The 72,089-nt window shown below is 37.2% G+C and overlaps 1 long non-coding RNA gene across 1 annotated transcript; it reads right to left on the bottom strand.

Annotated features, from left to right (window-relative positions):
• Positions 1–38,696: 38,696 nt before the first annotated feature.
• Positions 38,697–71,853, bottom strand: LOC135970393 (uncharacterized). The gene is made up of 3 exons (XR_010586069.1): positions 71,698–71,853; positions 40,159–40,221; positions 38,697–38,895 (listed from the first exon to the last, which is right to left on the bottom strand). It is a non-coding gene; the product is annotated as an uncharacterized lncRNA (long non-coding RNA).
• Positions 71,854–72,089: the final 236 nt, after the last annotated feature.

Raw genomic sequence — 72,089 nt, 5'->3', positions numbered from 1 at the left:
GAAGTTGACACTAAACAAGTAAACACAATGACTTTTTCTGTTGATATCAGTCAGCCTCTGCCATCAGGCATCCCAGTGCTGGGGTAATGAGCTCATGATTAGAATAGTCACGGTGGCAGGGACAGAAGCCATGCGTGGTCTCAACAGCACAGTCTCCCACTTAGCAAGGCTAATCTAACTACTGCTGCAACCTAAAATTCAGCCACAAATACCAACACTGAGCTCCTGAAAGTGGCACCATCCGTCAAGAACACCACCCATTCACTTTGTGACAAGTTGATTACTTTGGACTTTTCCTTGCTAGAAGAGGCAGTAATTCATTTTCACTGGAACAGATATCCATTCCAGGCAGGGTTTCCTTTTATACCTTAAAGACCTTAGCCAGTGTAGAGACTGAATGTTTGTGTCCCCTCAATATTTGTATGTTGAAATCCTAACCCACAATATTATGGTTTTAGGAGGTAGGGCTTTGGGGAGGTAATTAGGTCATTAGAGTGGAGCTCTCATGAATGAATTTAGTGCTCTCGTAAGAAGAGACATAAGATCTTACCTTCTATCTCTGCTCTCCACCTTATGAGGATGACAAGAAGACAGGCCCTCTGTAAACCAGTGGCCCCTCACTAGACCCAGGATCAGCTGGCACCTTGATCTTGGACTTCCCAGTCCCTACATTATGAGAAATGAATGTTGGTTGTTCAAGCCACCCAGTCTATGATAATTTGTTAAAGCAGCCAAAACTAAGCCAGCACCACTATCTGAGGGCTTACAGAGTGTTTGATCCATCAACACTGGAGCCCCTTTGATATTGTATCAGAGTAAAGGATATGAGGCCGTGGACACATGACAATAGGATTCACTGGTCTTGTGACATATCACACCACCCAGTTTGAAAGAATGATGGGACAGCCTATTGATATCTCAGCTGAGGCACCAGCTCAAGGATGATACCTTGTGAGGCTAGACCACCATTCTTCACATGACATAGTTTACATTTTGCGATTCCATGCTGCGATTCCATGCAGCACACAAGCAACAGCAGTAATAAAATGCTGTGACTTCAATAAGTAGAATACATGGGTCTAGAAACCAAGAGATGGAAGCATAATGACCCTGCTTACCATCATTCTCAGCAATTATCTTTGGGAATTTGTGCTTCCTGTCCCCACAACTCTAGGCTCTGTGGATTTAAGATCCTGGTTTACAAAGAGGGAAAGCATCCAACAGAGGACTCGGCAAAAATCCCATTGAACTTTAAGCTGTGGCCGCCATCCAGGCATTTCGGGTTCCTCATGCCAAGGACCAGCAGACAAGAAGAGGAGTCACCATTCTGGCAGGCATAATTTACCCTGTTAATTTACCAGGAGGAGATAGGACTGCTGCACAGTGGTGGCAGGGAAGAATATATTTGGCACCCCCAGTGATCCACATGGATGTCCTTGGGTACTCTTTTGCCTAATTTTGACAATAAATGGACTAATGTAGCAACCTCAGCCTGAGTATGGGGAACAGGGACTCAGACACCTGAAGTTTGAAAGTCTGGTTCATCTTTCCAGGAAAACCAACAAGTTCAAGATGTACTACTAATGATAAGGAGAATCTAGAATGGATATGAGAAGAAGGAAATGATGTGTATCATTTGTGGCCCTGGGAACAGCTGCAGCAGAATGGGCTACAGCTGGCCCACTAATCTTGTAAGTTTCCTCCAGGAAAAGAACCCTCCAGAATCTTAAAGGAGCTGCTGTCAGGACTTATGGGAAGAAATGGAACTACATGGTTCAAGTTTTCACTCAGGAGTGATGAACCTATCCCTGAGCTTTCAAGAGTGCTGCCAGCTGGTGGCCCTCAGCCCTGTCCCATCAGCGCTTCCCGGAAACTGCCAGCCATTTGGTTCAGATTGCATCAACTTCCTGGGCCCTGCATCTAGTAATCGGTTGATCCAAGATAGGAAAGTAATACAAAAACCTGACCCTTCTACCCCAACTTGAGTTATCTCTGAAGGGTTACCCAAGGTCCAGAGTTCTCTGCAGGACTGAACAAGACCTGTGTTGTGGTTATATTCCAGCCAACTTTTCCCTTTGTCCAGTCCTGCTTCCTTCTCTTCCCTCACTGACATTAATTCTAAAAGCACACTCTAATAAAATGCTAATTTCTATCTCATAGTCTGCTTCTCAAGGAATCTGACCTATAACTATGTTACTTTTTCATATTATTTCAAATACACATGATGACTGCATTAGAAAATAGAAAATATTTATTGGGCGCCTAATACACCTCAGTTCTGTTCTAGGTCCATACAGTCTCAGCTCTCATGGAGCTTACATCTTAGAGGCAGGAGTTAAATAACAAGGAAATCAACTATTAATGGATAAAAGAACTATCAGATAGTAATTAGTCTTATGCAGAGAATTAAAATGGTGTGATGTTGTGAGGTGACAGAAAGTGACTGAATGGCTACTTTTTTTTTTTTTTTTTTTTTGAGACGGAGTCTCGCTCTGTCACCCAGGCTGGAGTGCAGTGGCCGGATCTCAGCTCACTGCAAGCTCCGCCTCCCGGGTTCACGCCATTCTTCTGCCTCAGCCTCCCGAGTAGCTGGGACTACAGGCGCCCGTCACCTCGCCCGGCTAATTTTTTGTATTTTTTAGTAGAGACGGGGTTTCACCGTGTTAGCCAGGATGGTCTCGATCTCCTGACCTCGTGATCTGCCCGTCTCGGCCTCCCAAAGTGCTGGGATTACAGGCTTGAGCCACTGCGCCCAGCCTACAAAGAGACTTAGACTCCCACACAATAATAGTGGGAGACTTTAACACCCCACTGTCAATGTTAGACAGATCAATGAGACAGAAAATTAACAAAGATATTCAGCACTTGAACTCTGCTCTGGCCCAGCAGACTTAACACACATCTACAGAATTCTTCACCCCAAATCAACAGTATATACATTCTTCTCAGCACCACATTGCACCTATTCTAAAAGTGATTATATAACTGAAAGTAAAATGCTCCTCAGAAAATGCAAAAGGATGGAAATCATAACAGTCTCTCAGACCGCAGTGCAATCAAATTAGAACTCAGGACTAAGAAACTCACTAAAAACCACACAACTACATGGAAACTGAACAACCTGCTCCTGAATGACTACTGGATAAAAAATGAAATGAAGGCAAAAAAAGTAAGTTCTTTGAAACCAATGAGAACAAAGACACAACATACAGAATCTGTGGGACACAGCTAAAGCACTGTTTAGAGGGAAATTTATGGCACTAAATACCCACAGGAGAAAGCAGGAAAGATCTAAAATCAACACCCTAACATCACAATTAAAAGAACTAGGGAAGCAAGAACCAACAAATTCAAAAGCTAGCAGAAGACAAGAAATAACTTAAGATCAGAGTAGAACTGAAGGAGATAGAGACACAAAAACCCCTTCAAAAAAATCAATGAATCCAGGAGTTGTTTTTTTTTTTTTTTAAAAAAAAAAAGAAATAAAAAAAAAAGGAAAAAAGATCAGTAAAATACATAGACGACTAGCCAGACTAATAAAGAAGAAAAGAGAGAAGAATCAAAGACACCCAATAAAAACAAGATAAAGGGGGCCAGGCATAGTGGCTCACACCTGTAATCCCAGAACTTTGGGAGGCCGAGGCAGGCAGATCACAAGGTCAAGAGATTGAGACCATCAGGTCAACATGGTGAAACCCTATCTCTACTAAAAATACAAAAATTAGCCAGGTGTGGTGGTGCATGCCTGTTATCCCAGCTACTCGGGAGGCTGAGGCAGAAGAATTGCTTGAACCCAGGAGGCAGAGGTTACAGTGAGCCAATATCACACCACTGCACTCCAGCCTGGCAACAGAGCGAGACTCCATCTCCATAAATAAATAAATAAATAAATAAATAAATAAATAAATAAAGGGGATATCGCCACTGATTCCACAGAAATGTAAACTACCATAGAGAATACTATAAACATCTCTATGCAAATAAACTAGAAAATCTAGAAGAAATGGATAAATTCCTGGACACATACACCCTCTCAAGAATAAACCAGGTTACTGTAGTCTTGTAGTATAGTTTGAAGTCAGGTAGCGTGATGACTCCAGCTTTGTTTTTTTAACCAAAACAGCATGGTACTGGTACCAAAACAGAGATATAGAACAATGGAACGGAACAGAGCCCTCAGAAATAATACCACACATCTACAACCATCTGATCTTTGACAAACCTGACAAAAACAAGAAAAGGGAAAAGGATTCCCTATTTAATAAATGGTGCTGGGAAAACTGGCTAGCCATATGTAGAAAGCTGAAACTGGATCCCTTCCTTACACCTTACACAAAAATTAATTCAAGATGGACTAGAGACTTAAATGTTAGACCTAAAATCATAAAAACCCTAGAAGAAAACTTAGGCAATACCATTCAGGACATAGGCATGGGGAAGGACTTCGTGTCTAAAACACCAAAAGCAAGGGCAACAAAAGCCAAAATTGACAAATGGGATCTAATTAAACTAAAGAGCTTCTGCACAGCAAAAGAAACTACTATCAGAGTGAACAGGCAACCTACAGAATGGGATAAAATTTTTGCAATCTACTCATTTGACAAATGGCTAATACCCAGAACCTACAAAGAACTAAAACAAATTTACAAGAAAGAAACAAACAACCCCATCAAAAAGTGGGTGAAGGATATGAACAGACACTTCTCAAAAGATGACATTTATGCAACCAACAGACACATGAAAAAATGTTCATCATCACTCATCATCAGAGAAACGCAAATCAAAACCACAAAGAGATACCATCTCACACCAATTAGAATGGCGATCATTAAAAAGTCAGGAAACAACAAGTGCTGGAGAGGATGTGGAGAAATAGGAACACTTTTACACTGTTGGTGGGACTGTAAACTAGTTCAACCATTGTGGAAAACAGTTTGGCGATTCCTCAATGATGTAGAACTAGAAATACCATTTGACCCAGCCATCCATTACTGGGTATACACTCAAAGGATTATAAATCATGCTGCTATAAAGCCACATGCACACATATGTTTATTGTGGCACTATTCACAATAGCAAAGACTTGGAACCAACCCAAATGTCTATCGATGACAGACTGGATTAAGAAAATGTGGCACATATACACTATGGAATACTATATGGCCATAAAAAAGGATGAAATCATGTCCTTTGTAGGGACATGGATGCACATGGAAACCATCATTCTCAGCAAACTATTGCAAGAACAGAAAATCAAACACCATATGTTCTCACTCACTCTCTCCCATTGTTCAGTGGGAACTGAACAATGAGATCACTTGGATACAGGAAGGGGAACATCACACACCAGGGCCAGTCATGGGGTTGGGAGAGGGGGGAGGGATAGCATTAGGAGATATACCTGATGTAAATGACGAGTTAATGGGTGCAGCACACCAACATGGCACATGTATACATATGTAACAAACCTGCAAGTTGTGCACATGTACCCTAGAACTTAAAGAATAATACACAAATTTAAAAAAAGAATAAACCAGGAAGATGTTGAATCCCTGGATGGACCAATGACAGCTCTGAAATTGAGGCAGTAATTAATAGCCTACCAACCAAAAAAAGCCCAGGACCAGATAGATTCATAGCCAAATTCTACCAGAGGTTCAAAGAGAAGATGGTACCATTCCTTCTGAAACTATTCCAAACAATAGAAAAAGAGGGAATCCTACCTAACTCATTTTATGAGGCCAGCATTATCCTGATACCAATACCTCGCAGAGACACACACACACACAAAGAAATTTCAGGCCAATATCCCTGATGAACATCGTGCAAAAATCCTCAATAAAATACTGGCAAACGAAACTGCGTAGCACACCAAATCTTATCCACCAAGATCAAGTCAGCTTCATCCCTGGGATGCAAGGCCAGTTCACCATACACAAATCAATAAATGTAATCCATCACATAAACAGAACCAGTGACAAAAACCACATGATTATCTCAATAGGTGCAGAAAAGGTCTTCGATAAAATTCAACACCCCTTCATGCTAAACACTCTCAATTAACTAGATATTGATGCAATGTATCTCAAAATAATAAGAGCTATTTATGACAAACCCACAGCCAATATACTGAATGGGAAAAGCTGGAAGCATTCCCTTTGAAAACTGGCACAAGACAAGGATGCCCTCTCTCACCACTCCTATTCAACATAGTATTGGAAGTTCTTGCCAGGGGAATCAGGCAAGAGAAAGAAATAAACCATATTCATATAGGAAGAGAGTAAGTCAAATTGTCTCTGTTTGCAGATGACATAATTGTATATTTAGAAAACCCCATCATCTCACCCCAAAATCTTCTTAAGCTGATAAGCAACCTCAGCAAAGTCTCAAGATACAAAATCAATGTGCAAAAATCACAAGCATTCCTATACACCAATCATAGCCAAATCATGAGTGAACTCCCATTCACAATTGCTACAAAGAGAATAAAATACTTAGGAATACAACTTACAAGTGATATGAAGGACCTCTTCAAGGAGAAATACAAACCACTGCTCAAGGAAATAACAGAGGATACAAACAAATGGAAAAACATTCTATGCTCATGGATAAAAAGAATCAATATCGTGAAAACTACCATACAGCCCAAAGTAATTTCTAGATTCTATGCTATCCCCAACAAGCTACCATTGGCTTTCTTCAAAGAATTAGAAAAAACTACTTGAAATTTCATATGGAACCAAAAAGGAGCCCATATAGCCAAGACAATTCTAAGCAAAAAGAACAAAGCTGGAGGCATCATGCCACCTGACTTCATACTACACTACAAGGCTACAGTGACCAAAACAACATGGTACTAGTACTAAACCAACAGATATATAGTCCAGTGGAACAGAACAGAGGCCTCAGAAACAATACCCCATATCTACAGCCATCTGATATTTGACAAACCTAACAAAAAGAAGCAATGGGGAAAGGATTCCCTATTTAATAAATGGCGTTGGGAAAACTGGCTAGCAGTATCAAGAAAACTGAAACTGGACCCCTTCCTTACAAGTTATATAAAATTAACTCAAGATGGATTAAAGACTTAAACATAAGACCTAAAACCATAAAAACCCTAGAAGAAAACCTAGACAATACCATTCAGGACATAGGCATGGGCAAAGACTTCATAAGTCAAACACCAAAAGCAATTGCAACCAAAGCCAAAATTGACTAATGGGATCTAATTAAATGAAAGAGCTTCTGCACAGCAAAAGAAACTATCATCAGAGTGAACAGGTAACCTACAGAATGGAAGAAAATTCTTGCAATCTCTCCATCTGACAAAGGGCTAATATCCAGAATCTACAAGGAATTTAAACAAATTTACAAGAAAAAAACAACCCCATTAAAAAGTGGGCGAAGCCTATGAACAGACACTTCTCAAAAGAAGACATTTATGCAGCCAACAAACATATGAAAATGGAATGAGATACATTCCATCAATGTATCATCATTAAAAGTCAGGAAACAACAGATGCTGGAGAAAACGTGGAGAAATAGGAATACTTGCACACTGTTGGTGGGAGTGCAAATTTGTTAATCCATTGTGTAAGACAGTGTGGCAGTTCTTCATGGATCTAGAACCAGAAATATCGTTTGACCCAGCAATCCCATTACTGGATGCCCGAAGGATTATAAATTATTCTACTATAAAGACACATGCACACATATGTTTATTGCAGGACTGTTCATAATAGCAATGACTTGGAACCAGTGAAAATGCTCATCAATGATAGACTGGATAAAGAAAATGTGACACATACACACCATGGAATACTATGCAGCCATAAAAAATGGCTTTTCATGTCCTTTGCAGGGACATGGATGAAGCTGGAAACCATCATTCTCTCAAGCTAACACAGGAATAGAAAACGAAACACCGCATGTTCTCACTCATGAGTGGGAATTGAACAATGAGAACACATGTACACAGGGAGAGGAACATCACACACTGGGGCCTGTCAGTCGTGGGGGGATGGGGAAGGGATAGCATTAGGAGAAATACCTAATGTAGATGACAGGTTGATGGGTGCAGCAAACCACCATGGCACATGTATACCTATGTAACAAACCTGCACGTTCTGTACATGTATCCCAGAACTTAAAATATAATAATAAAAAAAATTAACCACCAAAATTTAATGAGTCAAAACCAAAACAATCATTAGTATTGCTCTCAAATCTGGAGACTCACTGGGATGAACTAGATAGTTCTTGCCCAGAGGTTAACATGGGCTTTGGTCAGATGGTGACAGGGGCTGGAGCAATCTTAAAGGTGTCTTCATTCATACATCTTATGCCTGGTTTAGAAAAACAGAGAAGTCACAAGTCAATGTCCACCATATTAGTTGATTAAGACTTAGACCATTGTATATCCACTCAAAAGGGATCTATTGGCTCTGCTAGGTAGGGGAGCTAAGTGACATAAATAAGCTTTCCTTTGAGACTGTGAGGGGGCAGGTACCATGAAATATGCCCACTGTAGCATTAAGAGCCATGTCTGTATAGCAAAATGGTCTTGGAGGAAGAAGTAATAATAACAATAAATGTGGTGTCTGCAAAAAAGAAAAAAAAAGAATACTTAAATGTTCATGCACCCAAGATGTATTAAATAATTATTATCTTCCAGGTAAGTTCCAGGTATTGGGTCTTTAGTTGACAAGGAAGGTAGAAGGGAACACAGGTCAAGTCATTACTTTCATGGAGTTTACAAACAAATGAGTCTGTAATATGTCAGACTCAATGAGTTCCTTGAGGGACTGAGAGCAGATGGAGAAAGGGTAAGAGGACTAAACTGCAGGCCCTCCAATATTTGCAATTCTGGGATATGAGAAATAATTAGAAGAGAACACTGAGAAGAGGCCAACTGTGAAGATAGAAAATCAAGAGGCAACGTATCCTGGAAATCAAGTGAAGAAGTGTTTTTGAAAAGGCAAGACTGATTAACTGTGCCACTTGATTCTAATCACAGGACTGAGAATGACCACTGGATTTTGTTAATAGAGGTTATCAGTGACCTTCCCAAGAACTGTTTCAGAGGAGTAGTAAATAAAATGAGAAGGGAAGAGATGGAGACAGGATATAGACTGCTTTGTGAATTTTGCTATAAACAGGAACAGAGAAATGGAGATGTTACTGGAAGGATATTTGGGGTGAAGGCAGACGTTTTTCTTTCTTTTTTTTTTAAGTGCAACATGTTGGGCATCCTTTTTATTTATTTATTTATTTATTTATTTATTTTTATTTTTATTATACTTTAAGTTCTAGGGTACATGTGCACAAGGTGCGGGTTTATTACATATGTATACATGTGCTATGTTGGTGTGCTGCACCCATCAACTCGTCATCATGTTTGCAGATGACATGATTGTATATTTAGAAAACCCCATCATCTCAGCCCAAAATCTCCTTAAGCTGATAAGCAAAGGAGACAATTTGACTACTTCTTTGCCTAACTGAATACCCTTTATTTCTTCCTCTTGGAAGGCAGATGTTTTCAAAGATGCGTGTATTAGTCTGTTTTCACACTGCTATAAAGAAATCCCTGAGACTGCGTAATTTATAAAGAAAAGAGGTTTAATTGACTCACAGTTCCAGAGGCTGTACAGGAAGCATGGCTGGGAGGCCTCAGGAAACTTAGAATCATGGTAGAAGGTGAAGGGGAAGCAAACACGTCTTACCATGATGGAGCAGGAGAGAGAGAAAGAAGGGGGAGATACTACACACTTTTAAACAACCAGATCTTATGACATCTCTATCATGAGACAGCACTAGGGGGATGTGCTAAACCATTATAAACCATTCCCATGCTCCAATCACCACTCACCAGGCCCTGTCTCCAACAGTCAGGATCACAATTCAACATGAGATTTGCGTGGGGACACAGATCCAAGTAATGTCAGTGGGTACTATTTAGCATAGCTGCATATTGCTGGGGATAATCTTATCAAGTGGAAATTTTATGTAAGAGGTGAAGTTCAATTGCTGGAGTGATTTCATTAAATAGGTGAGAGAGGATAGGCTTTGGAGAAGTGGAGGAGTTTGTCTTAGAAAGGAACATGGGCAATTTAACCACAGGAAGAGCTGGAGAGGCAAAATATGTGGGCACATATGCAAATAGGTGGGCCTTTGTTGTGAGATCTGCAGAAGTTCTCATCTGAGAGCATCCCCTTTCTTATGAAATGAAACCAAAGTCATTAGCTATATGCAAGAGAAGAGCAAGTAATTAAAAATAAGCATTCAGAGAAGATCATGAGGGGATGAAGAAGGGAAATGCGTGCTCATGATGAGAAGCCTAAGGACCCACTTGAGATAAGTGAGCATGAATTTAGAGGAAGGCATGTTTTTGAAAAACTGGATGATAAAGAAGAAACCAGTTATCTTTTCTATTATTAGGACTGAGACCAAAGCTAATCTGTGACAAAGAGAAATTAGTATAAGTAATTAAAATCACTTTGATAAAGAGAAGATAAGACAAACAAATATTTACTGTTTTTGTTACGTGCTCGGCATGTGGCTGAAAAAAAGTTTATCTCTTACCTTAAAGAAATGCCTGGGCTAACTGAGAAGACATAGATGAAAATTTAAAAGAAGACATTTAATACTATTACTTACTAATCGCCACTAAAACAGTAAATCAAAAGTAGAATGTGCTAATTTGCTCAATGTGTAGTCTAGGCAGTGGGCATTATGGGTCTGAGAAAAGCCAGTTTGCTGTGAAGTGGAGGAAAGATAATTCTATGGAAATTGCATAGGGTAATGATGAAATAAACCATACAGGAAAGTAGAATGAGGGCAAAATAAAGTCTATCGATTTTTGGAGGCAACTGTTAAAACTCAAATTTTGTGGTCCCACTTACTAGCATTATGGGCAAACAACCTAATATTTCTGCACCTCAATTTCCTCATCTATGAAAAGGAGATGGTAATTCATCACCTTTTAGTCTCACAGAGTTTGTATTTTGAAGGTAGAGCTGGCTTCTTGGTACCTGCAGGGGAAACAAACTATTCCTGTCTTTAGTGCAGCTGGAAACCATCATTCTCAGCAAACTATCACAAGAACAGAAAACCAAACACCGCATGTTCTTACTCATAGGTGGGAACTGAACAATGAAATCACTTGGACTCGGGAAGGGGAACATCATACACCGGGGCCTATCATGGGGAGGGGGGAGGGGGGAGGGATTGCATTGGGAGTTATACCTGATGTAAATGACGAGTTGATGGGTGCTGACGAGTTGATGGGTGCAGCACGCCAACATGGCACAAGTATACATATGTAACAAACCTGCACGTTATGCACATGTACCCTAGAACTTAAAGTATAATTTAAAAAAAAAAGAATTTAACAGAAGCTCACAGGGAGGCTCACATGATTCCCAAAACTGAAGAAGTAGGTGCAAGTTGGGGGTGCTCTAGCATCTGGGGGTACACTAGCAACTCATCAGCAGAACCATATGGTCTGTGCATGTGCTGTGCGTACAGCAGCTGCAAACAGCTGCCACTGCCAAATCCTACAGCTCTGATGCCATGGTTAGTCGATTCACTGAAAATCTGAAGTCCTAATATAGGAATGTCTGATTGGTCATTTTAGTTTTGAGCCTATTTCTTTGCTAACAGAGAATAAACAGAATAAAATCTATTTCTTTGTCTTTCACCTTCTACAAAAAAACTTATACGGTGGGAGATTTATTTTAAAAGGTAGTGTGAATGTGTGGCAGGTATAAAAATCACAAATGGTCACTACCATGTTTATATAAAATACACATTTGTCCACCGGCCCACATTTTTACTTCCACACACACAAAAATGCTCCCACTACTATAATGCCACATACTCTTCCCTGCCCAAAGTGAAATAACCCAAGTTCCATGCTTTACTGCAACCATCTCCATGTTCAGGATTTTGGAGTGATGTCATTTTCTCTTGAGTTCTGTCTCATTCTGCCCTCAGGTTCTGTGAATCATAAAATAAAATGTAAACTCAACAACCCACAATAAAGTCTAAAAACAAGAGGGAAGAAATAAAGAAAAATGAAAATAGAAATTTATGAAATTATATTAATAAAAAATAGGTAAATGCACAGCAAGGAAGCATGTAGGTGCAAACTCTAATCCTAATAAGAACACAGGTTCAAAACTATCCTTTATCTACTACCATTCATATTCTTTTTTCCTTCAGCTTAAAATTCAGCTAGATGGAGTTCTTTACCTCCTGAAGTAACCCCTCATCCTACCTACAGCATCTGAGCCCTTGATAGTTCTAGCCACATGGGCTTGCAATCTGCCATTAAGTTCCATTGATCTCTTTTCTGCCATCAGGAAGAAACAACCCTATTTCTTTTTTTTTTTTTTTTTGAGACGGAGTCTCGCTCTGTCGCCCAGGCTGGAGTGCAGTGGCCGGATCTCAGCTCACTGCAAGCTCCGCCTCCCGGGTTCACGCCATTCTCCTGCCTCAGCCTCCCGAGTAGCTGGGACTACAGGCGCCCACCACCTCGCCCGGCTATTTTTTTGTATTTTTTTAGTAGAGACGGGGTTTCACCGTGTTAGCCAGGATGGTCTCGATCTCCTGACCTCGTGATCCACCCGTCTCGGCCTCCCAAAGTGCTGGGATTACAGGCTTGAGCCACCGCGCCCGGCCAACCCTATTTCTTAGCAATCAGGATCAATCACTCTTGGCTGCACCATAACCTCACTTTTATTTTGTTTTATTTTATTTTATTTTATTTTATTTTATTTATTTTATTTTATTTATTTTATTTATTTTATTTTATCTAGTGCCATGAAGAGATATAAAAAGCTAGCTGGAAGTCTCATCTGCTAGTTTAGCAGAATTATTTTTGAGAGTCCCTTAGGGGAAACATTTAATTCTTTAAATTATCAAAGGCTGTAGATATGAAGATAGGATAGCACAAATTTTGTAGGGTTGATCATTAGGTCTAACCTCGGGAATTGCTACTCCTACTTCTACCCTTGTTTCTTGGATTGATATATTCTGACTATGACAGAAACAGAATCATACATTTTCCTACAGCATGAATCAGGGGAAAAGGCTGTTTTTGTATGTGGCTACCTCAGAGAATATCCTGTATCCTATAGAACACCCACAATGTCACAAGACATTATCTTCCAGGAGGCAAAATAAGTGAGGTTTCAATAGATTATTCCTCCAATTTTTTTAGGGTAGCCACTTCTGGGTGACATGGTACATAAGATGAGTAAATTCCATGGACATCAGGCTATTTTTAATACTTCTTTCACTGTCAATTGAAAGCTAAATTAGCTAGGACACTATGGTGATATATAGGCATTCTAGAAGTACACAGATGGTGTCCCTAACAGAAAATAATGAGTGGGGAATATAAATCCAGATCCTGAAAGTAGGCTTATTCCAGTGAGAACAAATTGCTACCCTCAAGAACAGTCAAGTAGGAGTAGAAAATTGGACACCAGCAGTAGATGTAGCCAATAAAATTACCCTACTTTCCACCAGGAAGCTGAGTTGTCTCCTTTAGTCTGACATCAAAATGGGATGCCTGGTGCTGGCAATAGTTCACTCACTGGGTAAATATCCAGATCATCCTAGAGAAGGGTAGATCCATATTATTGGGCCCATGATCCTATTGAGCAAGCACCAAAGAGGCTAGGAAAGATATTAACTGACATATGCAGAGAAAGTCATGTAATCTGACATCTCATTAAAGGGTACTCATTAAAGTGTTCCTCAATAGAGAAGGACTTTAAGGAGGATTTACATGAGACAAATATATCCTCAAATCCTGGACCTATTCCAAAAGATCAATCCATATACATTTGACCCAAACTTCCATGTTACTATTCTTCTGGGTCCATGACCATCTGGCTAGTAGAGACCAACTCTACTAGCCCGAGTTCATAGATTGAATGCAGATTCTTATTTCTGGTCACCTTTCCTGCCTGGCAACATAGACAAGGAGATTTATTCTTGAACTTCTGCCCTAGAGATGATTTCTCTTTTTTTGTCTTTCAACATCTTCATTTCTTTCCTCAAAGAAGGCTGTAATATTACAGAAGTCCAGTTTGGCTGAATTAAGCATATTTTACAGGAACTTATATAAAGATATCTCTAGACATCGTTGTACTCTTTAATTTATTGGACTTAGGAACTTCCCTAAAAGGCCAAAGTTGTAGCTTGAGGAAGGAGTGGCAATACAGCAGGAATAGGCAATTATTTTTTAGAACCTGCCTGGCTATTCTTGCTACTTCTACTAATAAAGTGTTTCTGGGCACCTCTAACTTTATGATGAATCTGTGTATCTGACATGACCATAATGAGTGTTTTGGTTCAGTAATGAGCTAAGAAGTGTTTGTTTTTTATTATTTATTTTATTTATTTATTTATTTATTTATTTATTGACATGGAGTCTCGCATTGTCACCCAGGGTGGAGTGCAGTGGTGCTATCTGGGCTCACTGCAAGCTCCGCCTCCTGGATTCACACTATTCTTCTGCCTCAGCCTTCCAAGTAGCTGGGATCACAGGTGCCTGCCACAATGCCCAGCTAATTTTTTTTTTTTTTTTAGTAGAGACAGGGTTTCACCATGTTAACCAGGATAGTCTTGATCTCCTGACCTCGTGAGCCACCCACCTTGACCTCCCAAAGTGATGGAATTATAGGCATGAGCTACCAAAGAAGTGTTTCTTAAATACAAAATTGTTTTCTTGTGGGGGGTATAGCTTTGCTCTAAAATCCTAGGTCTTTTCACTACCCCTGTACAGCATCCTGGATTGCTTTCATTAGAGCAAAATTAGATCTACTAGATTATAAAGGCCAAGTGGCAGACCTTCTTGCACTGTCTCTGGCCAAGTTGGTTGACCCTGTTTTTGCTCTGGACCCCCTTAAATCTAGTAGTTTTCCAATCATCCAATTAATGCACGAAGAAATGGTTGCCCTAGTTAATATATGATATCTCTAAAAGCCAATAAATCTCATCACCTGATGTGATTTTTTACCAACAGTAGACACAGGCAGGAAGGTACATAAATGTGCTCTGTTTTGTAGGTAATATCCCAACATGTCTCAGACCTGGATTCTGGAAACTTCACTGAAGTGGGCCCTAGTAGGGCTTGTGAGGTTAATCTTCTACTCTCTAGCACAATGATTCAAAATGGCCTGTAGTGAAATAGTTTTTATTTTTATTTCCAATCTGCCATACACTGAAATATCAACTCAACTAGACAAGTCCACTCATTTCATGCTTAGCTGTTGCATCATTGTCAAATCATTACAAACTTTTCTGAACTCTTATCTGATTGTGGACCAGTGACAGAAAATTTGCAAACAGGGCCATACTCTGAGTCACTGCCCTAACACACACATGAGTTACAAAAAAAATTAGATATTTCTCTTCTCTATTCTTTAAATCCTATCAAGATAATATTAGGTTGGTGCAAAAGTAGTAATTGCGGTTTTGGACCGTGAATTTTAAATTATTATAACTAGGCCCAAACATATCTTTAGTAATCAAAATAGGGACAATTAAAATCAACACATTTTTGCCAATGAGCAATAAGTTTGAGTATTCCTGTAGTGTAAAAATCTGTGCTTTAGGATTCAGCAAACTCTTAGATGCATTTTCTGCATCCTGCTGTTTGTAGAAGTGTTTTTCCTGCAAAAAGTTGTCAAGATGCTTGAAGAAGTGGTAGTCGGTTGGCGAGAGGCCAGTTGCATATGGCAGATGATACGGCAATTCATAGCCCAATTTGTTTGACTTTTGAAGCACTGGTTGTGCAACATGCGGTTGGGCATTGCCGTGGAGAAGAATTGGGCCCTTTCTGTTCACCAATGCCGGCTGCAAGCATTGGAGTTTTTGGTGCATCTCATCGATTTGCTGAGCATAATTCTCAGATGGAATGGTTTTGCAGGGATTAAGAAAGCTGTAGTGGATCAGACAAGCAGCAGACCACAAAAGAGTGATCATGACTTTTTTTGATATCACTTCAGTAACAAGTGTAATATCTTGAAAGATGCTGGCTGACATGGTTAAAGTACCAATGGATTAAATTGTGTCAGAGATGTGGACAGTTGATGTTGTCCTGACTCAGAACACTGAAGATCTGCTGGTGTCCTGACCAGGTGAAAGAAACAGTGTTTGGTGTTTTCTAAATATTAGACTAGAGAAAATCCTTTATCAGATCAACAAGCATATGTTAGATGACAGGTTCTGGATTGATTTGCTCCAGGAAGGGTGATAGATCTGGAAATACAAACTAATCACTGAATAAGTTGTTAAGTATACAATAAACCATTGTACATATCCATCTGTCTTCTGCACTTGGCAAACTATAGAGCAATATAGACATGCAGCTTATAATCTCTAAATTTTTGAACTATTTGGTAGTGGTTTTCAAATCTGAAATTACCCCAGGGCTGGGCTGGCCTGGGCCATTGCTTTGAGTTGCAATTTTAGTATGGCAGGCTCACTTCACAGTCTTCCATTTTGCATTTTGTACCATAACAGTTGGGGCACCAATGTGAGAATTTCAGAAAATTGATGGGTATTGCCATGGTAGCAATATGCTTAGATACTAGGTAAATAACTTTGGGAAAAGATTGGGTTTCTATTGGGTCTATCATGAAGAATTAGGTTTCTATTAAGCATAATCAAGTTGTAATTCCATCTATTTTATGTCTTTTATTGATCACATTCTGACTGGTAAACTGCAGTGACATTCAGGGACTCATACTGGTTCAGACCTGAGCCAGTATATAATATTCATGAAAGGGTATTTATATTGCCCTATTTTCTACTACACAGTTACCTTGATAGATGGATGCAGATCCATTTCAAAAAGGTGAAAATGTATATTTATAGTTCTCTTGTGACAGCATTTAAGGGCCCTTCCTCAAGGATACATAGCCTCCTCTTCTTATTCAAATGGTACTGGGATTATATATTGACTCAGATTTAGGAATAGTTTTTCTTCATCAGACTAGGAAGGTTTTATTTGCTTTATTATACACCACAAATATAACTTGACTGAGATGATCAATTTACCAACAATAAAGATTTCTCAGGGCCAATCAATTTCGATAGCTGCACTGGCTTTTCTATCTACTATGGTACCAAACTAACTTAGCCGCTGTAGGATAAGTGACACTATTTTGTTTCTGCCGTTCTGTGGCTTTCCAATCTTCATGGTAATCAGAGAGCTCATTTCAACTTCATTGTCTCTTACCAGCATTTGCTGGCATTCAATGAATAGCTAAATAAAAAGCTTCTTAGAAATACTGGCTTTCCCCCTCCAATGTGTATTTGAGACCCCAGAGAACATGTATACATTCTGGTCCCTCCCAAGGGACATAGGGAATGGGTAAATAAGTAATGCATTATAAATTCATGCCAACATTCCTCTCTCTCAAACTCATTATATTTTCCCTCACATTTAATGAAAATCAAAATACCTAATGTAAATAATGAGTTGATGGGTGCAGCAAACCAACACGGCACATGTATACTTATGTAACAAACCAGCACATTGTACACATGTGCCCCAGAACTTAAAGTATAATAATAAAAAAAATTTAAAAAGGAAAAAAAGAAAATCTCTATCTCATACATTTAGAATAAGCCACAGTTAAGACCAGGTAAACATAAACCACTCACGTAAACTATTAAAAATATGCTCAGATGCTAATTTGGTGTATGAGCCTTCTCTTCAAGTATTTGATTTAATAATAGGTCCTCTAGGTCATTCATGGATATAACTGAACTGAAAAGACTTAAAACGAGGTGCAAAAGTGACACACATGAAAACTTCTTGAGATGAGGAAGTTACAATGCTTTCACATCATGCTGTAATTTGATGTCAAAGTTTAATTCAAATAATGGAAACCACTCTAGATATTTTAAGCAGAAAAAGAAATCACTGGAGGAGTGGAAATCATGACTTTTGGCTTGAGGTAGAGTAGAAACATCATAGCTGTGATCCAGAAGTCAGGAATGCCTGCTGCTGCCCATATACTCTTGTTGTCTTTGCTCCCTCCACCCATGAAGCTGGTGACAGATAATGGAACTTAATGCCCAGCTTCTGCAAAGAGTCGCATCTGTTGGAACTAACACATACGCTTACCCTATCTTCTATAACTTATGTGTGTCAAATTGGTAGATTTAGGGAGATACAGTTTTTAGCTTTTAAATGTCTCTGGGCTAACTACCTTCACCCTACCTTATGTCCTGAGACTTTGACTTGTTCTAATAAGTTTCCTTGTCCAGTGACTTACAAATTGGCCTGGACAAACTCGGGTGCCAGGAGTAGATAGGTGACAAAGCAATGAGGTCAGAGTGTTTATTCACTCCCCTAGTCCCTCCCCATGAGGTTATTGAGAGTTGTCTGCATCATTTTTACCAAAACCTGCTGCTCCTATCTGATAGCCCTTTCTGTCTTTGCATTCTGATAACTTCTCTATCTCTGCACATCTTCAGGTTTATGAGTGGTAATGGCACCCAGTTCTTACAAATGCTGTGGTATTGTGGTTTTCCCTTCACCCTGCACATACTTTTGTCAATAATCTCTTTATCAAATTCTCCAATTACTCAGTTTGTGCCATTCATTTCATGCCTGAAAACCAAACAGTTTATTATCCACATTCAAGTATAGCAAAATAGCATGTGAGGGAAACCAGTGTAAGTTTCATCAGGTTTATGGGATATGCCTGATGACACCCAGGTTAAAATGTGGATTTTTGTTTTTGCTCCTATAGCCATATATCAGGAAAAGATGAGTATTTTTTTTAAGTCATGAACATGGGAATTCCTTAGGTCTCACTCTATTTATTGAATTGAAAGGATGGTGTGCTCTTCTCCTTATTTAAGTTGTCCAGAATTGTTAGAAGCACTTACCTCAACTGCAGACCTTGAATTCCTCATGCTCTTTATACTAAAATGTGGCAGCTACAAGGCAGGCCGCAAAGCATTGCATTTAGTGGGTAGGCTCTTCCCAAGATAAAGTGGGGCTCAACCCATGGCAGATGTGGTTGCCATTAGACAATTATCCTTGATCTAAAATTTATACTAGGTGTTAAACTCTTTCTAAGACTGCAACTTAAGAAAGACAAGGCAAAATCACAATTATATAAACAGACAAATGTGGAGACAATCTTAGAATAAGAGTAGTATTTGGCCGGGAAAATTGTGCAATTTCTATGAAAACTACTAGGAAATTATTTTCCTTCCTGGCTAAGATTTCTTCCTTGAAGTTTTAAAGAAAGCACAAAACAATTTTATTACTTTTTTTGTAGTAGATTTTTTTGAAAATAAGTAATTTATCCACTAAACTTATTGTTATATTTCCAGTCTATGTAAAATATGGATAGAGCAGGACATACAGATAGATTTTCCAGAAAAATACATAAATATTTAGAATACAAAGTAGTTGATGCTAAAAGTAATATGAGTAACTCAGATAACTTGATGGAGAAGTCTTTATAAATTATATTATACCTGGGTTACTTTATATATTATACTTATAGTAGATCATTATAATACATCCACAGTGTTTTAAAATCACCACACAGCTAAAATAGAAAAATAATTCTGACAAATAACATGCCTTAGGCAATAAGAAAAGAAAACTAGGGAAATTTTCAATAAAGTCTTGCTAAAATGCAATGTAGCATTTGCCCGCTACAGATAAACACCAGTGTTTTTTTCTCTCTGGTAAATGCTGCTTTTGGAGGAGAATCAGGGAGCACTACCCACTGCACTTGCTTTGAATGATGCTTCCATTAGTAGAACTATAACAATATTTAAGTGGTTTCCTTTCCCTTGCATATTGCCACTAGGTTTAATAGCCTTAGATCTTTCATAACGTGAAAACAACTTTTAAAAGCAAAGGTTGCCTTGAACTTTGTATTTTATCAAATGGAAATTCTTATGTGTATTTCTGAACCCCCTTGGCTTGTACTTCTTGAAGGACAAAGAGGATGCAGATGCTGGTCTGCTAACTAGGTGTTTTTTGTTGTCATTGCTTTTTCTTTAAAAACAAAACAAAACAAAAAACAGTAAGTTCTATAGTTTTCATGATGAGCTTCTAGGTCTTGGCTAACTAGTTCTGAGGTAAGCCATCTCTAAATTTTGGATTTGCTTTCATAGCCTCACATTTATGTCCTACTGTTTGCTTATCAGCCCCAAAACTAACAAAGAGAGCCTCTCCTGAGATCGCTGGGGCTGCTTCTCATGAGGCATGGGGAGGTTTCTCGCATCCCCCTCTAACCGTGTATAATCTTTCTGTCTACTGGGTTCTTTTCCTGTCAGTATTTAGGTGTGCCCAATTTTCTCCTAAGTTAAAAAAAAAAAAAAAAGAAAAAAAACCCTCCCTCAACTATATATGTATCTATAACTACTCCCTGTGAAGACTGGTGTAGTTTCTTCTTCAATTTCCCAATTTTCACTTTTCTTCAAGCCCTGTAACTGCTTTCCTTCTTCCCCAAACAAAAACACTAAGGTCAACAGTCACTTTCTTTACAAATCAAATGACCTCTTTACAGTCCTTATGTAGTTTAACTGATTAGCAGCATTTGAAACAGTTACTACTCTAAAATTATGGAAACAATTTTTCTCTTAGCTTGAATTATATCACACTAAAAAGATTTTTTTTTTTTTTTTTTTGCAAACAATGTGAGCTCCAGATCCAGAATGCCTGGTTTCAAATCTCAGCTCCCCCACTTAGTAGCTATGTAACCCTAGACATGTTTCATAATTCCTTAGCTCCTCAATTTCTTCTACCATGGGGAATATGCTAGAGTTATTGCAGCAATTAAAGATATTAAATCTAAAAGCACTAAGAACAGTGCTCAACAGGCTTATAAGTATTCAATAAATGTTAGTTATTATGATTGATTGATTCTTTCCCCCATAAAACTTGTTCTACCTGCAGTCTTCCTCAAATCCTGGCCAATGATGGGAGGTGACAACATGCTGGCAGCCCTCAGTCTCCGTGCCGCCTTGGCCTTGGCGTCCACTCTGGCGGTGCTTGAGGAGCTCTTCAGCCCGCAGCGGCACTGTGGGAGCCCCTCTCTGGGCTGGCCGAGGCCGGATCCGGCTCCCTCTGCTTGCAGGGAGGTGCAGAGGGAGAGGTGCTGGCGGGACCTGGGGCTGCCCACAGCACTCACCGGCCAGTGCAAGTTCTGGGTGGGGGTGGGCTCGGGGGCCCCACACTTGGAGCAGCTGCCCGGTCCTGAGTAGTGAGGGGCTTAGCACCCGGGCCAGCAGCTGCAGAGGGTGCGCTGGGTCCCCCAGCAGTGCCAGCATACTGGCGCTGTGCTGGAATTCTCCCTGAGGCTCAGCTGCCTCCCCATGGGGCACGGCTTGGGACCTGCAGCCCACCATGCCCAAGCCTCCCCTGGCCCTGCCTTTGGCTCCTGCGTGCCCCAGCCTCCCCAAGAAGCAGGGCAAAGGAGGAGCGCCGACCCCTGTGCCGCATCGCCCAGTCCCATAGACCACCCAAAGGCTGAGGAGTGAGGGCGCATGGAAGCAGACTGGCTGCCAGCTCCACCTGCAGCCCTGGTGCGGGCTCCACTAGGTGAAGCCATTTGGGCTCCTGAGTCTAGTAGGGACTTGGAGAACCTTTACCTCTAGTAAGAGATTGTAAATACGCCAGTCAGAACCCTGTGTCTAGCTCAAGGTTTGTAGATACACCAATCAGTACTCTGTGTGTAGCTTATCTAGTGGGGACTTGGAGAACTTTTCTGTCTAGCACTGTGTGTCTCGCTAAAGGATTATAAACGCACCAATCAGCACTCTATGTCTAGCTCAGGGATTGTAAATGCACCAATCAGCACTCTGTCAAAACGGACCAATCAGCTCTCTGTAAAATAGACCAATCAGCTCTCTGTAAAATGGACCAATCAGCAGCGTGGGTGGGGTCAGATAAGGGAATAAAAGCAGGCTGCCGGAGGCAGCAGGGGCAACCCGCTCTGGTCGCTTTCCGTGATGTTGGAGGTTTGTTCTTCCGCTTTTTGCAATAAATGTTGCTGCTGCTCATTCTTTGGGTCTGCACCACCTTTATAAGCTGTAACACTCACTGCCAAGGTCTGCCCCTTCACTCCTGAAGCTAGCAAGACCAGGAACCCACTAGAAGGAAGGAATTCTGAACACGTGGGAACATCAGAAGGAACAAACTCTGGACACACCATCTTTAAGAACACTTCACCGTGAGAGTCTGTGGCTTCATTCTTTAAGTCACCGAGACCACAAACCCACCAATTCCGGACACAATGAGATTAGATGCTTCACAATTTTACTTTGAAAGCCAGATTTGGTGGGTTAGACCAAAGAATTTACATAAAGGAGACCCATGTAGGAAGAGGAATTGAAGGAATCCCAGTCTTATCAAAGAAGACTAAAGTAGAGTCAGAAGTGAACAAAGCCAATACAGATATGTTCCAATTTCTAAACTGAAGAAGTGTTAGATATGTTAGATGGAGAGTGATTTTAATGGGCTGTGAACCTCACTTTTTGGGCACTCTGAATTCTTGTGTAGTATGGATGAGATCTAAAACTTCCTCCTGCTCCAGTGCACATGCTGCCCCAGGAGGACCGAGGAGTTCAGTTGGGAGCCCTTGGCTGGTCATGGTGCAGGCTAATGAGACTCACAGCAGAGACTGGGGTGGACTACCTGGCCTAGGATGCCTGAGGAGGAGCTGCAAGAGACTCAACTATTTGTAGTGCCACTGAGAGCCCTGAGGAAGGCTGTCAGTCCGGGTTTGTTACTAGCTCTGAGGAAGCTGAGAGAGAACAGATTTTGAGTTAGATTAGCAGCTGACTTTAGCATCGGAGGCAAATTGAGTGCTAGCAACCGGGGGCAGGGGCTAGTGTGGGGACGCTGCTTGCATCTTAGGATCTTTTTGTTCTGAGGTCATAAGTTCACCTGAGACCTGATGATTAATTCTCCTATATACCTGTTGAATCTCTTCTTTATTCCTGGAATAGGAACGTTCACTTATTGCCTGGGTTCTTGCAATAATAGTCCAACTCTCCCCAGGCTTGCTGCTTGCAACCCATTTATAACATTGTGGGCAGAGTGAGATTTCCTTTATCTTAGGCTATCTTTAAAAATATGCTATGGTCTGAATGTTTGCATCCCTCTAAAATTCATGTGTTGACACCAAATCCCCTGTGCAAATAGTATGAAGGGGTAGGACCTTTAGGAGATGATCAGGTCACAAGGGCAGAGTCCTCATGAATGGGATAGGTGCCTCTATAAAAGAGGCCCAAGGGAGCTTGCCTTCTCTTTCCACCACATGATGATGTACCTGTTTGTTATTTATAAGCCACCCAGTTTATGGTTTTTTGTTATAACAGCTCAAACAGACTAAGAAAAACTACAAATCTAACTATGTGACTTTTCAACAAACTCTTCAAAGGCTTCCCTCTTTTTCCTCAGAAAGCTAGATTCCTACGTATGGCTTATGGGATCCTTTAGAACTGGTTGGCTCTTCCAGCCTCACCCCTTTTCCTCTCCTTTCCTGTTCTCTACATTCTCACTCTATTGAGCTATTGTTGGTTTCTCCATTCTGCCATGCTGACCCCAGTGCCTCTGTGCATAATGTTTCCTCTCCAAGAACACAGTTTTTGCACACTTGCTTGTACCTTTACTTGGATAAACATATAATTATTCTTGGTTTTTGCAATAGACCTTTTGTGACTCCCTGAATCCTGGTTAATATATCTCTCCTATGTGTTCTCATAGTATAATATATTTTCCTTACCACAGTGATCAGCATGGCCCACTACCATTTATGCTCTAGAGGAATTGCTGAGATTTTTATTAAACTCAGTAGTTGACATTCTTTTATCCCACCTCAGCTTGGGACCACAGAGAAAAGGAGACAGAGGAGTCAAACTTTTCTGTCCTCAATTTTTGACCTTTAAAATTGTGTTGGAGAGCATGGTTTACGTGAGGACAAATGGGACAAACTCTGCCTTGAACTGGTTATATTCAAAATGCCATGGATACTGTTAGGCCAAGAGCAGATGATGACAGTGGGCAGCTGAATATCTAAGACAGAGAAGAAACCAACTGTGTTTATCTGTGTGGGCTGCTAAAACAAAATACTGGTGGCCTATAGACATCACAAATTTATTTCTCACAGTTCTGGAAGCTGGAAAGTCCCAAATCAAGGCTCCAGCAGATTTGGTGTCTGGTGAGGGTCTACTTTCTGATTCATAGATGGTGCCATCTCGCTATGTCCTCCTAAAGTGGATGAGGCAAGGGTCTCTCTGGGGTCTCTTTTACAGTGGCACTAATCTCATTAATGAGGGCTGTACCCTCATGACCCAATCACTTTCCAAGGTCCCACCTTCAAATATGATCACACTGGGGATTCGATTTCAACATATGAATTTGGTGGGGACATAAACATTCAGACCACAGCACCAACCTATATACTTCCAGGTCCTTCTCAGAAACTCTCCAATCAGGGAAGTCATTCTTACATCTCGAGAGAGGAGAGTAAGGTGATGGGACCAGAATCCAGGAGTATTATCTTAATGGAGTGCCCACGTGCCACTTGGAAACATAAAACTGGCAGGGGATGACTCCTATCCTCCAACCTCCTCAAAAGAAGGACTACATCCTGTTCAATGTCATAATGTATGGCATGAATGGATATCTACAGTGAGTATTCGTTGGCCAAATAAGCATCATCAATAGTTTTGGTGTAGACTTGGCTACATAGAAGATTTGGGCCAGTGACCTCTTGGGATTTCTTTTCATTGTCATGATCTTAAGGTTAACTTCTGAGCGGCTGCATTTTTCAGACTGTGTTACTATATAAAGATTACAATTTAGTGCCCTACAGTTGTAATTTAGTCAGCATATCTTGTCTGGTTTGTCCAAGATTTTAGAAGATTTTGATTTAGGACTTCAAAAATTTTCAGAAACTCATGGGTTTCCATTGTATCTTTAAAAGTCAGGAGATACTGTAAAATAAGCTTGCATTCCCAAATACCATGCACAGACCATTTGAGAGCTGAGCAGCAGTTAGTTGCTTCTTTAGATGCAGCATGCCCTTGCATGTGGGCCTCAGTGACCCTCCCCCTGTCTTTACTGTCTTATACCAAACTTCATTCTACCTGGTTATATTTCCTGCCTGGTTCTATAACTGTTTGATTGTATGACTCTTGTACAATGTTTCAGACAAATTACAAATGTGGGTCTTCCCTGGCATATTCAAAGTAATTTTTCTCTAAAATGCATTGTATGTATTTTATTCTCCCATTTGAAAATTCAATGACTGTAACAAGATTCATTGCTATGGAATCAGTCTTTAAAATGATTAAAGTTTGATTTGACTTGAAAACAGCTCATTTTAAGAATTTTTAAGGTAACTCATCTATTACATAAAGCAAGGCATATTTGATCATGGAAAAATTACTTGATTTCTTGATCACTTGATTAAAAGAATTTAGTCCTCTTGCTGTCCTTGCAGCTTGTCCTTAGGTACAATTTAAGACTTTCCTTTGCCTGACAATTTGTTTGAAAGGTGGTAATGCTATTCTTCTAAAATAAGGGCAGTGATTCATATTGGCTGGGGTAAATGGTGTATTTGCAAAACACTTTGAGTTTCTCTTATCAAAGGAGCTATACAAATTCTCTGAAAGGAGTAACAGGATAATTGTGATCCTATGATCATAGAAACTCATATCACACATGAGGAAGCAAGATGAGTATTTATAACAAAAGAATTCACAAGGATTCATGTAATTCAGAACCAAGGTAAAAGGGTCTCATGTCAGAAATAGCACTAATAAAAGCCAGATCATTATAGAGGTTGTTTAATTAATTCTTTACTCCGAGGAGAAATGCCATTGACACTTCATTATTTTGATACTGAAACCACAATTGGGGGCTTTCAGAATGTGTATACGAAACCACAAATAGATCCCCTCGGTTCTTTGTCAAGAGAGCTTCTATTTCTCTATTCAAAAGCACGGTCTGCTTGGTATGTCCTTGTGGTTCTCTCCTAATATATTTTTGCACTTTGCCCCTGGGGGCCTATGTTTATGTGAATTGTTATGTGCTGTTTTCAGAATTTAAAAAATCGTATCTTTGGAATAGGATGGGAAGTATTCTAAAAACTAGGTTACCAATAATTTTTAAAAATCATTTCATTCAAAGAAAAATGACACTCAGAAAAGATTCTTATAATAAATTACTGTTTGATAGAATGCAGAACAATCCCAATCCCAAGGATTTCATTATGTTTATCATTTCTGCTTACTTATTACTTCAAATACTTTATATACATTAGACTTAAGAGATGGTGATTTTCTATAAATGTTTCCATTAAAAAGATGAATCTTTAAGACCAAGAAAGTGACTTAAAAACTACAAGTTTGTATTCTTAAGCTCTTTTTGCTTCTTTGTTTTTAAATTATGTTTCAAAAAGGCAAATTATTCACTTGCGTAGCTTTTTCCAAGAAATCCTCCTTTGGAAATATTTCTAATTCTGTGTTTAGGAAGGCAGCTGTAGATATAAAATAGTCTTTCTTTGAATTTACATTTTCTTCTCACTATCTTTATATCCAATATCGATCATAAGTGAATCTTTAATTGTTGCATGATGGGTAGAAATAAATTGTATAAAACTTTGCAAAATATATGGGAAAGTTAGTAAATGATAGTAAGAATAAGGTAATAAACATTTTTGGCACACACTATCAATCATTCAACCCTGAAATATGTTTTAATCTTCCATTCTGTATTCAGTTTCTGAAAACTGGGCAGAAGTTATAAATAGAAGAATGGGCCTGGCAACAATCAAACTAAGGAGTAAATCTAATGAATGACTTTTGTAATTCAGGGTTTAATTCAGAGTGATCCACATCACTGTTCAAACTGCTCTCCTCTTGCATCCTCCGCGTTGGGGAACAGCCCAAAACTGACATATCTCCCAAGTCTGAAGCCCTAAGGTAATCTTTGGTTCTCCCCTTGCTGAGACCTCCCACATCAAATGGGTTAAAACACATTGTCAGTTCTACCTCCCTCAGTATCTGCACAGATTTGATTCTTTCATCTCTCACACGATCTGCTGGAATAACACCTATTGGCCTTCCTGCTTCCAGTGTTATTTTTTTCCTACTGATTCATTCTGTATGTTGCTGCCAGTGTGTAGAGTTTTAAGAAATCAAATTATAAAACATACAAGTACAAAATAACGGCACAACTCAACGAATTTTAACAAAGCGAGCACACTCATGTAACTGTATTCAAATAAGGAAAAAAAACATTATCAGTATTTTTAAAGGTCACTGGGTATAGTATTCTATAAATACTACTTAGGTTAAGTTAATACCGTTGATCAAATTTTCTATGGCCTTACTAATTGATTCTTGTTTTAGTCACTCATCAGTTGCCAATAAAGGAATATTAAAGTCTCCAACAATGATTATGGAATTATTTATTTCTTCCTTTAATTCTGTCATTTTTGCTTTATGTATTTTTTATTTCTGTTGTTGAACACATGCATATTATTATTATATCTTTCTGATAAGTTGAAATTTCAGTCATGAAATATCCCTTTTTCTTGTTGGTAATACTATTTGTCTTGAAGTCTATAATATCTCATATTAATATAGTCTCCCTACTTTTCTGATGCCTTCTATGTGCAAGGCATATTTTTTATATTAACTTCCAACCTAGATGTGTTATTATATTTAAAGTCCATCTCATGTAGGCAGTATATAGTGGAGTTTTTTAGTCTATTTTGATAATCTCTGCCTGTTAGTTGGAGTATGTAGTCCATTTGCATTTATCACAATTACTAATATGATTGGATTTATGAATACCACTTTATTATTTGTTTTCTGTTTGTTTCTTCTGTTTTTGATACTCCTGTTTCTCCTTTTCTTCCTTCTTTTGGATAATTTGAATAATTTTTAGAATTTCATTTCAACTTATGTACTGATTTTTAAGTTCTTTGCATTATTTTATGGGTTGCTATAGGGATTACAATATACATTCTTGACTTCTACATTCTACTTATAGTCAGTATTATACTATTTCAATTAAAGGACAGAAATTGCAACAATATAGGTCAATTTATCCTTACTCTGACCTTTTGTGATAGTTGTCATATATTTAAGTCTACATAAGTTATAAAACCACACAAATATGTTTTAATTTTGTTTTAAATAGTCCTGTGTTTTATACAGAAAGGAAAAACAATGTTTTATTTTCTCAGATATTTACCTTTTTAATGCTTCCCTCCTTCCTGAAGATATAATCTGGTAGTTCTTCTCAGCTTAAAGAGCCTATTTTTACTATATCTTATATAACAGGTCTTCTGGTAATTAGTTTTCTTAGCTTTCTTATATCTGAAAATATCTTTATTTTGCCTTTATTCCCAAGGGATATTTTTGCTGTATATAAAATTCTAGTTTGGCAGCTTCTCTCTCTGCACTTTGAAGATGTTGTACTGTCTTCTGTTCTCCATAGTTTCTGAAGGCAGTGATAATTCAAATTGATGTTCCTCAATATGTAATGTGTTATTTATCTTTAGCTGCTTTCAAGATTTGTCTTTGATATTTAGCAGTTTGACTATGACTGTCCTAGATGCTAAATATGGTTTTATTTGTAATTGTCCTGCTTGGAGTTCACTGGACTTCCTGAATTTATGACTTTCACTACATTTGGGGAGGTTCTGGCCACTTTTTTTTTCCATCCCAGTCTCTATGTTTTTTGTTTGTTTGGTTTTTTTTTGTTGTTGTTGTTGTTACTATTGTTTTTGAGATTCCAATGATCATTTGTTAGATCTTTTGAAATCATCCCATCACTCCCTTGGGAGGTTATTCATTTTTTTTTCAGTTATTTTCTCTCTGTTCTTCAGATTGGACAATTTTTATTGCTCCATTTTCTGAATCTGATCGTAAGTATACTTTCCATTCCTGGGTTACTTCACTTAGAATAATGGTCTCCAATTCCATCCAGGTTGCTATGAACAGTGAATCTCTGTTTCTTTCTCTTGTTGTCTTTACTCTGCTGTTAAGCTTGTCCAGTGTTTCTTTTTGTTTGTCATTAGTTTAGATATTGTATTCTTGAGTTTACTAATTTGCACTTAGTCCTGTTTTTGTTAATAGTTTCTACTTCTTGACTGATATTTCCCATGCTTTCATTGATTGTGAGTATACTTTCCTTTATATCCTAGAGCACAGTTATAGTTGCTGTTTTAAATATTTGTCTTCTAATTCCGACATTTGGGTCATCTCAGGGTTAGTCTCCATTAATAACATTTTCTCTTATGAATGGGTCATATTTTCCTGGTTCTGTAGATAATGAGATATATCTGTTTTATCTACGGCAATGTGAATGTTATCTTGTGGAGACTCTAAAATATGTTTTACTCATCCTTCAAGAATGTTTTATTATACAATTAACCTGATTGGACTCAAACATCATATTCTGTCTTTTGGGTCACAGCGTAAATCTCAAATCAGCTCTTTTATTCGTTTTTCATTCTAGACATTTTTTTGCACATTTTAATTAATTAATTTATTAGTTCAATAGGCTTTTGGGAAACAGGTAGTGTTCAGTTGCATGAATAAGTCGTTTAATGGTGATTTCTGGGATTCTGTTGCACCCATCACTTAAGCAGTGTACACTGTAAAAATTATGTAGTCTTGTTTTTTAGACAGCCTTGCTCTGTTGCCCTAGCTAGAGTACAGTGGTGCGATCTTGGCTCACTGAAACCTCTGCTTCCTGCGTTCAAGCAATTCTAGTGCCTCAACCTTCTGAGTAGCTGGGAGTACAGGCACGTGCCATCGTGTCCAACTAACTTTTCATATTTTTAGTAGAGATGGAGTTTCCCCATGTTTGTCAGGCTGGTATTGAACTCCTGGCCTCAAGTGATCAACCTGCCTTGGCCTCCCAAAGTGCTGAGATTACAGGCATGAACCACCATGCTCAGTCAATGTGTAGTCTTTTATCCCTCACCACCTACCATCATTTCTCCCAAGTCCCCAAAGTCCATTTATTCATTCTTATGCCTTTGCAACCTCATAGCTTATCTCCCACTTATGAATGAGAACATACGACGCTTGGGTTTCCATTCCTGAGTTACTTCACCTAGAGTAACAGTCTCCAGTTCCATCTAGGTTGCTGTGAATGCCATTATTTTGTTCCTTTTTGTGGCTGCATAGTATTCCATGGTATTTATATGTATCAAAATTCCTTTATCCACTCATTGATTGATGGGCATTTGGGCTGCTTCCACATTTTTGCAATTGTGGATTGTGCTGCTATAAACGTATTTCTGCAAGTATCTTTTTCATATGATAACTTCTTTTCCTCTGGGTAGATACCCAGTAGTGGGACTACTGGATCAAATGATAGTTCTACTTTTAGTTATTTAAGGAATCTCCACACTGTTTTCCATAGTGGTTGTACTAGTTTACATTCCCACCAGCAGTGTAAAAGTGTTACCTTTTTGGCCAGGTATCGTGGCTGACACCTGTAATCCCAGCAATTTGGGGGGCCGAGGTGGGCAGATCACCTGAGGTCAGGATTTCAGGACCAGCCTGGCCAACATGGTGAAACCTTGTCTCTACCAAAAATACAAAATTTAGCCAGGCATGGTGGCGCACGTCTGTAATCCCAGCTGCTCAGGAGGCTGAGGCATGAAAATTGCTTGAACCTGGGAGGCAGAGGTTGCAGTGAGCAGAGATCACACCACTGTACTCCAGAGCAAGACTACATCTCAAAAAAGAAAAAAACCTTTTCACCATACCCATGCCAACATCTATTTTATTTTTATTTTTTTATTATTTTTATTTTTTTATTATGGCCATTCTTCCAAGAGTAAGGTGGTATCACATTGTGGTTTTGTGGTTTTGATTTGCATTTCCCTAGTCATTAGTGATGTTGAGCATTTTGTCATATGTCTTTTGGCAGTTTGTATATCCTCTTTTGAGACTTGTCTATTCATGTCCTAAGCCCACTTTTTGATGGTATTGTTTATTTTTTTCTTGTTGATTTGTTTGCGTTCTTTGTAGATTCTGGATGCTAGTCCTTTGTGGAATGTATAGATTGTGAATATTTTTCTCCCACTCTGTGGCTTCTCTGTTTACTCTGCTGATTATTTGTTTTGCTGAGCAGAAGCTTTGTAGTTTAATTAAGTACCATCTATTTATCTTTGTTTTTGTTTCATTTGCTCTTGGGTTACTGCTCATGAAGTCTTTGCTTAAGCCAATGTCTAGAAGGGTTCTTCCAAAGTTATGTTCTAGAGTTGTTATGGTTTCAGGTCTTAGATTTAAGTTATTGATCTATCTGGTGTTGATTAAAGTGAGAGATGGAGATCCAGTTTCATTCTTCTACATGTGGCTTGCCAAGCATCTCAGCACCATTTGTTGAATAGGGTGCCCTTTCCCCACTTTATGTTTTTCTTTGCTTTGTCAAATATAACTTGACTGTAAGTGTCTGGCTTTATTTCTGCATTCTCTATTCTGTTCCATTCGTCTACATGTCTATTTTCATACCAGTATCATGTTGTTTTGGTGACTATGGTCTTATAGTATAGTTTGAAGTCAGGTAATGTGATGCCTCCAGATTTGTTCTTTTTGCTTAGTCTTGCTTTGGCTATGTGAGCTCTTTTTGGTTCCATTTGACTTTAAGGATAGTTTTTGCTAGTTCTGTGAAGAATTATGATTGTATTTTGATGGGAATTGCATTGAATTTATAGATTGCTTTTGGCAGTATGGTCATTTTCACAATATTGATTCTACCCATTCATGAGCATGGGATGTGTTTCCATTTGTTTGTGTCATACATCATTTCTTTAACAGTGTTTTGTAGTCTTCCTTATAGAGGTCTTTCACCTCCCTGGTTAGATATATTCCTAAGTATTTTTTTTTTTTTTTGCAGCTATTGTAAAAGAGGTTAAGTTCTTGATTTTATTCTCAGCTTGGTCGCTGTTGGTGTATAGCAGAGCTACTGATGTGTGCATATTAATTTTGTATCCTGAAACTTTGCTGAATTCATTTATCAGTTCTAGGAGCTTTTTGGAGGAGTCTTTAGGGTTTTCTAGGTATACAATCATATCAGCAGCAAACAGTGACAGGTAAATTTCCTGTTTACCAATTTGGATGTCCTTTCTTTCTTTCTCTTGTCTGCTTGCTCTGGCTGGGACTTAAAGTACTATGCTGAATAGAAGTCATGAGAGTAGGCATCTATAGACTTCCAGTACTATGTTAAATAAAAGTAGTGAGAGAGAGTATCCTTGTCTTGTCTAGCTCTCAGGGGGAATGCTTTCAACTCTTCCCCACTCAGTATTATGTTGGCTGTGGGTTTGCCATAGAGGGCTTTTATTACCTTAAGGTATGTCTCTTCTCTGCTGATTTTGCTGAGGGTTTTAATCATAAAGCAGTGCTAGATTTTGTCAAATGCTTTTTCTGCATCTATTGAAATGATCATGTGATTTTTGTTTTTAATTCTGTTTATGTGGTGTATCACATTTATTGACCTATGTATGTTAAACCATCCCTGCATCCCTGGCATGAAACCCACTGAATCATGGTGGATTATGTTTTGGATATGCTGTTGGATTTGGTTAGCTAGTATTTTATTAAGGATTTTTGCATCTATATTAATCAGGTATATTGGTCTGTAGTTTTCTTTTTTGTTATGTCCTTTACTGGTTTTCGTATCAGGGTGATACTGACTTCATAGAATGATTTAGGGAGGATTCCCTCTTTATCTTATGGAATAGTGTCAATAGAATTGATGTCAATTGTTCTTTTAATGTCTGGTAGAATTCAACTGTGAATTTGTCTGGTCCTGGACTTTTTTTGTTGGCTATGTTTTTAAATACCATTTCAATCTCACTGCTTATTATTGGTCTGTTCAGAGTTTCTATTTCTTCGTGATTCAATCTAGGAGGGTTATATATTTCCAGGAATTGGGGTCCTATCTTTAGTCTCCTTAAACAAAACAGTTATCACCCAAGAATTTTGTATCCAGTGAAACTAAGCTTCATAAATGAAGAAAAGATACAGTCGTTTTCAGATAAACAAATGCTAAGAGAACCACTACCAAGCCAGCACTACAAGAACTGCTAAAAGGAGCCTTAAATCTTGAAACAAATTCTTGAAATGGACCAAAATAATTATTTTATTCTTATCCATAATCTATCCACACATTATTTTGTTGGTTCATGTGTGGTTCAAGGGTCACTCAGAAACCTGGGCAGAGTTTATAGACAGAATTTGGGCTTCCCCACTCTGTTTTTTTAATTTATGGGATTTCTTTTCAATTTACCAGTGGCTATGGTTCTTAACACTAGAAAGACTATGGATTTTCTCTCACAATTCCAGCTTCTCATAGAATAATAAATTTTGCCTACTTACATACTTTATTCTTGTCTACATTTTTAATCTTCAGTCAGAGATCATTTCCCTTTAACTGAAAAACTCCTTTTAATATTCTTTTAGAGAGTCTCTGTTGGTGACAAATTCTCTCCATTTTTATTTGCTTGAAATGTCTTTATTTAACCCTCATTTTCTAAAGACAGCTTTACTTTATGGCGGCAGGTATTTTCTTATAACAGTTTGAGTATGTCATTTCTTTTCTTCTGATTTCTATTGCTTTATGAGAAATGTTAATTGTAGTTTTTGATGTAATATATAGTTTTCTCTCACTGCTTCTAAAACTTTTTTCTTGTGTTTAATTTTTCAGAAGTTCTATCCTAAAGTGTCTAGATGGGTTTTTTTTTGTACTTTTCATATTTGAGGTTTGTAAGTTTTCTTGAAAATTTTATTTGATATCTTTCTTCAGTTTTGGGAAATTCTTGGTTATAATCTCTTCACCTATTACTTCTGTACTCTTTTCTACCTCCTCCTTTTCTGGGGCTCCAATTATATTTATGTTGTTCCTTTTCATTATGTAAGAGACTGGAAAGCAGTCTTGAATTGGCTCAATCCCTCATTAGATTAAGATAATGTATACCTACATTAACTACTTGCCTTTAATCAAACAAAATCCTTCACGAAGGAAAATAATACCATTCAGAGATTGTAGAATTTTTCATATACGATTTCTTGGTTTTAATAGAAAATTATAAGGCAAACCAAGAGACAGTAGAAAGAGAAAAAAAAAAAAGACAATAGAAACAAACTGCCAGACTATGATATTGCCAGTTTTCATATGTCCCCTGTGATCTTTTCTATGTTTTTTCTTTCTATTTTTTATTCTAGATATTTTCCATTATCAATGGAATTATCAATTCTAGATTATCAATTGTAGATAATGAATACTCTGCAACTGTGACCAATCCACTGTCTTATCCACCTTTTGTCCTTTTAATTCAATTTGGTTTTATTCCGTTTAGAATTTTCATTTGATGCTTTCTTGTAGACAGGAGTTCTTTGACGAAATTATCACTCTTGCCATCTATTTTCTTGACCATATTAATCATAGATACAAAATTTTCTAATACCTGGATTCTCTGTGAGCCAGCTTCTATTGCTTTCTTTTTCTTCACTCCTTGGTGTCTCTTGGTTTGCCTGGTAATTTTTTATTAAAATTCCGACATTGTTTATTAAAAAAATCCAGATCTCTAAATGATATTATTTTCCTCCATGAAGGATTATGTTTGATTAATCACAGGCATTTAATGTAGGTATATATTACTTTAATCAAGAATTGAGCCAATTTAAGACTACCTTCCAGTCTTGTAAGGCCTTCTCTATATTTTTAATTTGTGTTACTGTTATTGAGTAGTCCTTTTTGGTTCCCAGCTGAAAGCTTTGGATGTTTGCCAAGGCTCCCCTTCCCTGATAGTTTATGAAGTCCAATTTTTATACATCCAGCACTATGATATTGACAGTAGATCTGTTCAGGTTTTCAGCCTCCTGGAAGTTCCTTTATGCTTTGCTCCTCAGACTACCCATCTGCACTACTTTTGATTTCAATGATGGCCTCAATAGACAAAGAGGCTCAGTCTATTGAGCACTGGTCTTTTCTTCCCCTTCTTGTATGTTGGCACCTCCTCCAGATCCATCATTCCTAATGATTCCATTTAAATCTTACCTTCCAGACAAACTTACTACTTTTCATTACCTAAACATGCTTCTCACACCTCTTTAATTTTATTCACATGGATTCCTCTGCTGAGAACCTCAGTTCCATGTTAGCCTGATTGTTAAACATGTAGTACTTGTTTTTTTAAGAAGGGTAACTGGTAACTTCTGTGAGGCTCCAAACCCATATTGTCACCCTCTTTGGACTTCTTTATACTCAGTACATATTACTTTCATAGCACTTTATCAAAACATGTATGTAGGAATGGATAAATAGATAGATGAAATCTTCTTCTACTAGGAACATTACTAATCTGTAAAGTCCTTGAGGGAAGGACTCTCTTTACTTTTATATTCTCATTACCTTAGTATATTACATGGCTTATAGTGGAAGGTGAATAAATATCCATTGAATAAATGAAAACTTTTTTTTTTTTTTTGTCAAAGGAAAAACAGTTTCCATCTTCTCTAACAAAACATTTATTACTGCCTATTTAAGCCTCCCTGGAGATATAAACATTTTCTAATGAGACTTAAATAACGCTTTAACTCTCAATAGCATATATTTTATTCCACTCACTGTTGTATTGTTCAACTAACATCAATGGGTAAATTACGTTTGAATTTTTGAAACTGAATAGGATCTCTTTTCTTATGGCTTATTTTTATTTTATCTTAATAAATAATTATGAAATATTTTAAGTTACCAAAAGTACATGGAAAAATATAATAGACATCAATGTATCCATCACTGTACTTGAACAAATATGTAACATTTTGTTATATTTGCTTTGCATCTTTTTTTTTTTGAGACGGTCTCGCTCTGTCGCCTGGGCTGGAGTGCAGTGGTGTGATCTCAGCTCACCGCAAGCTCTGCCTCCTGGGTTCACGCCATTCTCCTGCCTCAGCCTCCTAAGTAGCTGGGACTGCAGGTGACCACCACCACGCCTGGCTAATTTTTTATATTTTTAGTAGAGACGGGGTTTCACCGTGTTAGCCAGGATGGTCTCGATCTCCTGACCTCATGATCCACCTGCCTCGGCCCCCCAAAGTGCTGGGATTACAGGCCTGAGCCCCTGCCCCTGGCCCCGAAAACACTTATAATATTTCTATTCCAACATATCAAGTTGTTCCACTGATAAAGCTTTATGATAATCACCTGATGATTGTAGACTCCAAATGTTTCTTAATTAGATTTGCTAATTATATTAGGTACACTTAATCTAAATAATCCATCAAATTCTGAAAGCATCTTAATTCTAAAAAATGCACGTCTGAATCAATAAATCCGGCATCCTACATGAGAAACAGGTAGGGTTTATACATAATTCTTTTGTTCTGAGAAACAGGTAGGGTTTATACACAATTCTTTTGTTCTGAGAAACAGGTAGGGTTTATACACAATTGTTTTGTTCTTGTTATTAATTTCTGTGTCCTGTTTTACCTAATTAGCAAGATTACTTAGAACAATTTACATTTTTCTGCAAAATTTGTTCATTTATTGTGAGACACCACCTCCTGAGAGAGAAGCCATATATAGGTTGAGTTTAATAGATTTCATTATTTTAAGACTCCTTCAAAGCCTTTTTTGTAATATGTTTGTAAGAAATTAATATAAATAACATTTGAGAAAACAAACTTTGATCCTAGAATCTGAAAATCCACGTCAGATATATTCAATTCCTCCAGCGCACTAGGGGAAACATAGGTGATATTTGTTGTATTTACTTACTGCAATCCCAGAACATTTAACAGTTTGGCACACAGTAGGTTCACAATACACTTTGGCTGAACTTATGAATAAGTCAATGATAAGTATTGAATAAAAGTCCTCCAGTCATTAACACACCAGAGATATAAATCTTCCTCTAACCTGTCAGTGTGACAATATTATAAAGAGCCCTGAAGAGGAAACTGGACATGATAGATTATTTTTTTTAATTTCTTTTAGAAGATTTTAATGTAAAATCTATAAAATCTAAATAATTGTTTTAAGAAGGTATAATTTAGTATTTGTATGACAATTCTAAACAACTTTATTCAACATGCTATTTCATCTTTTAAGCATATTCCCATACAAAATTTAAGCTGTTTATAGGAACCTTACCAAAGCTTTTTATATTGGAGTTACTTGATTGGTTACCATAGCCATAAAGGTTTTCCAGGCCAAGGTAAATTGTTCTACGCTTTCTCGTATATAATTTTCGAACTTCAATAGAATATTTGCTTAAATATTTGAGGAAATCCCTAAAGAAATATTCCTTAGAAAATTCTATAACAAAGATATAATTCAGGCTAATTTGTTTCCATTACAAAATTTCAACTTTTAAAAAAATTTATCTGGATTCTAAAAGCTTTCAATATACGTTCAGTGAATAGCAGAACATCTTTCTTGCAAGCACTTAACCATCTCAACCCATCAAGGGTGCGGCACATAACCAGTGATGAACGTTGGAGTGTTCAGAAGCTATGCATCACAGTCGCCTGTGCATCATGATATCAACATTGATTCGCAGGCTTTATCTACTGAGATTCTAATTAAGGATTCCACAAAGTTTTATATTTAAAGCTCATATCTAAAACAGAAATGTGTACAATAACAAAATCATCACGCTGAAGGGGACTTCATTCAACTCTAATTAATCTCAAATTTCAAGTGGAACACCAACTAAGCATCAGAGAGAGGCAAAACTCTTTCCCTTTTATAAATCCAATAGAAGTCTGTTAACCAATTTCTCTAGCCATTGGTCACTTTAAGATTATTACCACCTTATATTTGTATACTATACATTACACCTCTGAAATGAAGACAGAACATTTTATATTATAAGATGAAAAATCTTCTTTTCAGGTATGTTCATTTTAGTCCACATTTGTGGAAATGGCAGGCTCTGACCATTTTAGAGCAGGTATTGCCTGATGAAATACACATTTGTAAACAGATTTTTGTCCTCTCTGTTACCGGTGGTTGTTATTGTCCAGCACAAGCCTGTGAAAGCTTCTGCACTTTAGCTTGTTTACTGTGCATTCTTAATGCCTATGAATGCAAACAGGCAGATTAGGAAAATAGTCAACGGTTCCTTTCAGCAGAGTTTGTAAGTACCACGCAAATTGCACTTCAAATGCCTTCAGGTGTGGAAAGAACTGCGTCTCCTTTTGTGCAGTTGTGAGGACAATAATCAGTTTCAGACTAAAGAGGGACTAGCAAGACTTCCTCTTCTGATCAGACAGAGATAAGAGTGAAACACTACCTGTCAGACTTTGCCCATGGTCCTTAGACCAAATGACAATCTTAATGGACTAAGGTAAGCTCATTTACCTCTGAAGTGAAGGAAAACCCTTAACAATGAAACATTCCCAACAACCAGGAAATTTAAAGCAAATATCAGAACACATAATTATTTATGGAATGAAAAGAAAATTGGTAGACAAGGGAAATGAACCTTATGATAAATAACAAAGATGAATGCTTTTTTTTTTTTTTTTTTGGTATGCTTTAGGACACAGAGGGAGGGAGAAATCTGAGGTCTAGAGTTAGGCTTGAAGTGGGTACGTGGGAAAAGGAGTGTGAGGTATACACATACATTGTAACTGCTGACTTCCTTTATTAAAACCTGTCTACAGGCAACACTTGAAATTTACATATGGAGAGAGACTTCCTGAAGCTGATGTCAGATGCCTAAAAAGGAAGTGCAAATGGCCATCATCCTGGGTTGCACTAGGGATGACTTGTTGAAGCACAATGTCACCAAAGAGCAGTTTCGCATCAATAGATTTCTTGGTCTCACACTCAAAAACCTGCAGCGGAAATAGAATACTTCTGTTCTTTTACTGTGCGCATGAAAGGAAGAGAAAATAGGTAGAGCTTTCTGACCCTTTAAAACAAGCTCCCAAGCACTTTACTCCTTTTGAAAACCCTGTGAAGTTTCCTCCTGACACACAAGTCCCAGTTGCATTGTATGCGGTGCATTAACCCAGCGCTTGTTCTGCACTTCACCGACTGCCTGGTTGAAATGTCCATCCTTGTGAGCCCTTTTTTTCAGGAGTCCTATTCTCCAGCTCAGCAACAGCATATAGGTCGGGCCACTGCAGCCAGCATTTCCTGCGAATTGACAATCGATTGATAGGTAGTCTGGGTTTTATTCCCTGCTTTTCCATAAATAGTTTTGTGTTTTAAACAAGTGACTTTTCCTCCCTGGGCCTCTTGATCTATAAATCAAGAAGGTTGGACTGGTTGACTCTTCAGGTGCATTCTACCTCTATAATTTGCAATTTCCATTTGGCAAAATAGTATCAGTAGATAATATTTATATCTGAAATCCTCCATTTTTCTTTTTGACAGCCTTTTAACATACTTTCATAGATGAAAACAACTTTTCAAGTGTTATTTATTTCTTTTAAAAAGTCAAACAGACCCTGTTCATGTGTAATTTAACATTTAATTGCGTACAATTTAATTTCCTTTTTTCCCAAGAATCTGCCGATGACTTAGCAGAGTATCGTCCAACTCAAATTGGCACTGATTTGCTTTCCAGACGTGTTTACACCGGCCAGAATACTCTGATAAAACAGGTAAACGATAGTTTTGAATAGAGATTTAAAGTGCTTAAAGTGGTTTTTTTGTCACCACACCAAGGGAGACTGTGGCTGAGCTTTCAGAGAGCAAATCCTTCCTGTATCCCTGAGCTGTGTTCTCCATTGTTTAGTCTACTTTACTAAGATTTAGCCCAGGGAGGGCAGATCAGCATTTAAGCTGAATCACTAGACTTAGTGGCAGCTGAGTGGAGAGTTAGAATTTATCGAATACAGGTTTCAGCAGAGGTGACTGCTGTAACATTATGCGTTTAAAAGATCACATCACTTTGGTAGGCTATTACAATAAATTCTACAGAAATTTCTGGTTTCTTTTTTCCCTACTGCTGATTCCAAGGCCCCAGGCCAATCTCCTTCAACTCCCGGCTTATTCTCCTCCTAGCTACCTCCATATTTCCATCTAGGCTCATACGGCTGTAACTTGATTATTCAGCTTTGGAAACTCTGGTAAAGATTACTGGTGCTTACCACATTAGTTCTTCTTTTCCTCCTGGGTACATGGGAAGACTCCCAGCCTCCTCAGGAGTTAGACTGAAATCAAGAAAGAGCTAGTCATGTGAAGAGAAAATGAGAGGGCAGATAAATCTACCTTTTAAAAAAGATCTCTTTTTCCTCAGATAAGTTTCTCCTGCTTGGCACCCTTTGTTCCAGGTGGTACCGGCTGCTGATCATGAGGCTGGTTGTTGTCATCCTAGGGCTTCCTTCATCACCATTCTAGGAATTTCCTTCACCCCTTTCCTGTGTCCAGTTCCCTGATTCCAGAGCCCCACATCGTCCTCCTGAGCCATTTCCTTATTGTGCTGGTTAACAGTCTCCAGTAGCCTACTGAGAGGGGGTGTCCATTCTCTTCGCCCTTGTAGATTTAGATGGCTTGTTTATGCTTTGCTCTCAATCAAGTTTCAGGAGAAAACAGAGATTAATATGTTTATTCAATCTACTTTTTTTCAACCAGTAAGAAGTAGCCAGTGTTTACTTTGCAATATCAAAGTCAACTTTGGATAAATTTCATTTCAGTATGGAGTAAATAAGGCATACTTAACTCCATTGGAAATGCTACCATTCTTATTTCATCATAAACTAATGTATGATTTATTTCAAAAGTATTTAACAAAGTAAGAGACTTTTTTTAAAAATGTGTTTTGTATCTCAACATCAAAACTATATTTATTACTTTCTGTTCCCAAACCTATTCCTTTTCTCATATTCCTATTGATATCAGTCATGCATACAATCAATCAGACCTTAAAACTCAGATGTGTTTATCTCTTCCTTCTATCCAAACCACAATGTTCGGAGTTGCAGATTCCTCTCTCTTCTACCTTTTTGCATTTGGTCCCACCTTTCTATTCTTATTATAACCCCTAAGCTTTGTTCAACCCATTGTTATAGCCCAGCCAACAGATCCCTAACACCAAAGGTAGGGTGATTTCAGCTGCAAGAACTGAATGATGGATGAAAAACGGCATTATCTTAATCAAGTTTTTAATCTTCCCAATCAAGAAATTCAGGGGTAGGCAGTTGCTGGATTGGTTAGCAGCTCAAGGATGTCTTCAAAGACCCACAGACCCTTGCTATCCTTCTGCTCTGCTATTCTCAGTGTGCCAGTAATATCTCCTTTGCAGTCACAAAATGGCTGCTGCAGTTACAAGCACGACCTCCCCTCAGTCCCCTGATACTAATTGACTTATCCCTTCTCTATGTTCAGAGAACTAACTACATTATTTCTTCTGTTATACTTAATAACAGACACATCTACTTTGTAGAGTCTTGAATTTCTTAATGTTTGTGGCTTGTAACTATATGTATCCTCAGAATGTCTTGTTTATAGGATTTATTCAATAAATATGCACTGAGTTAAATTAAATGGTTGAATTCAAAATACTTGAAAATACATTTAACTCCAGACATTCCATCAACCTTCAAAGTGTCCTAATGAACTTATCTCTCACTAAAATGATTTAATCTCATTCTCCATGTAGAGATTTTACTCTGTGAATGATGTATTGCTGTTTGTTTGGAATGCAGTTTACATATTTAGAATTCCAAGAAGTCCAAACTGAATAGTATACAACAATTGGAGTAATTTAAAACAAACAATATTATAGACATATCCACATTCATAACAAAATCAAGTGCTGAAGGAACACTTATAAAAGAGAAAAGGAATGAAAGAGCCATTAAACATTTCTTCAGTATGGGGACTCTTGTACCAGTGGCAAGATCTCAGGTTCTTTCTGGGCTGCTTCTATTCACAATAGATCATTTCTATTAAGATCTTGCATACGGAAGGATTAGGTCTTTTGTTTGGTTCCAGATGGTTCCCACCACTGACTTTTGACTTTCCTAAGTTAAAGGAAAAACTGCAGGCTGCTTCTCTGCAAACCTTTTCATAGGACTTTCATAAGATTTGCCTGATTTGTTATTGCTGATTGTACTCATCAGAAGTAATTGCTTAATTCACAACCTCCATTTAATTATTAGTATCTCTACTCTTTAAGAACACATACGTTTTTGTCTTTATTCCAAGCTACTGAACATTTATAATAATCATTTTCTGATTAAATATCATTTAATAGAAAGGATAGTTTCATTCAGTGTCAGATCACCTAATTTCTTTTATTACATAAACTCTCAGTTTCTTCCCCTGTAAAATGGGACTAATAGGTGTGCCTGGAATAAGATTATTGAGAAATTAATACATGTATGAAAGCAATTTAGAATATTTCCTATAGATCACAAATTCTCCATAAATGTTGACTACTAGTAGTAGATTTTAAACTACAGCTAACACTATTTTTTGGTTTACATGTCTAATTGCTTATGAAATTGAAGTCAAGCATCACTAAATTAATGGAAGACATTGACTATATTCTGTATATATGTCCCATATGAAGTTTTAGCATGGTGTTATTAAAAATTTTTAAAATAAATAGCTTTTTCCAAAGTTTTCTCCTGCCCCAAATAACCAAGATCCTTTTTTGGCTTTACATCTGGATGAAGTAAGTATACAATATAACCATATTTTAATGTTACTAATTGTTTTTCACTTTTAAAAAATCAGTATTTTTATGGATAATATCTATGTCGACTTATATATTGGCTACCAATAATGTAGTCAATTCAGCTAACTTTGTTTAGTTTATTAAATCTATTTTCAAAAGCACACTAAACTGAGTTATTAAAATGTTAAATATATGTTTAGTTGATGTTAGTCGTTTTCAATTAATTCATAGTAAGACTATAAGTATTGGAATTTTATAATCTGAATTTTTTATAATAATTATAATATTAGGAATTAATGGATTTTTACATTGCAAGAATCTCAGGTTTTGATATTCCTATTTTAATTATATCACAAGTTCTCTGCATTTTGAGATTTGCACATTTTAATAGAAATTCTAATAACAGAAAGTGTCTTAAAAAGGAAGGTGTCAACTTCAAATAAAATGGAAATTTCGAGAATGAATTTTGTCCACTTAATGTAAGAAAGGTTATTTAGTCTTGAACATTTAAAAGAACAGGATTTGTCTTTCTAAGCTATTCACATTCTTGTAAAATAGCCACTTTTTGAAACAGAAACTTCAGGATTGTTTAGTTTTCTGTGAAGCAGCGTGTTTGGTAAACAAATGCAGAGAATGGGAACATTTTTCAGCTTCCTGCAAAACCTTCAGATGCATGACTGCACATTGTCTCTACAAAGAGAAAATAAAAATGAGAGCAACTACTTAGAAACCTGTCCACACACACACATTTGTTATAAACACAAAAGTTATGGAAGAGATTTCTTGCTACTATGAATCCTTATCATGCATTAGAATTTGAACTTATTATACAGAGTAAATTTTTTTTCAGCTGCTGATATACTAATGAAAAAAAACTTAAAATTTATCTGACAGGGTTTAAAATTATGTCTGGGTGGACATCTCCCAATTTTCAACAAAACACTTATAACTATACAGATAAAGATAAAACACATCGCCACGGAAAATTAAATGGATAATCAGCCCATTTCCAGAAGATGGGCAGAAATTTTAGTAACCATAAGGAAGAAGGCACAGAATTAGGAAAAACAGTTGGCAGTTCACTTATGCTTCACCCACCAAAAAGAGTCACCCGTAGATGAACACAGGAATGGAGACTTTTGTATCTCTCCCTGAGTGTCAGGACCTGCAGTCTAATATTGCAGCCACCAGTCACATGTGACTATTGAGCACATTTTAAATGTGGCTACCAGAAAATTTAAAACTACATACGTGGCTTGCATTTGTGGCTCACATCTTATATGGACAGTGCTGGTCAATAGCATGGCTGAGAGAACCATATTCTATACTAACTGTAAAACTGGCCAGCTTGGTGGAGTTTCTGTTTGAAGTTGCTGGAATACTTTTCCTTCCTACTACATGGGGGGAAAAAAAAGTATTTTATTTACTTTTATTTTCTCATGTAGTAATTTGGTCCAAGAAAACATGGCAGAAATTGGAGGTGGAGTAGGGGTGGTGATTAACTGCAGGTTGTTACATAAAGTTTATATAAAAGGGTGATATGGTTTGGCTGTGTCTCCACTCAAATCTCATCTGGAATTGCAATTCCCATAATCCCCATGTATCGTGGGAGGGACATGGTAGGAGGTCATTGAATCATGGAGGCAGTTACCCCCATGCTGCCGTTCTCGTTATAGTGAGTGAGTTCTCAGGACATCTGATGGTTTTATAAGGGTCTTTTCCCCTTTTGCCAAAGACTTCTCCTTTCTGCCACCATGTGAAAAAGAATGTGTTTGCTTCCCCTTCCGCCATGATTGTAAGTTTTCTAAGGCCTCCCCAGCCATGTGGAACTGTGAGTCAATTAAATCTCATTCCTTTATAAATTACCCAGTCTTGGATATGTCTTTATTGTCGGCATGAGAACAAATTAATACAATGGGTAACAAGGAAAGGCATGATGGCAGTGAGTATGTTGAAAATGGTAGTTTTTAATGCATAGCATCATTGCAGCATGATAGAGAACAAGGTAGAGTGATGGGTAAGAGCTTTATGACATAAAATACTGCTGTTCAATGGGAAATGAAGTTGGAGCTATGGATTACATCTGCTTTCTAACTATAGATCTGAGAAGTTAGGTTTATCAAATTCCACGTACAGAGTAAGAACTAAGGGGGAATTCATGTACTCTATTTATTGGCAAATCTAAGTCCAGATCAATTTCCCTGCATTCAAACATAATTAAAGACTGGAGAAAGGGCTGGGTGTGATGGCTTGCACCTGTAATCCCTGCACTTTGGGTGGCGGAGGTGGGCAGATCACCTGAGGTCGTGAGTTTGAGACCAGCCTGGCCAACGTGGTAAAACCCCATCTCTACTAAAAATATAAAACTTAGCTGGGCGTGGTGGTGTGCGCCTATAATCCCAGCTACTTGGGAGACTGAGACAGGAGGATCCTTTGAACCCAGGAGGCAGAGGTTGCAGTGAGCCAAGATCGCACCATTGCACTCCAACCTGGGCATCAAGAGTGAAACTCTGTCTCAAAAAAAAAAAAAAAAAAAAAAAAAAAAAAAAAAAAAAAGACTGGGGAAAACAGAAAAGAAATAAACTACTTGGACCAATTGGAAAAAAAAAATACAGAACAATAGAATGGAAACATCATACTGAAGTTTTGGTGCAGGAGCATAATTTCAAAAAAAAAATACTACAGTGAGGTTTTAAGTTCACCTATATTAATAATTGTACTGCAGACCTTTAAGGGAAAAAAATAATTGTCTGAGGATTTTAAATTCTGAGCTGAAGACAAAGTAAAAAAACAGCTAGGAAGTTTTTATATTGGCCCTAAATGAGACTATTCCTTCTTGTAGCCACAGTGTCTGACACTGCAGTTGATGAATTATAAGGTTGGTTGATGTCACTGTCGTTTTAGGACTCATGTAAAAATAAAGGCTTTTGTTGGGAAAAAATGAGACACCGAGATTTGAAATGGCCAAATTTTAAAGAATTTCAATAAGTCAGAGCATCTCAGACCCCAGAATCCCTCTGAGCTTCCAATCCTAATAAAAGTAGCCTCGGTTTGAGAGACTAGTCTTGCCTTGCTTAGGGTCTCTATTATGACTTCACTCAAGGTAGTTAGCCTGGAAGAGAATGCCAAGTTTTCACGTGATCTAACTTTACTGCGCCTCATTATCCTCAGTTAAATAGTGAGAGCTAAATAACAGCATATTCTAAAGAGCTAATAACAACAAACCAACCTAGAAGGAAAGGGTTTACATTATAAAAGCACTGAAACATTTTTCTAACTTATATTGGATGAAGCCAGGCAGCATATATGAATGGCTTCTGGGAATTCTTGATGAGATAGGGTGAAACGTAAATACACTTCCCAGGAATCTTGGATTTAGTGTTCAAGTTTCAGGGTCTGGAAATTATTTTAATTGTTTGTTCAGCTGGTAAACCAAAAGTGAACTCAACAGTGGCTTAAGCTGAATCAACACGAGATACCAGACATTATTTGCCTTAATGCAAATAACAAACTACAAATGTTTAGGTATTTTAAGGACAAAGAAGATGGAGTAGATTTATCATGTACAACTATGTCCTCCTCCAATCCTGTCCCCCAGTAGGGCTCAGGCACTCTTCATCAAGACATGGACAGGTACGTTAGATAAGGGGAATGCCAGTTGCCTAGAAAAGTGCTGTAGTGCTGCTCTCTGAGGCTAGAATGAAAGGAGATGCTGTCATTGAAATATGGTCCCTATTTTCAGTGGGAATAATGAGATCAATGATGTTGATCTTTAACCTCAAGGATCAGGTAGATGTGGTTACTGTAATAAGCAGCAGGCCTCTCATGGTGGCTGACTGATTATTAGAACTGAAATAGATGGATAGCCTTCCGAGGTCTTAGTCTGTGTAACCAAAAGAAATCTAGGGCTGATGCACAAAAGCCAGACTTGAGTTATCGTGACTTGAATTATGGCTTCAGACCTGTGCCAACTGACAGACTCAGAGACTTCAGTAAATCTTCCACCCAGTCATCCATAAAGGGATCTGCAACTGCTTCCAGGATCAGAATATACAGAGGGTTAGGGTTAGGATTAGTTAAGGATATATATCTTTGGAGGATTATGGAACATTGGTTTGGAGCTATTTGCTGTGAGTTCAAAATGCTACTTGTAGTATACCCTTCAGAGTGGAGGCTTATGGAATTCAGACAATAAGTGAAGTTTTGGTCCAAGTTTATCTCATAGTGAGATTGATAGAGTGAGTCCATGTCTATGAAACTCTTCTATGTTTGTTTGATCAGTTCCTGTATGTATAAAATACACTTTTTTCAACATCTGATAAAATTCCTGTCTGTTTCTCTGACATATGGAGTAGCATGTTAGTACATGAGAGAAAGTATGAAGTAGAAGTCCCTTAGGTTCCCATTAGTTAAGAAAATAGTAAACCAAAAGCAATACTTAACCTTGAGGACATCAGGTGACAGTACCTTGTCAAATATTTGGTGGATCTTAGAGAAGAGCTGTGTTATCACATGTTTAATCAGGCTGTGAATTCACTGTAACTGCTGTTGCATTGAAGACTCCAGTACATAATAAATAGCTATTAATATAGTGACTGTATCTTTCCCATACCAATAAACCTAAAATAATTCTAATTATAGTCCCAAAATAATACTATAAATTTTAACTCATTTAACTTCTAGGCAGGGATATCCTTATACTTTCATCATATTGCCTCAGGGCTATGTCAGTTCTCTGGCTCTATTAGTTAAAACTGAGGGACTTTGATAATCCTGCCATCCCAGAAGACATCATGATGAAAGAACCTGATGAACAAGAAAGGGCAACTTTGACCCTTTCTGCTCAAAATACCCGCCTCAGACCAGCAGCAACAACAGCAGCATCACCTGGAAATGTTTAAGAAATGTAGGACTGTAGAATCCCAAGGGCTACTGAATCAGTCTTCATTGCAACAGTCAAAATGTCCTTAAGAATATGGCTGAGAGCCCTTGGGGGCCACTAGTGTGAGTCCCAGAGTCTTAAACCCAAAGAAGAACCTGGGGTTCTGTTATCAAAAGGCAGGAGAAGAAGAAAGTTCCTGGTGCCCACCCACATTGTGGGCAAGTCTTCCCCAGCTCAGTCCACTGACTCACATGCCAATCTTCTCCAGAAATGCCTTTAGAGACACACCTGGGAAAGCCTTATTGTTCTAATCAAATGCCAAACCACCTGGTTTCCCCTTTCAGCAGAGGGGGATGGGCTCAGTGCCTACTGAAGCATTGAGGATAATTAATGCAAGAATTGAGAATAAGTGCTACTTTACCAACTGTCTGGGTATCCCTTAATTCAGTCAAGTTGACACCTAAAATTAACCATCACTCTGTCCCAAGAACATAATCATAAATATGGACAAATATTTGTGTATAAGGTAATATGCTACAGAATTTTTACTGGGAAAATTATAAACAAATAGTAAACCACAGGAAAATTTTTAGTAAATTATAGTTTGGCCATACGATGAAAAAATGAGGCCATGGCCGGGCGCGGTGGCTCAAGCCTGTAATCCCAGCACTTTGGGAGGCCGAGACGGGCGGATCACAAGGTCAGGAGATCGAGACCATCCTGGCTAACACGGTGAAACCCCGTCTCTACTAAAAAATACAAAAAACTAGCTGGGCGAGGTGGCGGGCGCCTGTAGTCCCAGCTACTTGGGAGGCTGAGGCAGGAGAATGGCGTAAACCCGGGAGGCGGAGCTTGCAGTGAGCTGAGATCCGGCCACTGTACTCCAGCTCGGGTGACAGAGCGAGACTCTGTCTCAAAAAAAAAAAAAAAAAAAAAAAAAAAAGAAAAAATGAGGCCATTTCAAAACTTACATTTTTAAATAATATCAGTATAGTTTGAATATCCTCATAAAACAAAAAACAGAAAGTAACCTGTACATATACAATTTTGATTATGTAATGTATATATTTATATATAAAAATTGACATGGAACTACATTTAATAGTATTGTTTTATATATGGCTGGTGGGGTGCTGTGGATAATTTCATTTTTCTTCTTTCAATTTCTCATATTTTTAAATATAATAAACACATTGCTATTATTACCAGTAAATAATATGAAAATTTTAAATCATATGGCCTGTTTTATGCATTGTTATGATGTTGTTTATTCTTATCTTTCCAATATTTAAAGAAGTTTGGCAAATAACTATGTAATGAATAAATATGAAAAAATGCTTTGTACTGCCTCTAGAAAGATTATTTGTGATTTATCTGTTTTTGAAACTTTTATATGTAGTCAACTATTTTGGCCTATCCAATCTTTTCATTACTTGGCATTGATTTAAAATATATGTAGCAGCTTCTTTCCCAAAATAATTTAAAGCAGTTTACAATACAGAACATGTGCAATATATTATAGAAAGTAAATTAAAGATTGAGGCTAAGAGAAAAGCAAGAAGTAAATAAACTATTGATATGCATTGCCATAATTTTATGGGATTGAGCATTAGACTTGACTCATACGTCTGTGGCTATACAAAAGAAAAACACTGAAAATGTCACAGGTCTTTTACTATCAGGAAGGAAATAATACGCTTGGGGAAAGGGCTAGGAGTGGGTGTTGAAAGTTATTAAAATGGGTTATTAAAATGTTAGGGGGATGGGGCATGAGTAGTTTGAACTCCTCCTCCAAAAGTAATTATAGTTGAAACATCTTGATATTCTTTCATGATTAATGTCTTACTTCTAGAAAAAGGGTTTGGGAGACAATTCTCCATGGGTCTCTCATGTTTCTGCATATCCTCCAACCAGAGACACTCCTTACCTTTGTCTTCACAAGGATGTTCGTATAGCAAACAGCCTTAGACAATAGAGTGTTTTCCACTAAGCAGCAAGCAGGTTTGCTTCCTGTCCAGCATGTTAAAGATAATTTCTTTCTCTGGAGCAAAGGTCACACAGGTTTGCTTACTGCCTGTTATAAAAGATCAGGGTTCTCTAAACTTAAGCTTCTTCAGCTGTGATTCTCTGTGTGTGCAGCATCCACTTGGGCCTGTTTTGTTACCCCTGTGGGACTTGAGAGGCAAGAAGAATGGCAACAAACGTGATACTCCTGCTGTTTGCAGTGCCTTGAGGAATAAAGTTTTGAGTACTGACCCAGGGCTCATGTCTTCTGCCAGCATCAATGAGGCTGTGGCAGGCCAGCTCATTAGCCTAAATATAGAGTAACATTGCAGACTCTCCACAGTTTTTGACAACGGTTTGGAAAAGGAAGCTATTCTTGAAGCCTAAATGTCTTACAGGGACTGCTTAGACAAAGCTGTATCTCTGGACAAATGTAACAACAGACTGAAGTAAAAGTAAGAGACAGGAGAAAATTCATTGACAGCTAGTGATAGCTAAAAATGCATTTATTTTAAGGAATAGCATGCTTATATAAATTTATCAAATAGATTAGCAAGACAGGTAATAATAAACCCTACTAATTCCCAAGAAAATTTACTATTAGATAGTGAATTTACTACTAGAGAGTTAATTGCTAAAGCAATGACATAACAATATAATTATTTTTAAATATTTTATTTGTGCCAAAGAAATCAGGCTAAAAACATGTCTTTTTTTTGTATAACATTTGAACACAATGCCACCAATGCAAGGCATGCTTAAGTCTTCACACTTCAAAGAAATGACCTTTCAGCCACACTTAGGGAAAGTAAGCTAAAATCTGTGGGGCATTCCAGTTGCCAAGGACACTTGTAATCATTTCCCTAATTGTCCTTGACAATCTTATCATTAAAGATGTGGGACATTAATTAATGATGGAACATCTATTCCCAGAAAAACAGGCCTTGGAGACACAATAGAGAGCTTATTCTCTGTACGTTCTTTGTGAACGCTGTTTCTACATTGTGGGTCATCCATGTTGCAAGTGTTGCCTGGATGGCATGTAAATATTTGGAGCACTCGATTGTATGAGAATTGGATTGAATAAAATCAATGCTGATAATGCTGAAAATATGTTCAAAACCAATGTTCCCTAAAGAACCTTTTATGCCTAGATTAGTATCAGTGTTTAATTGACAGCCTCTTCACTTGGTTAATTACTTGGTCTATTGTGGCAGGGAGAGGGAGAAAAGGACAAAAGCATTTGTGTTATGAATAGTTGACAATAAGGGAATCAAAAAGGAGAAAGCCAAACACCCTGCTACAGAATACCATCTTACATAAAGTCTTCCTTGCACACTATATGATTTTTTGAATGATCATTCTTAGAAAAATGGAAATTGTTGAAACAGAACCTGTCTTTCAAAACACTAGTTGAAACCTTTGTGTTTTTAAACTACTATGGAGGACAAATTCTGAGGTGAATTTTTGCCTTCATTTATCTTTTGCTATAAATAAAAGGGTGCAGAAACTGAGATATGAAATGAAAATACATGTTGAGGATTTATTCTTTGTACCTTTGAACTACAGTATAAATTAAACCTTTTACACAAAAGGAAACAAATTGGAATACTGTGAAATCACATGCACACATGTATTCTTTAATATTCCCTTATGTTTATAGAAATCGCATATGTATTTAACTAAAAGTCTAAAATCAATGAATTTCTTTTATTTTTACTTCTTCTGAAAAAATGAGATACATGTGCAGAATGTGCAGCTTTGTTACATATGTATTCTTTACACCTTGAATTTATAACACTATAATTTATAACAACTATTCCTTTTCTAGATTTTTCTGAAAGAATGTTAGGAAAATTCCTATTTACTCTGGAAAATCACAATGGTGTTCAAAGATATTGAAAATGTAAATGAATTCAAAAAGAAGATCATCTTAGTTGATCTCCTTTTCTGGTACATCCTTATCAGTCTCACCTCTGGACATTGTTGTTCTCAAGGCTCCATTCAATGCTCAACCCTTGATCTCCTGCTCTTTCCTTTCTGCATGTGCTTCTTTGGTGATCTCATTCAGCCTCATGGCTTTAAATATCATCCATATGCTAATGATTCTTGTGTTTGTATTTTCAGCCTGCACCCCTTCCCTGAACTCTGCTTGGATATCCAGTGGGCATCTTAAACTTGACATGTGCAAAACTAGAGCCATTTTGGTTCCTTGAAGCTCTACTTCTCCCACAGTCTTACATTTTATATCTCTATTACCCTTCTACCAGCTACATCTACTCCTTCATCTAAAATAGATCCCAGAAGCATTGTGTGTTTGTGTGTGTGTGTTTAATCTCTCACCACTACTATTGTTACATGCTTATTATTTCTCACCTGTATATTATTGTTATTACCTAACTGGGCCCCGTTTCCCATTCTCCTCTCCTCTTTCTTACTAGTTTTAGTTGCCTTTCCTTAAACCCAAGAAGTTTACATATGCTACCTCATTTATTCCTCACCAAAATGTTATGGCACAGGCTTGATTACAACCATTATATACATAAAGTACCTAAAAATCAAAGAGGTGCTTTAAAGTCTTGATGTTAGACCCAGCCTTTCTGATCCCTAAGTCTGTATTCTTTCTATTAAACTTCAATATGTATTACATTCAGGGCATTAATCACCTACTAATGAAGTGGAAACTTCAGTCAAACCAGTTGTTTTCTGTCACCAGAGACTGATAAACTGAATGTCTTCATTTCCAAACACTGGTTTTGTTACAGACAAAACCTGAATGCAGACGTTCATTGGTTTTGTTAGAGACAAAAATCTGAGTCCAGACTCTTGCGCCATGGCAGCTGGCAGCCAAGCAAGTCACTGTCCTTTGCAGGAAGAGCAGTGAGAACTTTGGAGAGTGAGCCAAGGAAAAGCAGAGGGAAAGTTCATGACTTGGCTCTACCAGTAAAAACTTGATCTGTGCCACAGATACTCAATCAAATGAATTTATGAGGTTTTTTTTAAAGATCACAATTAGTGCCAAAAATCAAAGCCAAGGAGTCATGCCATGTTGACTTAATGCGAGGGACACTCCAGAATTAAATGATCAGGCAAGTTCTACAATTTTATCCCAATTTGCATCGCACTTAGATTCTTTATATTTGCTTAGGCAAAATGTAGATGTTTATTTTTTATTTCAGTTTGGAGGAGGAATGACTCTGATAACTTATCTAATATGTCCTTTTTAATTTAGGCCTACATTTGCATTTACGTCTGAATAAATGAGTATCTTCTGTGTGCTTAATGGTTTCCTAGGCCACAATTACCCTGATTGTCATATTCCATTTGAATCATGGGAATCATCACATTGATCATGTGCTGACTTTTGTACATAAATATGATGCTACCAGCCCACTAGAGTTGGAATTAGATAACATTTGCTGATAACTTATTACATGCCAAATAGATATTATTGTTCCCAGTTTACACATAAGAAAATTGAGACTCGTATGGGTTAAATAACTAGCTAAAATTGTACCACTAGTTAGTTGCAAACATTTCCTCTGGGCTCTATATTAGCAACCTAGTGTTTTCTTTCTCTGTGATTATTAAAATGAAACCTAGCACAGGAAAAGTCAACAGCTTGATGTTTGATAATAACTTTTTAAAATGTAGAAATGTAATAATTTCACCTCTGTGAACACAGGTCTTAATACACAGTTGACACCATATCACAATGCCACTTCTGTGGAATTACGGCCATGACTGTATCCCGAGAGAAAATGTTATTCAGATTAAATAATAATCAAGATAATATACTTAATTTATTTATGTTTCCCAATTTAGATCATTCTTTTTAATTCCTAAAAATAATTTTATTATTACTAAGAGTGGAGTTTCATGGCCATTTTGCTTAAAGTCCAGTTTAAGAGTTTGAGCCGCAAACCACTTTAATTATAGAGGTATAGAAGAGTATTACATGACCAGCCAATTCTCTAAAGAACACATTGGTACCATAAGATAGCGTCTTAAAGCCAGTAGAGGCAAACAAAAATGTTTATCTAATTTGTTTGTAGCACCTGTGTAGCACACCATAATTTGACTCTAGGATATACTCAAATTTAAGATTTACTATGCCAACATTGCAGCGAGATTCCCTAGACATTTATCACAATGAGAGAAACGCCTGTAATGTCTGTGCCAGAAATTCACTCACAGAATTACAGTAACCTGCTGCTCATTAAAGGTTAAGAGGCACGTACTTGTGGAATCCAATGCCTCAGTGATAGTCAAGGCCATAATTTGATAGACATGATTGTGTTCCTTCTGGAGGCACAGGTTTCTACTTCAAAGCATGCAAAATGAGAGGGTAAAAATAAGAGAAAAGAATATTTAGAGAATAAATGAAATGAAAAATTCATTGGTAATGTTTGGCAGGTGGCAAAATCAATCACATACCTATTTTACAATTATTTCAAGTTACAATTGAGGTATTCTAATTCATATGTGGCTAATTTTACCATAATGTCTTGTCTATATCATGTATTTTAGGTCTTAGTTACTTAAAGTCTACAATATTATTTCATCCCTATATTTTCACACAACAATTAAACAGATAACAATTAAATAAAATTCTAAATTTTAAATCTAGAATTCTCACCCCCTATTCACTTCTGAATCCACATGTATAAGCTTATTTTTTATCTAAGGAACTGAAAACTGCTGATGTCAAGGTCATCAATGTTCTTCATGTTGCCAAATCTAACTGACACCTCTCTGCACTCCTCTTAGTTGATTTATTAATAGCATTCAACACAGCTGACTATTTCCTCTTTTCTTAAGCACTTACCTTTCTTACCATCTATGAAACTACATGTTTCTGATGCTAGAAATGCTGTATAACAAGATAGTTTAGACGTTGGTGCCTTTCATAGTCTATGTGTGCTGCTATAAGAAAATACTTGAGACTGTTTAGTTTATTTTTTAAAAACAAAAATTTAATTTTCACAGTTCTGGAGGCTGAGAAGTTTGAGACTAAGACTGGCAGGTTCATTACCGAGTGAGGGTTCCCTCGAGTGAGGTTCTCTCACCTCCTACCACTGTCTATCTCTTCCTAGTTTCATCATTATTCTCTATATTCTGGCTACAGTGTCATTTTTATCCCTCAAATACACATTTTCCATTTCCATTTTAATACTTTTGTGCTTGCTAATTCCTCTTCTTGGAATTCTCTTTCCTCCATTTTTATTGGTGATACTTTCTTATCATTCAGGCCTCAGATCAAGTGTCACCTCCTCAGTGACTCCTAACCTGAATTAGCATCCTTTCTGTCTGTTTCCAAGGTGGTTCCTGAATGCAGAGTCCTCTGGAGGGGAAGAACACTATATCCTCCTATGGCAGAAGGCAAAAGGACAAGAAGGGACAAAAGCCTTCCATCAAGTCCTTTTATAAGGGTACCTAATCCCATGCACCAGGGAGGAGCACTCATAGTGTAATCACCACTTAAAGTCCCTGCCTCCTAATGCTATCGCATTGGCAACATCTGAATTTAGGAGGGGACACATTGAAGCAATAGTCCCAGACTGCCTGGATTTGAATCCCAACTTACACATTTACTAATTTTGTAACCCTGGAAAAATTGGTTTTAATTGATCTATGACTCACTTTCCTTGTATGTAAAATGGGATCATAATAGCAACCCTACCTCATAAAGTTATTATAAGGATTAAATGAGTTAATATTTACAAAGAATTTAGAAAAATGCTTGGCATGGAGTAATCACTATAAAAAGCATTAGATATTATTATTAGCTGTTCCTGACTCTTAGTCTTCTGTGCTGACTCAGCCCAGTCTACAAATGCTGGCATTACCTGATGTTGGATCTTGACCCATGCCCTCTTCCAGTCCCATGGCTTCAAGTTTCATTTATTTGTTGGTGACTCTCAAATAATATGTCATCTCTCCTGTGGACTCTAGATTCCCATATGGAACTGCTTAACTCAAAACAGTCCAAACAATAAGCATAATAGTTCATGCAACAAGAAGTTCTGATATGGTTATAAGTTGGTTTATTTAGCAGCTCAAAGACATCACATCTCTAGGGTCTTTCAATTTTTTCATGTTTTCATCTTTAGCATATCAGCTAATATTCCTGGTTGCAAGATGGCCACAACAGTTGTAGCCATCACATTTAGACCCAAGAGTGTCTAGTGTAGGCTTCCTCAACCTTAGAAATATTGATATTTGGGACTGGATAACTCCTTGCTTTGCTATGTGGGTTATCCTGTGCATTGTAAAACGGTTAGCAGTATCCCTAGCCTGTACTTAGTAGATACCAGTAACATACTCCCAGATGTGACAAACAAAAACATCTCCAAATACTGCCAAATGTCTCCTAGGGTACAAATTTGTCCCCAGTTGATAATCATTGGTTTAATGAAAGAGAAGAAGCCACCTCCTTCTGTGGGTCTCTTTTCATAAATAAGGAAATCTTTCCTTAAAAAAAAAAAAAAAAAAAAACACTGCTTCTCAGGTCTCATTTTCCAGGTCTCTGTCACCTTTTTCAAAACCAGTCACTAGCCAGATACATAGGATTACCATGATTGATTTAGAGTAATTAGCATTTGTTTGGGGGTAGGATTAAATACAGAACAGAATTGGCTAGGCCTACAAGGCAGAACAGAGACCAGTATTGGTAGGAAAAAGCAGTGGCTGGTACATGTCTCACTCACATTGTCTTTGCACTGAGAATACGAGTTCACGCCTTTCTCTTCTATCTTCTCCTGCTTTCATCATCATTCTCTATGTTTGGGCCACATTATTCTTTCTATCTCTCATTTTCATTTTAAGACTTTTGTGGTTGCTGTTACTGTTCTTGGAATTCTCTTTCCCCAATTTTTTATTGGTGATACTTTCTTACATTCAGGTATCAGATCAAGTGTCACCTTCTCGGTAACTCCTAAGCTTAATTACCATCCATCCCTCTATTCACTCTTTATTACAACATCTAATTTGTTTTCTACATGGCATTTGCTGCTTTCTGATATTTGCTTGTTCATTTTGGCTGTCCCAACAAAACGGAAACTGTCAAAAGCAGAAACCTTGTCTTTCTTGTCTTTCATTGTATCCGAAGCACCTATAACAGTGCCTGGATATTATAAGCACTCGATAAATACCTATTATATGAATAAATAAATGAATGAATAACTTGAGAAATGTGTTCTGAAGCATAGGAGAGGAATCACCTGAGAAACTCCCAGGAATAGTTGGGAGACAATTTAATGTTATAACTTCCTATACTCAGAGTGAAATAAATTTGGGAATATCAAAAATACATAACTTGATCTCCACTCTGGGTCAAGATAGAGTAACAGGGACTGGACTTAACTTCCTAACTTAAGCCACTAGAAAGCAGATAAAATACAGAAAACAATTGTTTTCAGACACTGGACAGCAGGAAGTAGAGGGCAGCAATTCTTGAGAGATGAGAAACAAACTAGATATCCTACAATAATACAAATTAATGCCTGGAGAGTTTTCAGGTCACCTTGTGGAGGAACCCAGGCAAGTTCTGGTGGTTTTCCAGAGTTAAAAAGATAGAGCTGGGAGCTCAGGATAGCAAGGTAGTTAGAGTTTGCAGGACAAAATACTGGAGAGGAGAGAGCTGCCCAGAGAGGGACCCTAGGAGATGAGTAGAGTGTCTTCCCTCCACACTACTGATTCCTGGGTATTGATTAGCACATACTTGAAAGGAAATTACCTGAAGCTTGGGGAGAAACAACCCCAAAGGAGCAGGCAGAACAACCCTAAGTGCTCTCACTGGGAATAGAATGTGCTACAATAGACAGAGGGCAGAAACCATGTAATGTACGTAATATTGGGTAGAGTACTCTGAAGGGCATTGTCTCAGTAATGCAGAAAAATTAGCTTGAGTCTACAGGCTGCTCTAATTCTGTTTAACAAGGCTTAAAAGCAAAGCTCGAAAAGGACAAATGGTTTCCAGGTCACCTAACTGCATATTAGAATTGGAATGAATTATATGTGAAGGAATACAAAATATAAAAATGTCCAACATTTAACAAGATGAAATTCACATCTAGTATCCAATATAAAATACCAGCATGCAAAGAAATAGGAAATAAGACCCATAAATTAAGAAAAGCCAATCAATCAATAAATCCAGAAAGGTCACACATGGTAGAATTAGTAAATAAGGACACTAGAATGGTTAGCATTAGCATAGTTCAGATATTCTGGAAGGAAGAGGAAAGCAAGCATGAGCATGTTAAGGAGAGAAGGAAAAATTTTTTGAAGACAAATTTGAACTTCTAAAATGGAAACTACAACAGCTGAGATGAAAAATACGCTGGATTAAATGAATAGTAGATTAGACACGGCAGAAGATTAATAAATTTAAAGATAGAAAAAAAATGAAAAAAGGGGGAAAATTTCCCTACAGCTTCAGTGAGCTTTGGGGAAAGTTCAACAGCCTCATATACATATGTAATCAACGTGCCCAAAATGTTGGGGAGGGGCACAGAAAAAAAAAGTTGTGAGCAAATAGTACATGAAAGTTTCCAAAGTTCACAATAAAAGCAATAAACTCACAGATGCAAGAATCTCAATAAAGTGTAAGCACAAGAAACCTGAAAGAGTTAGACCAAAGTACATCACAATGAGCTTGCATAACAGCAGTAAAAAGAAGGCAATCCTAAAATCAGCCAGAGGAACACAAAGACACATTGTACTTAGAAGAACCAAAATAAGACGACAGCAGACTTCTGGTCAGAAATAATGCAAACTAGAAAACAGTGTAACAACATTTTTTAGAAAACCTTTTTAAAATTTGTGATATAATTCATATACCATAAAATTCACCTTTTAAAATTGTACAGTTCAATAATTTTTAGTATATTCACAATCTGTGCATCTATAACCACTATTTAATTCCAGAACACTTTATCCTCAAAGAAGCCCTGTTCCTACTAGCAGTCAGTCTCCATTTCCCAACTCTGGCCTTGGCAACTACTACTCTTCCTGTCTGTATGGATTCGCCTATTTTTAAAATGTCATATGAATGACATCATGCAATATGTTATCTTTTATGTCTGACTTCTTTCACTCGCCATAATGTTTCCATGGTTCATGTATTTTGTAGCCTGTATTAGTACTTTATTCCTTCTTATGGCTAAATAATATTTCGTTACATTGATATACTACATTTTGTTTATTCATTCATCAGTTGACAGACATTTGATTTGTTTCCACTTTTTGGCTTATATGAATAATTTTATCTGTGTACAACTTTTTGTGTGGTATAGTATATATTTTAATTTCTCTTGGGTAAAGAACTAAGAGTATAATTTCTTGGCCATCATAGTATCTCTGTTTAACCTTTTGAGAAATTTCCAAACTGTTTCTCACAGAAGCTACATAATTTTGCATTCCCACCAGCAAAGTATGAGGGTTCCAATTTCTCCACATCTTCACCAATATTTGTTATTGTTTGTCTTACTGATTATAGCCATCCTAATGTATATAAAACAATACTTTCTTGTGGTTTTGAGTTGCATTCCCTAATGTCAGATGATTTTCAGCATTTTTTCCTATGCATATTGGCTTCTTGTATATCTTCTTTGGAGACATGTCTATTCAAATACTTTGCACATTTTAACATTGGATTGTCTTTCTGTTGTTGAGTTTTGAAAGTTCTATGTATACTCTGGATACAAGTCCTTTCTCAGATATATTATTTGCAAACATTTTCTTCCATTTTATAGTTTGTGTATGGACTTTTAATTTTAAGTTTAATGTATGTACTTTTTCCTTTGTCACTTATGGCTTTCAGTCATTTCTATGAAAACATTGCCATATACATGATAATGGTCAATTACAACTATGTTTTCCTCTAAGACTTGTACAGCTTTAGTTATTCCATTTAAGTCTGACCCAGTTTTAAAGTAAGATTTCTAATTTCGTTTCATTGTGGTCATAGAATATACTTTGAATTATTTCTGTCCTTTTAAATTTACTGAGGCTATTTTATGGCCTAACATATGTTCTATTTTAGAGAACATTTCATATACACTTGAGAAACATAAATATTCTACTATTGTTGGGTAGAGTGTTATATAGATGTATGTTAGGTCTAGTTGGTTTACACTTGTAATCAAATATTTTAATACTTTGTTGATCTTCTGTCTAGTTGTGGTATTGATTATTGAAACTAGAGTAATGAAGTACCTAACAATTGTTATTGAATTGTTTGTCTTTTCAATTCTGTCTGCTTTTTTGCTTCCTGTATTTCCAAGCTCTAGTGTTAGGTGCATATTTGTTAATAACTGTTATGTTTCCTTGATGAATTGACCCTTTTATCATTACAAAATGTCTTTCTTTTTCTTTAGTAACAATTCCTAAAGTCGATTTTGTCTGGTATTAGTATAGCTGCTACAGTTCTTTGGCTAAATTGTTTGCCCTATTATCACCACTTGAGATAGCCGCAATATTCAACAGTTGCTGCTACTTGCTTTTGACAAATAGCCCACGGAAAAATATTTTCACACTGAAGGATCTTAAAGTAAGATAAAATAAAAACATGTTCTGTGAGTGGAAGTATTCAGGGAACTATCAGATAATGACAATCCTGTGGCGACAGGGCAGCTTTTTGGAACTCCAAACTCATTCCATCCCCTATAGCGACTAATAAATTACTGGTTTTCATGGTTACCATGATTACATTGCTGGTGATTTTCAAGGCTTCCACAGAACTTATTAGAGGAGGATGAGGATGTGGCAAATTAAATTGCCACAAAGCTTGTGGTTTTCACAGATATTCAGTCTTATTCCTTGAATAAGCACTCATCGGATTAATGCAAGTTTTTGGTTAATTTCCAGTGTTCTGAAATTCTTATTCTGATATTTTTTATGCTAGTGATATCATTGATTTTATGAAGGAGTGGGTTTCAGGTGTCTTTACTATCCCATTCTAGAAGTACTCTTCTGGAGCAGTTTTCTACAGAATTGAAACAAAAAAACAAACAAAAAATTGTCAACCTAGCATTCCTTACCCAGTGAAAATATTTTTCAGAATTGAAGGTAAACTAAGACCATATGACCTATGTATTAGTCTGTTTTCATGCTGCTGATAAAGACATACCCAAGACTGGGCAATTTACAAAAGAAAGAGGTTTAATGGACTCACAGTTCCACATGGCTTGGGAGGCCTCATGATCATGGCAGGAGGTGAAAGGCACATCTCACATGATGGTACACAAGAGAAGAGAGTTTGTGCAGGAAATCCCTTTTCTAAAACCATCAGATCTTATAAGACTTATTCACTATCACCAGAACAGCATGGGAAAGACCTGCCCCCATGATTCAATTAAATCCCATGGGATCTCTCCCACAACATGTGGGAATTCAAGATGAGATTTGGGTGGGGACATAGCCAAACCATATCAACCTACAAAAGCTGAGACAGAAATCATCAGCAGATATGCTTTACAAAAAATATTAAAATATTTTAAGAAGAAGAAAATTCATAATAAAAGGACTCTTACATCTATGTAAATGAATGAAGAGCACAAGAAAAAGGTAACTACATGGGTAAAAATAGAGACATTTTTCTTAATTTTCTTTAAAAAGTGATGAATGTTTACAATAAAAATAAATAACTATATATGGAGTTTAGTATATACAAAGAAATAAAATGTATGACAAAAGTACCACAAAGGTTGAGTGGAAAGAAACAACAGTACACTGTTGTAAGGTTCTTATGCCATATGCGAACAGGTATAATATTGAAGAAAGACTGTGATAAGTTAAATATGTATACTATACACCCCCAAAATTACTACTAAAATAGCATAACAAAGACTCATAACTAATAATATAAAAAGGGGAGATAAAATGGAATCACAAAAATGACGAATTTATACAAAACAGGCATAAAAGGAAGGAAAAACAAAAATGGCATAAACAGAAAACAGCTAGCAAGATTGTAGAGTAAACCCTACTATAACAATAATTGCATTAAATGTAAATGATGCAAACACTCCAGTTAAATGGCAAAGATTTTTTTATGTGCTGGCAATTTTATTTATTTATTTTTCATTTTTTAGATGTGATTGTCATGTATTTTTTATAACTTTCAGTTTCAGGGGTATATGTGCAAGGTTTCTTGCATAGGTAAATTGTGTGTTGTGAGTTTTGGTGAATAAGCAAGCAGAGTATGTGAAAGGTAGTTTTTTAATCTTCCCCCTTCTCCCATTCTCCACCCTCAAATAGACCCTAGTATCTGTGGTTCTCTTCTTTGTGTCCATGTGTACAATGTTAAGCTCTCACTTATAGTGAGAACATGCAGATTTGGTTTTCTGCTCCTGTGTTAGTAAGCTTAGGATAATGGCCTCCAGTTCCATCTATGTTGTTGCAAAGAATATGGTATCATTCTTTTTTATGGCTCAATAGTATTCCATCATGAATATGTACCACATTTTCTTTATCCAGTCTACCACTGATGGGCACTTACATTGATTCTATGCTTTGCTTTTGTGAATACTGGATAAAAAAGCAATTTCAACTATATACATTTATAAGAAGTATACTTTAAAAATTAAGACACAAATATGTGAAAGTAAAAGGATGGAAGAAGATATACCATTCTAAAAAACAAACAAACAAGAAAAAATATGGGAATGGCTACATTAGTATGAAATGATGTCGATTTCTGAGCAAAAGAATGTTACCAGAGATAAGGGAAGTCATTTCATAAAGATTCAATAAGAGAACATAACAAATCTAATTGCTGACATGCCTTTGAAGAGAGATTTAAAACACATGAAGCAAATACTGACATAACTGCAAGGAGAGACAGATAAACCCACAATTGTTGAAGAGTTAAGCAATTATCTCTCAATAATTAATATAATTGATATCACTGTAAAGAATATAAAACCCAGACACATGAAAAAATGCTCATCATCACTGGCCATCAGAGAAATGCAAATCAAAACCACAATGAGATACCATCTCACAACAGTTAGAATGGCGATCATTAAAAAGTCAGGAAACAACAGGTGCTGGAGAGGATGTGGAGAAATAGGAACACTTTTACACTGTTGGTGGGATTGTAAACTAGTTCAACCGTTATGGAAAACAGTATGGCGATTCCTCAAGGATCTAGAACTAGATGTACCATATGACCCAGCCATCCCATTACTGGGTATATACCCAAAGGATTATAAATCATGCTGCTATAAAGACACATGCACACGTATGTTTATTGCGGCACTATTCACAATAGCAAAGACTTGGAATCAACCCAAATGTCCATCAGTGACAGATTGGATTAAGAAAATGTGGCACATATACACCATGGAATACTATGCAGCTATAAAAAAGGATGAGTTTGTGTCCTTTGTAGGGACATGGATGCAGCTGGAAACCATCATTCTTAGCAAACTATCACAAGAACAGAAAACCAAACACCGCATGTTCTCACTCATAGGTGGGAACTGAACAATGAGATCACTCGGACTCAGGAAGGGGAACATCACACACCGGGGCCTATCATGGGGAGGGGGGAGGGGGGAGGGATTGCATTGGGAGTTATACCTGATGTAAATGACGAGTTGATGGGTGCTGACGAGTTGATGGGTGCAGCACGCCAACATGGCACAAGTATACATATGTAACAAACCTGCACGTTATGCACATGTACCCTAGAACTTAAAGTATAATAATAATAAATTAACTTAAAAAAAAAAAAAGAATATAAAACCTGTACAACACTTCCAATCTACTTGACCTAATGAACATTTATTGAATAATCCACACAAAAATAGCTGGCACACAGCTTTTAAAAATGTATACATGAAATTTATCAGGAGAGATCATATTTTATTGGGCCATAAAACTAGTCTCAATAAATTTAAAAGGAGTCAAGTCACACAAATAATATTTCCTAATTACGGTGAAAATAAATTTTAAAAATCAACAATAGAATTATATCAATTATATCTGGAAAAATCTTCAAATATTTGGAGACTAAATAACATGCTTCTAGACACACCCAGAAGTTTTTCAAAAAAGAAACAATGAGAGAAATTAAAAAGTATTTTGAATTTAATGAAAATAAAAACACAGCACATCAAAATTTGTGGGATACATTTAAGATAGTATTTAGAAGAAATTATAAAGTACTAAAAACCTGTATTAGTAAAAAAGAAAGATCTTACATAAATGACCTCAGCTTTTATTTTAAGAAACAAGGCAAAGACGAGCAAATGAAGCCCTAAGAAAGTTATATTTCACTCCCTTTCAGTCTCATAAAATGCTTTGCTATCACATTATCATTACCAAGTTAATTTTACACAAGTTTGGAAAATTTGTCCTTTCTTTCTTTGAAAGTCCAAAACATTTTAATTTCTGTACTCAAAAACATGACACATTGTTACATTGTTTTTCTTTCTATTATTTCTGTTTCCAAAGGCTATGTTATAATTTTGTTGTATAATATTACTTGTCTCACGATTTTCAGTTACTGTTTAAAACATAAAGCATTTTAATAAGGCTTTTCAGCTCCATTTTGTAATTTAGAAATGTTATTTAGGAATGTCTCTTTCAGCCGGTAATTTTCTGGAGTGATTTTAAATAGAAAGTCTCATTCACTTCTAGTTGATATTTAATAATGAATATTTAATTTTATTTAATTATTTTAACAGCTTTGGTGAATTATAATTGACACTCAATAAGATGCATGTATTTAAAGTATACAATTTGATAGGCGGTGATATATGTATATACTCATGAAGCTACCATCAAAATCGAGATAATGAACATGTATATTGTCCCCAACATGTTCTTCACACCTTCGTAATTTCTTTCTCCTGCTCCTCCCTATCCCCTCATCCCCGTGCAACAATTGATTTGGTTTCTATTACAGTAGATTAGTCCATATTTTAAAAAATTTTATATAAAATAATTATGATAAGTATTCTTTATCATATGACTTCTTTCACTCAGTATAATTATTTCAAGATTTATTCATATTGTTGTGTGTATGAAGAGTTCACTTTTTGTTTGGTGAAGTATCCATTCACCTGTTGATGGACATTTGGGTATTTTTTTTTGGCGGGGGGGGGGTGAAATGTTTGTTTGTTTGTTTGTTTTTGAGATGGAGTCTCACTTTGTTGCCCAGGCTGGAGTGCAGTGGTGAGATCTCGGCTCACTGCAACCTCCGCCTCCCGGGTTCAAGTGATTCTCCTGCCTCAGCCTCCTGAGTAGCTGGGACTACAGGCACCTGCCACCGCACACAGGCAGATCACGAGGTCAGGAGTTCAAGACCAGCTTGGCTAATACGGTGAAACCCTGTCTCTACTAAAAATACAAAAACATTTGGGTAGTTTCTAATGTTTGGCAAATAAATTAGCAATTTTTAACAAATAAAACTGCCATAGATATTTGTGTCATACAAGCCTTTATATGGGCGTAAGTTTTCATTTCTCTTGGATGAATACTTAGAAGTGGATAGGCTGGGGCATAGAGTAGGTGATTGTTCAACTTTTTAAAAAATTTAAAATCTTTTCCAAACTGATTATATCGTTTTGTATTCCCACCAGCAATGTATGGGGTTTCCAACTGTTTCACATTCTCTCCAAGACTTCCTAGGTCATTCTTTTTAGTATTAGCCATTTTAATAGGTGTGCAGGGGCATCTCATTGTTATTTCAATTTGCATTTTCTTTAAATCTGTAGGTGTCTCTTGATGTATTGTAACTCTAAATAAAATATTATTTCAGGAGGAAATTTAAAGCTACATGATAAAACATAAATGTGGAGATTCCTTCAGTTGAATTAGGGGCTGGAAATAAAGTTTATGAGAAACAGTTATAATTAAGCCGTAAAAACTTGGTAATGCTGCCTGGTTATCTAGTTCTTAAGGTATTAGATATTATCTTAGAGCTCTCTTACATTTCAGATTTTCTGATATGAAAAATCAGGATGAAGAAAAACTGGAAACTACCTCTCTGCAGACTCTGTTAACTACAACGTTAGCATATTGAAAAGACATATGTTGGGAAACTTTTGAAAGTTGTCTGTGTATATGAGGTTTTTCTATGGCCATTCTATAGTCTGTGTATTAAGGTTTGTCCTTGATATATTTAAGATACTGTCTAGGAGTGAAAAAGATCAGGAAGATCAGTCTAGGCTTTGTGAAATTTCCTTGAGCTTTATCATATGCCACTAAGTGGCATCTTACTAGTGGAAATAAAGCTTTACTGTCTCAAACAGGTAATACTATTAAGCCAGTTCTTTTATTAAATTTGTATTCCTTCCAGTCTCTTAAAACTTTCCTTGAGGATTAACTTTTTCATAGAGTGATAAAATATTAAATACATGTTCACATATTTACTTTGCATGGTGATTTATAACCAATGAGGTTGTAAACATCCACTAAGCCTGCTCTGTCATGAAGTTTTTTTTCTTTGTCTTGCAGACTTCAACTGGTTTCATTTTTACTTTAATAATACATAGTTCAAATGTATAATGTTTGCATTTACTCTAGGCCAGACACTTTGCTAAGCATTTTTAATGTATATCTGAGTGCTAAAAACTCCTCTGAATAGATTTTTTTATTATTATTATATTATAGAGATTAACAGTACTGATATTAACAAATGTTAAAGAAAAAATTTCTTTCATTTTAAAGTGGCTTATCAGCAGATAATATATGCATAACTCATTTATATATTCTGTAGCTCTTTTCAGTATTATTTTTTCCTATCCGAGCTTCCAGGAATTTACTTTTACATTCTACCTTGATAATCTCACCTTTAGGATTATATCTCACTAATGTCCACTGGAAATAGAAGTCTTTCCGGTTCAGACTTGTGTCTGTATCTATCAGTATTTCTTTCTACTAATGTCACTATAATCTATTCAATTCAATTTTTTAAAATCACTCAATGTCATGGCTCCCCTGCATGCAAATGAGACACAATTTTACACGGTCTGTCTTTAATCTCTCTGCTACATTCTACTCCTAAATATGCTAATCCAATATCTTGAACCGACTATTTCTAGCCCCTCTTTATCTTTCTTTGAAACTCTCCCTGTCAGTTTCACCACCTCTGTTTTAATTAGATTTTGTGGATCCCGAAGTTTGTATAATTTAGGGAAAGGGACTCTTAAGAGAGAAAGAATGTAAAATTATGAATATAAAATTAAACAAATATTCAACATGAAAAAAGCAATTCTAACCATTATAAATTCTAAAAACTGACAAATATCACAAATACTATAAAAGCCAAGAAAAACAACGTATAATTTTTAGTATGTTGCCTGATATAACTCTAATATACCTTCTTTCCTACTTTTTTGTCTGCATATTTTTATCACCTAATTATATTACAGTAATTCCAAAAATATTTTATAGACAGAATAGAAAGGTAATTGATTCTCTCCTCTACCATGAATTATAGAAATCTGTTTTTTATAATCAATAGTTGGGATGCATAAAATATGTGACTTAATGCACAGTCATATTCCTATTTGTAACTTGGCAAAAGGTTATGACCTAGTGATATAAAAATTCTGATAAATTATATTTTATAAAACTTTTGTCAAAAAGGAAAAAAATATGGGTTGGCTGTGGTGGCCCATGCCTGTAATCCTGGCACTTTGGAAGGCTGAGGTAGGAGGATTGCTTGAGGTCAGGAGTTCAAGACCAGTCTAGGCAGCATAGGCTAGTCTCAAACTCCTGGTCTCTACAGAAATTTTTAAAAATTCGTTGAGCATGGTGGGACTCCCTGTATTCTCAGCTATTCAGGAGGCTGAGTGAGGATAATTGCATGATTTTGGAGGCTGAGGATGGAGTGAGCCATGATCACGTCACTACACACCAGCCCAGGCAAGAAAGCAAGACCCTGTCTCTCTCTTTGTTTAGAGACAGGGTCTCCCTGTGTTACCTAGGGTGGTCTCGAGCCCCTGGCCTCAAGCGACCTTCCTGTCTCAGTCTCCCAAAGTGCTGGGATTAAGACATGGTCCACTCTGCCCAGTTCTTGTCTCTTAAAGGAAAAAAAAAATGTAGTCAATTGGAATCTGCAATGTTCTATACTGTATTACTGAGCACATTCTCCAGGGGAATAAATTCACTTTGATTAGGTGTTAGTGAGAATTGGAAACCAGGCTTCTAAATCTACACATGATATAAGAGAAAAAAAAAATCATGGAACTAGCTTTTAGCTCTAAACAATTCAAAACTTGTTTCACCTCTACCATACATTCTTTGGGTACTAGCACAGTAAGACACTTAACATTGTCTCTGGAAGTAGGTGGTTTTGTTTGAGAGTTCCTGTGCTCGTGGCCTTTTGTGTCACCACACTAGGTGAATTGTCACTGTGGGCATGAGTATCCCTGTAACTTAGCTACACTTTAAAAATTACTGAAAATCACTAAACCAAAACTAAATATAGCCTCAATGTAACTTCCTTATAGCCAGATTCCAAAAGGAATCTCAGCTACTTCAATACTACAACATGAAGGTAAGCATGAGCCAGACAAATTAAGAGTAGAAAAAGACAGTAGTCTTATCCATTGTTGTTAAAATGTCTTTCTTTTGTATTAATTTTACAAGAACAGAAGACACATGTGCTCATTAATAAGTCACTACCACGATCCTGAAGAGTGACTGTGCAAGTAAGCGTCCCTGAAGTTGAAGTTTTTGAAGCTGTGGCAAATTTACCTATGGTCCTAACCCAAGGATTTTGGAATAATAACTGCCATTCACACAAAAAAGCCATTCCATTGCAATTCTTAGTGTTCTTTTCTTCAAACCATCACACAAAACTTTTTTCTCTTACTCCCTCACGTGTTCAACCATATTGATGGAGCGCCTACTATATACAGTCACGAGCTGATTGGCAATGGGGATATGTCCTGAGAAATGCATCATTAGGCAATTTCATCATTTTGCAAGCATCATAGAATGTACTAATGCAAACCTAGATACTATAGCCTACTACACACCTGGGCTATATAGCATGCTGCTCCTAGGCTACAAATCTGTAAAGCATGTTACCATACTAGATACTGTACACAATTGTAACACAGTGGGAAGTATTTGTGGACCCAAACGTAACTAAACATAGAAAAGGTACGGTAAAATTATCGTACCTTAAAAGATAAAAAAGGAACACCTGTATAGGCCACTTACCATGAACGAAGCTTGCAGGACCGGAAGTTGTTTTGAGTGAGTCAGTGAGGGAGAGGTGAGTGAATGTGAAAGACATTATTGTACACCATTGTAGACTTCATTAACGTTGTATGCTTAGGCTACACTAGATTTAAAAAATAGTAATTAATGTACCTTAGCTTACTTACTGTGACTTTCACTTTATAAACTTTTCAATTTACCTTTTTGACTTTTTTGTAATAACATTTAGCTTAAAACACACATTGTACAGCTGCACAAGAGATTTCCTTTCTTTATAACTTTATTCTATACGTTTTTTTTTAAATTTTTAGCTTTTTAAACTTTTTTTGTTAAAACTAAGACACTTACACATACATTAGTCTAGGCCTACATGGGGTCAGGATAATCAATATCATTGTCTTCCACCTCCACATCCTGTCCCCCTGGAAGATCTTCAAGGACAATAACATGCCTAGAGCTGTCATCTCTTAAGACAACGATGCCTTCTGGAATACCTCCTGAAGGACCTACCTGAGGCTGCTTTACAATTAACTATTTTTTAATAAATAAGTGTACACTGTAAAATAGCTATTAAAAAGTCAGCACAGGAAGTTTATTTACACCAGCATCACCATAAACGTGTGAGTGATGCACTGTACTCTGATATTACAACGGCTACAACATCACTAAGCGATAGCAAGTTTTCAGCATTATTATAATGTTATATGGTCCATAGTCCTTTGTTTATGTGGTCCCTAGTTCACCAAAACGTCACTATGCAGTGCATGACTGTACTAGGTTCTGTGTTCAACCCTGGAAATGTAATGATGTACAAGAAAGATATGCATGGTCCTTCTCTCTCAGAGCTCACTGTCAGAGGCAGTTAACTACCCATTTGTAGGCTAGAACATCTCAGGTTTGCAATCAGCCATAAGTCTCCCTAGGCTCTGTCCCACTATGATGTTAATTTTTTAGGCTACATTCAGTGTAAGCCTTAATTTGTGTCTTAATCCATTCAAACTGCTATAACAAAATGCTGTAAACTGGGTGGCTTAGAAACAACAATCACTTACTCCTCACAGTTCTGGATACTGGTAAGTCCAAGATGAAGGCACCGGCAGATTCGGTGTCTGGTGAGGACCCATTTCCTGATTCATAAATGGCAGTCTTTTCACTGTAACTTCACATGGCAGAAGGGGCATGTGAAGTTATGGTGAAAAGTTACAGTGACCTCTCTGGGGGCTCTTTTACATGGGGATTAATTCATTCATGAGGGCTGTCTCTTTGTGACCTAATTACCTGATTAGGCCCCACTTCTTAATATCATTACATTGGGGATTGGGCTTTAACATATTAGTTCTGGGGGAACACAAACAGATCATAACAGTCTGGATTACCACACCCTAGCCCAGTACGCAGAACCAGTCATAGCTTCCTGTTGCACGGGGCTCTGAGATCAGATTCCTCATCCTCAGTTACGAGGCGCCCATTACACTCTCCTGAACTGGTCAGTGAGCTCATTTCACTGCTTGCTATCCCATTACCCTGTTCAGCTCACGAGAACTTCCCTCTGCTGTTTGCCCTTTCCACCCAATTACTCTTCTTCTAGATCTTCCCTCCCTAGCCTGGCACTCTGCATGAGGAGTGCTCTTCACACAATATGCAACCACTTCACTTACAACTACCCATCACCTGAACAAAACCCCCCTGAATGAAGTGAGCTAGTGTATCTTCATCACTTACCACATCTCTTTGTAAAAAAGAAGATAAATTCTACTTTCTATAAGATAAATAATAATCGTCTAGTCCTGAGCATGAACACAATACTATAAATTTGATAATCCTTTACAAAAAATACAGAGTTTTAGATTATTCTCTTAATGTGTTAGTCTCAGTTAAGAAATCATTACTTTAACTGGAATGTTGGAGGAACAAGACTTAGAAATGATAAAATTTGGTGGTAATCACACACAATAACAATTTTATTATTTGAGTCAGTGCTAGAGTTCATTCAGGTGGTATCTGGCTGGCTTTGTTAGTCTTGCTTCCCAAATTAGCTTTGCTTTCCGATCCAGATGTCGATATGTGAACTGGTCATCAGCCAAGTGCAGAAGGATACACGAGCTGGCTGCAAAACATGATGACCTATCCAGTGGAAAGATGAAACCTGACAGAGACCTGGGGACAGACAGGCTCAGACTCTGCCCGGGAATGCTTAGGAATCTGGGGAAAAGCACATCGGAAACTTGAAAAGGGAAATGGTAAACCTCAAAAATGTACAAGCTGAAAGGTACAAAAAACTCAACCCAACCATCTTTGGAAAGGCAATCCCAGTCCTTAGGAATATCATAGAGCAACTCTATTACCACATACATGAAACCTCAGTGCTAATATGGCCTTGCCAATGAAAATTTGGCTCTCAGGGACTGAACCATAATCAATTATACACAAATCAAATATTCCGAGTGTATAAACGATCTCTGTGAATTGATGAGACATGTGTAACCCTGAGGATAAGAGGATAACAGGTGTATAGTCACTATTTTCTCAGAGCTGGTCACATGAAAGGAGAAAGCAGTGATGCATGCAGCTGTATTTATATCTTGCATTCAATCATGGAAAAAGCAGCATTCAATATCATTGTCTGCCCCCACTAAAAGGAGATCCGGATAGTTCTTTTGGGAATTTCACAAGTTATCTGGACACAGAATGTAGCCCTTAGTTATTTCTCAGCTCTACAGAGTTTTAAAATGCACGTGTAGGGAAAGGGATATTTGGCATATCTGGGAACCATCCTCACAATTTACTGCAAACCTAAAACTGCTTTAAGAAATAGTCTTTAATAATGATTTTTTAAACTAATAAACATTATGCATTGCTTTTAAAATTCAATGCCAATCAGTAAATGTGCTTTGAAATTTGTGAAGCCCAGGTAGTTAAGATACATACACTTTGTGAGTCCTGTAGAAATAGTGGCACCATCCCATCGGAGCAGGCACGGTGTCTCCTTTAACAGATGGCTGGGAAAGAAGGCAGCCAAAAGACCATGTATGAACAACAAATGTGCTTCCAAGGGCGGCAGTCCAAGCAGCGAATGTTGAAATTGTTTTCCATCCTACGCTTGCAGGCCTATGGCAAAGGGACTGGGGAATCAGTTGACTTCTGTGCGCTCAAGCAAAATGACCAAATAGCTCCCGTGACTATAGGAAAGGAGACCAGCAGATGTGGGGGCAGCAGAGTGTTCCAAGCATGGGATTAGGAATGTTCATTGTCCTTGCATTACGTGCAAGGCTCTTTGCTGTCTGTTAACACCATGTTTTATCTTGTTTTCATTCATACAA

The sequence above is a fragment of the Macaca fascicularis genome, chromosome 4 (assembly GCF_037993035.2).
Source record: "Macaca fascicularis isolate 582-1 chromosome 4, T2T-MFA8v1.1".
Lineage (NCBI taxonomy): Eukaryota > Metazoa > Chordata > Mammalia > Primates > Cercopithecidae > Macaca > Macaca fascicularis.
The sequence above is the reverse complement of the archived record's forward strand: the minus strand, read 5'-3'. Positions and strand labels throughout refer to the sequence as shown.